General features: G+C 37.8%; 3 protein-coding genes and 1 pseudogene across 5 annotated transcripts; 3 read left to right on the top strand and 1 right to left on the bottom strand.

Annotated features, from left to right (window-relative positions):
- Positions 1-5,206: 5,206 nt before the first annotated feature.
- Positions 5,207-9,717, bottom strand: LOC113317851 (serine/threonine-protein kinase VPS15-like). 3 transcript variants are annotated; one of them, XM_026565980.1, is made up of 5 exons: positions 9,528-9,717; positions 9,349-9,411; positions 7,917-8,690; positions 6,100-6,987; positions 5,207-6,018 (listed from the first exon to the last, which is right to left on the bottom strand). In XM_026565980.1, exons 4-5 carry the CDS (start codon positions 6,574-6,576, stop codon positions 5,638-5,640), a joined length of 858 nt encoding a protein of 285 aa, XP_026421765.1. In that variant the 5' UTR covers positions 6,577-6,987; positions 7,917-8,690; positions 9,349-9,411; positions 9,528-9,717; the 3' UTR covers positions 5,207-5,637. The 3 variants fall into 3 exon arrangements, with proteins under 3 accessions (XP_026421765.1, XP_026421766.1, XP_026421767.1); XM_026565982.1 differs by lacking the exons at positions 5,207-6,018; positions 6,100-6,987 and adding an exon at positions 8,819-8,995 and having other exon boundaries at positions 7,732-8,690; XM_026565981.1 differs by lacking the exons at positions 7,917-8,690; positions 9,349-9,411; positions 9,528-9,717 and having other exon boundaries at positions 6,100-7,141.
- A 2,253-nt stretch (positions 9,718-11,970) lies between these two features.
- Positions 11,971-12,959, top strand: LOC113316266 (protein MAINTENANCE OF MERISTEMS-like). The gene is made up of 3 exons (XM_026564481.1): positions 11,971-12,045; positions 12,108-12,440; positions 12,552-12,959. The coding sequence occupies exons 1-3, from the start codon at positions 11,971-11,973 to the stop codon at positions 12,957-12,959; spliced, it is 816 nt and encodes a 271-aa protein (XP_026420266.1).
- Positions 12,960-24,560: 11,601 nt separating this feature from the next.
- Positions 24,561-25,531, top strand: LOC113316265 (mRNA-capping enzyme-like). The gene has a single exon (XM_026564480.1). The coding sequence runs from the start codon at positions 24,596-24,598 to the stop codon at positions 25,529-25,531; it is 936 nt and encodes a 311-aa protein (XP_026420265.1). The 5' UTR covers positions 24,561-24,595.
- A 19,288-nt stretch (positions 25,532-44,819) lies between these two features.
- LOC113316264 lies at positions 44,820-45,789 on the top strand (annotated as a pseudogene).
- The last annotated feature ends 22,359 nt before the right edge of the window (positions 45,790-68,148 follow it).

Below are 68,148 nucleotides of genomic sequence, written 5' to 3'. Positions count from 1 at the left end.
GCCACCCCAAAGGATTTAGGGGCCATCAATTTATACCCAGCTAAAGATTCTAGTTAAGGGGTACCCTATATGATATTGAAGTTACATAAATGCCCTTCTGGTAAAACTGTATAAAACCAAATCAAAAACAATTCTACTCATTTCAACTCTTCTTCTTCTTCCAGTTTCATATTATCTTCCGATTGTGGAAGAAAAAAAAAATTTCGTCGTTCAACCGAAACATCGCCGCGAATCGTAAAATCAAAACATCGTCGATTCGATTATAAAAAGAGAAATGAAACCCACAGACCTAGAACCAAAAATGTTGCTCGGGGTATCGATCCAAACATTGGAATTTTAGCAAGAAATAAAGAAATTCTTGCTGCAAATGAAGAAGAACGCGAAGAAGAAGTACCCGGCAATGTAGTCGGTGGTGGAGATTCCGAGACTCAAACACTTCGTCAACTTCAAATGGCCCCAATTAGGTAAAAATCTATCATTTTTGGGGTTTATTTCGCTTTAATTCGTCGAATCGAGAAAAAAAAATTCTAGGGTTTTCGGTTATTTATCCAGATTCGGGCGATATGCATGCTCATTTACTTCCGAATGTAGTCGTGTTCTTCATTTTTCAAGAACATCGACAGTATTCGGGAGAAAGATTTGATGATTATCTGCCGAATATTGGTGGCCATATCTTCCTGGATACAAACTGCTAATAATCGGTAGTTTAATGAATTTTTTGGCTACCGAATATATTTAAGTAGACACAAAGTGTTCGGAAGAACACTCACTACCGAATGTATATATTGAAAAAATCTCAAAATTTCTGATATAGGAAAAATCCCATTTTGGGGCCAGTATTCATTCGGAAGACAATATAATGTTTTATACCTCCGATTGTGTAGGATAAAATTTTAGAGTTTCTGAACTCCAGTTGATGAATATTCGGTTGTAAACATGTTTAGTTATATTCCGATTTTTTTTCATTCGAAAAAAATATATGTCTTCTTACTTCCGAATTTGTACATTCGGGTTATAGATGTGCACTTTGTCTTCCGATTGTGTAGGATGAAAAATTTACAGCTTCTGAACTCCAATTGATGTATATTCGGTTGCAAATATGTTTAGTTAGATTCCGATTGTTTTGTATTCGGGAACAATATGTGTCTTCTTACGTCCGAATGTGTACATTCGGGTTATATTTCCATACTTTGTCTTCCGATTGTATTGTTTGTAAATATTGTTCCTTTCTTTGTTGTTTAGACAAAGTCGAGAAGGGAGGAAGAAAGTGACAGCTAGTACTAGGAGGGAAACGAGTGCCAAAGATAATTCAGGTGCTCAACAAAGCGAACAAGAACAAAGCAGTCAACAAGGAGTGCAACCAACTGTTGAACAACAAGGCAGTGAACAAGGGGTGCGACCAAGTGTTGAACAAGCCGCTCAACAAAGTGCAGGACCAAGTGTTGAACCAGTTGATCCAGTGGCAAGAGTAGAAGAAGAAGGACAACCAAGTGGTACCCAAAAAGCCAAAAAAGGAAAAGATGTTGTAAGGAAGGATATTGCTAAGAAAGCATCACATCTTGTCCCTCAGCACTTGAAGAAGAAGGGTATTCCAGCAGGCACAATCCTTGGACTACCAGCGGATGGAGGAAAATTGCTATTTGGATACAAAGACTCATGGGCCAGAGAAATATATGAAACCGAGGTAATAAAATTACTATTTTTTTATTAATGTTTTGTCTATGTGTTATATCGTAATACTTGTATTAAGGATTTTTTTATGTACTTTAATAGGATCATCAAGATGTGGTCCGTCTACTCAAACCTACCGCCGCACCAACAAAAATGCTTGCGTGGCCTTTATCTGGTGAATGTGAAAGGTTCAAGATAATTGTTGCCAAATCGGGGTTAGCTAATGCCGCCGAGAATTCATTGTTGGAACATGATCGTGTGGCCATATCGGCGTTCTTGGAGAGAATGTATCCTGAGACCGATACTTTCCATATACCGTTTGGGGAGATGACGATCACCCCGGATGATGTTGTGCAGATTCTTAACCTTCCCGACCAAGGCACAGCTGTGAAGTTTAACTACACAAAGCAGTTAAGTTTGGCACAACTTTATTCTCTAACTAACAAGTGCTTAGGTTGGGATGAAGAGACAACAACAGCAGAGTTTAGGAGGCATGCCAGTTATAGAACAAGACAGATCAACATTACAGGTGGTTCCAAGGGCCAATATTGAAGGTTAGACAGCCCATATTCGGAAGTTTTGGTAACTAATTTAACTTCCGAATATTTCAAAGACAAAATTTGAAAAGTATAAGTTTTTCCAAATTCTGATTTTTTGGCCATCGTACATTCGGAACTTTACAAAAAACCTATCCTCCGAATATCACAAGTTCAAAACAAACCACGCCATGGCTCCAGGTGGTTCCAAGGGCCAATATTGAAGGTTAGACAGCCTATATTCGGAAGTTTTGGTAACTAATTTAACTTCCGAATATTTCAAAGACAAAATTTGAAAAGTATAAGTTTTTTCAAATTCTGATTTTTGGGCCATCGTACATTCGGAACTTTACAAAAAACCTATCCTCCGAATATCACAAGTACAAAACAAACCACGCCATGGCTCCAGGTGGTTCCAAGGGCCAATATTGAAGGTTAGACAGCCCATATTCGGAAGTTTTGGTAACTAATTTAACTTCCGAATATTTCAAAGACAAAATTTGAAAAGTATAAGTTTTTCCAAATTCTGATTTTTGGGCCATCGTACATTCAGAACTTTACAAAAAACCTATCCTCCGAATATCACAAGTACAAAACAAACCACGCCATGGCTCCAGGTGGTTCCAAGGGACAATATTGAAGGTTAGACAGCCCATATTCGGAAGTTTTGGTAACTAATTTAACTTCCGAATATTTCAAAGACAAAATTTGAAAAGTATAAGTTTTTCCAAATTCTGATTTTTGGGCCATCGTACATTCGGAACTTTACAAAAAAACCTATCCTCCGAATATCACAAGTTCAAAACAAACCACGCCATGGCTCCAGGTGGTTCCAAGGGCCAATATTGAAGGTTAGACATCCCATATTCGGAAGTTTTGGTAACTAATTTAACTTCCGAATATTTCAAAGACAAAATTTGAAAAGTATAAGTTTTTCCAAATTCTGATTTTTGGGCCATCGTACATTCGGAACTTTACAAAAAACCTATCCTCCGAATATCACAAGTTCAAAACAAACCACGTCATGGCTCCAGGTGGTTCCAAGGGCCAATATTGAAGGTTAGACAACCCATATTCGGAAGTTTTGGTAACTAATTTAACTTCCGAATAATTCAAAGACAAAATTTGAAAAGTATAAGTTTTTCCAAATTCTGATTTTTGGGCCATCGTATATTCGGAACTTTACAGAAAACCTATCCTCTGAATATCACAAGTTCAAAACAAACCACGCCATGGCTCCAGGTGGTTCCAAGGGCCAATATTGAAGGTTAGACATCCCATATTCGGAAGTTTTGGTAACTAATTTAACTTCCGAATATTTCAAAGACAAAATTTTAAAAGTATAAGTTTTTCCAAATTTTGATTTTTGAGTCATCGTACATTCGAAACTTTACAAAAAAACCTATCCTCCGAATATCACAAGTACAAAAAAAATTGTTTCCTGGAACCAAACAACACCATAATCGGAAAGAAAGTTGACTCATAACATAACCGAATATTACAATCGGTAGGTTATTTAACAAAATATTCTACCGATTTCGTATAATCGGCTAGTTTTTATATTAATAATACTCCGATTACATCCATTACATAAAGTTCAAACGGCCTTAACCTTACAATTTCGTCAAAAGCACCTAAATCCATACTCATAATTGACCATAAAAATATTAAAACAGATCATAACTTCCAGTGACCATAGAAATTGTCCCTTTTGATTTTGTAGCATCCTTCATGTTCAAATCATTTCCCGTAGAGGTCCACATACCGGCGATCCGCAAGATTTCTCTGAAATTACGAATGAGTAACAAGTTAGTACTAACTTTTGTTAATGTGAGTTGGAGTTACAGAGATACTTACTCGTTTTTCATAAGTCCACCAAGGAAAAGCGTTCCTAACAAACCGTTCCTCATCTTCAAGTTTGTCAATCTCCTTATCGAGCGCATTCTTTCTCATCTTAATGTCATTGGATGATCTTCGAATTCGATTACCATATAATGCCTCAAATACCATTAAGATACGGTTCCATATCTGCTCTTCGGATTCCGATTTGTGGAGCTTGTGAACACGATCATGAGCAGTTACCACAACCCACGCTCTATAAATAGCACAATCTTCTTATTCGGCAAAAGCAATATCCATGTTTTTTGTTATGAAAATTAAAACTGAAGAGAGGAAAGAGTTTGGTGCAATTGGGGTGATAGATATGAGTTTCTTCATATAGGTTTAGGGTCCAACGACTCTTTTTGTTTTTCCCAAAAACTCCAACGGCTAATTTGACGAAAGTTGAATGTGGAGAAACCAATAATCGGTAGGTATTGGATTTAGCATATCTACCGATTATGGTAGCTTTCAAAATTTGAATTTGCGGCAACTTATAATCGGTAGGTTTTGTAATATATTTAACTCCCGATTAACGCTAAATCCAAAACACGAACCAAGAAATACTGCACCGACTACAATCGGAAGTATGGGAAATATTTTGGCTTCCGATTTCATTCGAAGGGTAACAATGTTATCATATCCTCCGAATATATAAGGGTAATTTCGCCATTACGAATTACGCGAGATAAGGGTTGACTACATTTTCCTTTTGGGTGACCTTTTTTGTTTTATTGTTGGCCCCTAAATTCTTTTGAGTGGCCCCTAAAAACGCCAGGTTTTTTTTCTTTCATTGTCTCTTTATTTTATTTTTTTTCTTTCTTGTGAAAAAATGGGGAAGATGAAAGTACGGATCTTATCGGAAGAACGATTTAATCGTGAAGGAGAAATTTTAGGGATATTCTTAAATATCCTAATATTTGACTTTATCGCACATTTATTCTCTAAATAATCTAAATTGAAACGAAATTATTATCACTAAGGTTAGTTTTGTAATGTATTAGTATTATTTACTAATTATGGGTTTCACATATAAGGTAACTTAACGGTGGGTTAGTGATATAAAAAAAAACAAAAATGGGCTACAAAAATATTTCCCCGAAAAAAAATGTACCAGAAAAAGAAGAACGAAAATCATATTTACACATTTGACTTAGTTCCACAAGATAACTCCACTAAAAATAAATCAAATCTTATTTCAAACACAAAAAAGTTTACATATTTCCATTTTCATATGGACACAAAATGCTCGGTTTAGATCAGTTAAATATCAGGAAAATAGATACTTTCACATTTTCATTTTTGCCTAAAAATGGGCCAAACTGAAAAAGTAAAAATAACATTTTTCCTAAAACGGAAGAAGTATAATTTTGTGCACAACAAACTTAAAGCTCTAGCCTTTATTGACTGGTCTTTTAGACATGTATTTTCAAACAATGATAGCTTGAGCTGGAGACGTCCATAGAGTATCATTCAGATGTGGTCTTGACTCTTTACCACAGAACAAGGTACCACCCCCTTCTTTATGATGAAGCTACTGTAAATCAATCGACTAAAATCCCCTAATTATTAAACATACCTGCACTACCCACACCCCGGAACTAGATATATCTGGTTTCATAGAGGTCCTCATTTTTCTAATTCCTTTTAACATTGGTCCACACATGCGGTAACTACAATCACGACTGCAAAAGCAACAATCACCAGAGTTGATCAGCACAGTTAACTTACTCTCAAAAATTAAACAAAGCAAAGATGATCCCCGCTGCGTATCTTCAAGTCCATTCCTCCTGTTAACAAGTCCCCGCCAGGTAAAGGAAGCATTGATCGGGTTCCAGGAAGCTTTGGTGGGGGCTATCCTCTGGTTCCTGGATAAAGCCCATGGAAGGTCAGACATTTCAGCTTCACCGTCACTGTTGGTCAGTCTTAATACCTACATCATATATAAATATACTTCAGGCAACCTAAGATGGAGAAGAAATAACATAACAAAGAAGAATTTTAATTCATATACCTGGTGGCAACTTCCATTTTCAGCATTCCACAAGGAAACCCCATTGCAACCTGCAGCAGCATAGACAATGGGTCTTGCTGTTGCGGACATGGAAGTATTAGGGCACCTTTCTTCCACAATTCTGGGTACTATATACATCACTCTGACTAGGGACACCGTCCCTTCAAATGAGGCTCCCATGCAAGGGGTAAGTGAGCCTCGACCTAAACGAGATATCCTTCTCCATTTCTTTGGTATCCCATACCTTGGCAGTAGAATCATCAGATCTGATGACGAAAAAACAATGATCATCTGAATGGCAATATCTTTCACGGACACACGATGCTCCTGGAGATGTGCCACAAGTACACCATGAGGTCTCCACCCTGCATCTGGGACTTCAGATGCCTGGGAGGTCGATAACATTCCTCTCACAACATCTGCTATATCTTCCACAATTATCGAAGAGCTTCCTTTTAGAGTTCTACAAATACCCATGTCTTGAACCTTGCCGTTACAAGTATAAGATATGAGCTGACTGTTGTTTTTCCAAACGATCAACAATGCAGCACCTAAGAAACTACATGAGCTTTCTAAATCAATACAACTGCTCAACTACAAACTTCTTGTGCAGAATCGATAACAATCATGGAAGAAGAAATCTGCAGCAGAAAATCCACTTCTGGAACACATAGTCTTTCTGGATGGGTTGGTAATAGAGACTGAGATGATAGAAAACCTCCCCACCCATGGCTGGTTTGGTGGAAAAAGCAAAGAGCATCGCCTCAAAATTTCCTTGGTCAATGCGATGACAAAGTCAAGCCCCCCATAATAGGCTTGTTTATATCCTGTATATTCAGCAATACTGGTCAGTGACTTCCCGATTCTCAGCTACAATTGTCTCTGCACCTACAGAAGCAGATAGAAAGGTCAGGAAAGTTATCGTAAGAGGTAAAGATGAACAAGCAGTTTATAGCGCTAAAACTATCTCAATCTGTTCGGAAGTTGTTAAATTCTCGATTCCCACCATTAGACCAGAATGAGAACTTTTTAGATCAGATTCGATGGTTGAAGGATCCATCTCAATGTGTTGTAACTCTATCTAGGCTGTCAGTTTACGTCCCTGTTACTTTTGGTTATCCAAACATCACTAATAAAAAGTGTATGGCATGCTGGTTTTATACATACACAAGTTTACAACCACATATAACACTGTTTCTGGTTTTGGTTTCCCTCAGCATTCATAGAAGGAAAAACAAAACAAAAAAAATCAAGTGATGGAAAATCTTCAACTTCATATCTACTGGTTTAAGTTTATGGCCAACACGAAGAACAGAAGATAAAAAAATAAATCATGTGGGAAGACTTGTACATAAAGAATAATGTGAAGGTCTACAAAGAGCTGGGTTACAATATGTATATCAGACAATTGCAGAACCTCAAAAATTTGCAATATCCAACAGTCACTTTAAACTAGTGAATCAAGAAAAAAATGGAACTTTGAGAATCGCTCAGGAAGCTTTTTCACATCAAACCCAAAGTGCAATTTTTCCATGTTTCAAAGTTCCAATCTTCCTTAACTAGATTGTACTTATGAAATACTGGTTATGCGGTAAACATACAAACACAAACACACCACTACGGATTCTAAACCTATTGTTCGTCTGAACAGAAATATGCACTCACACATTAATTTAAGCATGAAGCACTGAAATTAAGGGAAAAAAGACTTTAGTAAAAGAAGAGAATGACAAATAACATGGCATTGAATTATACTGATCTATATTTATACTCCACAACAGAGAAGATATTAAAGGTAATGAAGAACTACGACATACCTCAATGTAGCACATGTCTTTCACAGTACAGGCGTGGTGTATGTACAAGATAGCACATTGGAACCCCAAACGCATAATACAAAATTATTAAGTCTTTAGTCTGTACCTCATTTTACTTTCTCACTTCCCTTAATGTTCACAAAGACAGTTGGAGACCTGTGGCATCCATGACACAATGCACATAGCAAAGCACCAACTCATTGCTTGATCAAACTTCATCAACTTCCTGACAATAGATTTATTTTGGCCTGCTTTTGCCTTCTAATCCTATCTTTTCTTGAGGGTCTTTTCTTTTCTTTCTGTGAGCGTCTTTTTCGTTTCTTGCCGTTCATGTTTGCTGCGGGATTACTAGCATGCAGAACTAATACATCTCGAGTATCACGGTGAACGTCAGAACTCATTTGTGGCTTATCTTTTTCAGAAAATGAATTCTCTTCTGTGTTTGTCATGTATAAGGGAGTTGGATTAGTGATTACAGAGGTAGTACATAGGGTTGACAACCTTTCGTTGGCTATTGGATCCCCAGGATCAACATTTGGTTCGAAAACCATAGCCCGCGCCAACTTCTGCAAAATCTCTGGATCATCCAAGTGCCTTTGCCTTCTAATCCTTTGTTTTTTTGAGGGTCTTTTCTGTGAGCGTCTTTTTCATTTGTTTCCACTCATGTTTGCCGCAGGATTACTTTCGTCGGCAATTTGATCCTCAGTATCAACATTTGGTTCAAAAACCATAGCCCGCGCCAACTTCTGCAAAACCTCTGGATCATCCAAGTACCTAAAAACATGTGAACATTCAATCGAAAGATCCAATAAATAGAACAAATACTTCATCCTTACAGTTTCAGAATTAAGATAGAAAAGTTATTAAACCCTCAAAATGTAGACAGAATTATAACTTAATACCGCATCATTACAGTTGGACCACCAGTCTCAATATCTTGTAGAATAGGTTTCAAATACGGATCTTTCATGACACAAATCATTCGTTCTTCAAGTTCTTCTTCGAAGATAGATGTAGAAGCACTGTTTGAGGAAGGGTCATGCTCGAATTTACTAATCTCAAGTTCTTCTACAATAGGACTGCAGCATGAAAACATAATACGGAAACACAATGTCAAAGCACTCAATGGTCTAATTCGAACTTCCATGTATCATTTTAACTGCTAAGGAAATTATTATACGAAAATTCTGTGGATAATAAAATTTGAAGGATCTCATAGAAAGGAATTTCATTTGCTTCAAAATGTATCTAATTGTGTCATAAGAAGGAAGAAAATTTTAATTATTTGATTTTTGGGAATATGAGGTTTTGCTATAGCTTCTGGGTCAGTCTAGTCTGATTACACACCAAAATGCTGCCTATAAATAAGTTTAATTGGATGCTAACTTGAATAAATCAAATCAAATTAGCATAAATGAAGAAACAAACATACCTTAATGTATTGATTTCATTAGCCTCCTCAGTGTAATCCCTAGCCTTATTATCCCAAGTCATCCTGCAATCAGCAACAACAAATTTAACAAATAACAACAAGAACACAGACCCACACATACAAAGATTCACAAAAGCCAAAAACAGAGGGATGAGGTTTATTAACAGAAAGAACTAAACCTTGATTTTGAGTCTGAGGGGTTGAAGAAGAACAACAAAGTCCCCATTAATTGATAAAATTTCTTGTTAAAGCTAGGGTTTAACAACAAGAAGTGAAAATTGGGGAAATCGAATTTGAAGAGGGAGATTAATATAACCTGATAGGAAAGAAATACTCCTCCTTAAACTGGAGAAATTTCTTCTACGTTTTTAGCTCAAATTAACAAAGGGGTTTAGTTTTCACAGACAGACGGCAGCAGAGACAAAATGGTTTGCGCTCAAACCTTATATCGCCACCCTTGTAACCCGGCTAGGGGGTGTTGTGGTGGAATATTGTTATATCAGTGAATTCTCAAGTTTACCCTTTCTCCAGAAATACCACTCCAATACACCACCACAAGGATGCAATGAGATGTTTATCGGGGTATACTCAAACTAATTGGGGTATACCCAATTTTTGAAAGGGACTCTTTTTGAGGGTTTTTGGGGGGAGTTTTAATGGGTAAGTTACAAAACTGCCCTTACCCTTTAAAAACCTAATATCCTAAATTAGTTTTAATCTTTACATTTCATCTTCTTCTCTTCTTCTTCTCCTCCAAAACCCTATAGGATCCATCACCCCCACCACCACCAAAACTCGTCGATCAATTCGTTAAAATCGTCGATTTCGAAAACTCCGATTAATCTTTATCAATGGATCCACCACGGCGGAGGGAAACTCGTATGAAAGAAGATAATCGAAAACCCAATGAGTATAACCCTGGAATTGCAAGTTTGGTTGCTAAGAAAGTGAAGAAAAAAACGGTTGAATAAGGGGAAATTGAACCCGCTCAAAACGAAGAAATGGTGCGATTAAGAAAGTAAGGGCCTACTTAAACTCACTCTAGTACTTCGATTTGATGTTTGCATGTTAAATTAGGGCAGAAAAATCGAAAATGTGAATTGGCAGTTGCGACGCCGGCAATGTACTATGTTATCGACCTTGCCGGCTTTTCATAGTTAAGGTTTGGCCGGCAAGCTCTTAGGTTGAAGAACTTGCCGGCTGTTTAGTATCTGTAACTGCTACTAGCAGGGCCGGTAGGTTATTCAAATATAGACCTTGTCGGCGGCAGTTTTTAATGAAGTCGGCATGTTATTAGTTTTTACCCTGCCGGCCCCTTGTTTTGAATATTTGGTTCCTGATGCCTAGAATTTATAAAACCGGAAAGGTATTTATATAAGACCATGCCGAATGTTAGTTGTCCGGCAGTGTATGGGTAATGGACCTTGCCGACCTGTAATGTGAAAAATTCATGTTCTACTGTGTTCATATTTGTCATCAACCGGCAGGCTATTTTGATGATACCTTGTCGGCTATACTTTAGCCGGCACGTATGTTTTAGTCGACCCTTCTGGCCATTGTTCCGCTGAATTGGTTAAACCTGTCGACCCTGCCGACCTGTAATTTGTTTTCTTAATTGTTCTTGTTTAGGTTGGAAAAGGAAAAGAAGAAAGCGCTTAGTCCTCCTTCAATACCTCCTCGTGTTGGTGAAAAACTCTTGACTTCAACACATAAAGGGGCATACGTTGTACCGGGAATGCTCAAGATCTGTGTACCGAATGATTCTGAACCACCGTCGGAACCCAGTGATTCATATGAGACTCCAGATGAAGACCAATCAATTCCATCTGGTAGAAGAGGTTATGATGACGATGTTGATGAATGCATTCCGGCTGATGGAGGAGGTAACAATGATGATGATGATGGTGATCAAGAAATGCCTGATATTGGAGGAGGTAATGATGATGGTGATGATGATGATGGTAATGGAGATAAAGGCAAGAATATCATCCAATATGAAATTGTTGAAGAGGAAGAGGAACAAAAAGAAGAATAAGAATAAGAAGGAGATGGAGATGGAGATGGAGATGGAGAACAAACTCTAGTTATTGTTGAACCCACCGAAGCTTCGGATTCAACTTCAGCCGGAACGAAGAAGAGGGCGATCACTAAACCAGATGATTCTCACATGCCTCCCAAACACTTGATGGTTGCACCGAGACCAGGTGAGCCTCCAAAAAGGACCCCAGCAGATGGTAAAAAAGTTCTTTTTGGATACAAAGACTCATGGGCATGTACGATCCATAATACTATCGTAAGTAATCTCAATCCGTCTTTGTTCTTTATTCAAGTGTGTAACTATATTAAATTTGCGTCAAGTGTTTGTATTTATTGTCATTTTGTTTTTTTGGTATTTAGGATCACAGGCATGCCGTCCGTATCATGAGGCGCCAAGCTTCGTGTTCAGTGACTAATACTTGGAAGCTTGACAAGGAATGTGAGGAGGTGAAAGTGATTGTCAAGAACTCTGGGTTGTGGCCTGCAGTGGAGAGTTCGAATATTGATCATGATAAAGTTACCGTATCTGCATTATATGAGAGGTTCTACGGAGAGACTGATACAATGTTATTCCCATTCGGTGAGATGGCGATAACTCCCGATGATGCTCAACAAATTCTAGGCTCCAGGTTGATGGAAAAGAAGTCACTGAGGGATTCGGTAATAAGTTTCCTTTCAAGGATATTTACAAATTGAGCCAGAAATTATTCTGTTGGAATCAGGTTGAGACAGAGTCTGTTCTTGAGATGAAGGATGGTCGTCTAAGCAAGAAGTTTAATTTGAAGAAGTTGAGGGACAAATTGTGGGAGGCAAAGAAAATATTTGATAAGGAAGGAAGGGTGAACCCAGTGCGAATCAATGCTATTGCGTCATCTTATTTGTTATACGTCCTGGGCAAATGTATCTTCCCCGACAGTTCCGGAAGCTTGGTCGAGGCCAGTTACTTGCAACTATCGGATGCCTTAGATAAGATGCGTGAGTTTTCTTGGGGTAGTGCGGAGGTCGCCTTCTTGAACAATGAGTTGGGAAAATGTTCTAGGGCACTCACTAAGCAAGTTAACGGAAACACATGTCTCGTCTAGGTAATTTTATTGTCTAAATCATTTATATTTGCAAAATTCTGGTAAGATATATAAGATTCTTACTAAACTTTTTTTTTTGCATAGGTTTGGATATATGAGAACTTCCCTTCTTTGTTCAAAACCAACTCCTACGTCAAAGTGGATGAGAGTGTTGCGGTTGATAAGCCAAGAGCGCAAAGGTACAGTTTTAAGGGTACTCAGGATAAGAAAATGCCGCAACAACTTATCAAACTCCGAAACGCCATCGACAAATTGACTGCGGAGGAGGTGATATTTGATCTGTATCGAGATGCTAGAAATCAAGGTTTAATCCAAAGTAGAGATGGAGTTGCTGCATTATACTATGGACCCTTGATGACTACGTTTGATGGATATTCAATGTACGATCCACATCGGGTAATGCGACAATTGGGTTATGTCCATGAAGAACCTCATTTCGATGAAGAAAAGCCGTTCTTTACTTTGAAAATGGCTGAATGCACCACGTCCTAAAAAACTATTAACGTCGTTTACGATCCAACGCCAACTAAAGAACATTGGGACGACAGACGTGGCCGTAAAATCGATGTGAGTCTTTTGGACGAGGTGACCACTAGTCATGAAGCTACTGAGAAATATATGGCGTGATACTCGGGTTGGGCTCGTCCTACTGTGATTAGGAAAATGATTGCTGAAGAACTGGCTCGTAAGAAGAAAATGGAATCGAAAGACCCAGCAACAATGCTTAAGTTCTTTGTAAGTATTTTAGATTTTCTCTTACTATTTTAAGATTGATTGCATTACTGAATCATTCTATTAATTGTTTGTTGTTTAATTTAAAATATAAGGACCAGTTGAAGACCTTTATGAGGGTGTTGTGTTGCGCGAAAGACAGAGGAGAGCCTTTGTCGATTGAAGAGCAAACCAAACACATTGACTATGATTGAAATGTTGACAACGAGGATGCCCATATATTGTTCAAGAAAATTGAGGCTCAAGTAAAGGCGGAAGAAAAAGCTAGGAGGGAAGCACAAGCCAATATGAAGGCTTATAAAAAGAGGACTCGTAGTGCTCGTGGTGGTGAAGGTGGCATCAGTGGTCGTGGTGGTGAAGGTAGCAGCAATGGTCGTGGTGGTGAAGGTAGTGTTCCAAAACGGGGCCGAGTTCGTGCTCGTGGTCGTGGTGAATGAATGCATTGCTAGTTTATTTGTTTATGTTGTGGTGGACAAATTTTAAGTTAATGGTGTGGACAAATGTTTGTTTAAGGTTTATGGGACATGTTTTCGTATTTTGGACAAAAAGTGTTGGATTTCTAGTTGTTGAATGAATGGTTTGTTTAGATATGTAAAGTTTAAATACATATGACGGCATGCTTCTTTTAAGTTACATTGCCGAGTGTCCCAGGGCCGGCAAGGTTGTGAATTTTCAGACAGTCGGCCCTGACAACGGAAATTGTGTAGTTACCAGGGTCGGCAAGATAAAATGATTCCTACCAAGCCAGATGTTTGCTAGCCAGCAAGGTAATATGTTATAGACCATGCCGGCTATGTGTGGCAAAAAAACCTTTCTCCTGATGCCTAAAATTTTATCAGGTCGGCATGGTAACAAAATTTCTACCTAGACTGTTGTTTATTAACTGGCAGGGCAGTATGTTATCGACCCTGCCAGCTATGTGTGGCAGAAAAATCTTTCTCCTGATGCCTAAAATCTTATCAGGTAGGCATGGTAACAAAATTCATACATATGCGGCTGTTTATTAGGTCGGCATATTGGAGAAAACAATCCTCGTCGACGGATTTAAAATTCAATTTTTTTGCAAATACAAGTACTTGTACTTGGGCACTATAACGGCCAAATTTGGCCACCATCCTATAAATACACTACTTTTCTCTACAAAACAACCTACAAATAGTTCCATATACTATCAAAAGATCATATCATGATACAATCCATCTAACTCACCCAATAGCTAAGCAAAAATGACTTCATTTGATTCAAATGAAGATTTGGCAATCATAAAAGCATGGTATGCTGAAAAACAATTTAGACGTCAATCCTCCGAAAGGGTGGATTCCACAACCTTTTGGGCTAGGGTACACAACAAATTTATCCAAGACTTTGGGAATCCAAATGCAAGAAGTGTTCAACAAGTGCATGAGAGGCACCTAGTCATAGAAAATGCGATACTTGCATTTTTAGCTCTCCAACCTCGTATTTTTAACACTCGCCCCTTCACCTTGTCCATTGCACAATTTGTGAGTATTTTTGTTGTTTGTTTTACGTGATCCATGTTGTTTTATGTTCCAATGAAACACCACTAACAAATGTAAGTTTGTTTTTGTAGCACGAAGTCGTGAAAGCGCGCTACTTGGAGGTAAAGGGGGAAGCATTCGCATTCGATGCAAGCTATCACTTTTTGGCCGAAAGAATCCCGGAGGATAACCCGAACTACTTGGATGCGTTATCGTCTTCGTCGGAGGAAGATTGATGGTTTTAGAAGTTTTAGTGTAGGTTTTGTGAGTATACCTCTATGTAAGCCCTCACGAGACTATAACTCGTCCACTAGGGTCTCCTAGGGGTTCAAAGGCTTGATGCACATGCTAAGTGCATTCGTTTTTCCGTCGACAAGGATTAGGTTTTATGTTTCAATCAATGTAATAACCAAAATAGCATGAATAAAGTAAATTACATCTTCCATAATTTGTTTTCTGTTTGGTATAAGTTTAGGTCGGCAAGGACATCAATCCTTAACATGCCGGCTACATGTCAGCCGACAGTGTTATAAATTATGTGCATGCCGACTTTACTATAGCCGGCATGGTAGGAAATATTTACTTGTCGACCGTAAGATTGTTTCCCAAGATAGTCGGGGTGTTCTTCATCCGACGATCATGCCGGCCAAATACTGGTCGGCAGCTTATTCAAATTGGGCACTGCCGGCCGAAAACTGGTCGCCAGCTTATTCAAAGTGGACCTTTCCAGCCGAAGATCGGTCGGCACCTTATTCAAACCACAACCTTGCCGGACTTGTGCATTTTCAAAACCAAATTTTTGATCGAAATCGAACTCATAACACAGATGAAAGGTTTAATTTACTGAATTCATAATAATTTTTAATTTAAACTCAATTAATTAATCTAATCAGATTTTTAGTGTTAATTAACCAAGGGCATATTAGCCATTTAGAAAATACAAGGTTAAGGGGTGGCTTGATTTTACTTCAAAATTACCAGATTTTGTCTTATTGGGTATACCCCAATTAGTTTGAGTATACCCCATTCTCGCAAGGATGTTTATTACTCCCTCTGTTTCTGAAAGACTGTCCTCTATTCCTTTTTCGTCTGTTTCAAAATTGTGTCCAGCTTCTGTTTATAGTCATACTCTTTTAATGGACGCTCTAATATACCCTTGAATTCTTTATATTCATAAATTCATTTTTAACATGACCCAATCTAAAATATTAAAAAAATTAGTATAATTGAGTAAACAAATATATCCTTCATTCCTTTTAAAGAAATATACATTTAACTCTAAAAATTAGATTCCTTATAAAGTCTATAGTACTTAAATTCAATATCTTTTAAATTTTCCTTTTATATTTTGTATTTTTAATTCTCACACCAATTTTTGATATTCTTTATTGCTAGCATTTTTATTAAAATAAAATAAGTAAGTAATTAAGGGTAGTCAAGTAAAATAGTATGGTCTCCTTAATATTTTGAGAAAGTCAAAGCGGACTGCCTTTGTGAAACAGAGGGAGTATCTTTTTTGCTTACATATTAAAAAGAAAAAAAAAAAAAGTGAGATTGTTGCTCACATTCGAGGAGTTTCTTTCCCTTGTATAATCAAAGTTATTTATTTTTTGATATTTTTTGTTTTGCTTTTGAAGAAAGAAAATATTTCATTATTCACCCTTCAGGAAAGTTGATGTAGAAATAAATACAAGAAAGAGGGTCATGTGTAGATGAATCTCCTAATACATGTTCGCTTAAAGCGAATTAACATAGGTTACGGGCTATAAAATTAATAGATCTAAGGACAGCAATGATTAGGGTATATGTAAACATCTGTCTCTTGTCTCGAATGTACTGAATCGTGCGGAACCAGAAATGTTGGGAACCCCTGGCTGACCATTTTATACACCTGGCTAGGCTTGCTTAACATAAAATCAGCATACTAAAATTGTCCCTACACAAATAAGTTGTCGGGCGAGCATGGTTCTGTTAGGCCACCTACCCTATAATTATAAGGGGTATCCTAAAGTATTGAAATGAATAACCTATTCTTAACCTAATTTAGTTTAAAACCAATCCAATAACCACCTATATATATATATAACCACCACCTCCTCCCACCACCACCTCCCACCATCGCTGATTACCACCACCACCACCTCCGATTATCACCACCACCAACCACCGATTACCACCACCACCACCGCCCACCACCGCCGATTACCACCACCACCACCGCCCATCACCGCCGATTACCACCACCACCACCTCCGATTATCACCACCAACCACCGATTACCACCACCACCTCCGATTACCACCACCACCAACCACCACCACCACTATATATATAGCTTAATTTAAAACATTAACAAAGATATTCTCACAAACCCATTACTTGTCATTCGTTTTTGGTTGAATAAATGAAAAGTAATTATTAAAATGAGTTGAAAATGGAAGTTGCAGAAAGGTTTAATGGAGGGTTTTTTTAGAGATAAGTTCGGTAATCAAGAATTAATTTTTTCTTAACCGAACTCAAAGTTCGGTTGATTCGCAAAAAAATACTTTTAACCGAACTCCTTGTATTAGAACAACACAAGTCCATAAGTTCGGTTCCTTCGCAAAATAAGGATATCACCGAACTTTAGTTTACGAAAATAATGAGAAGTCCACAAGTTCGGTTCGTTCGCAAAAATGTTAAGTTTTCTTTGTAACCGAACTCTACCTTTGAAACTTCGTAACCGAACTCTACCTAATTCGCCAGGAAATAAATTTCGTAGTAACCGAACGTTTGCCAAATTACATATATGCATATATAAGCCCAGTTCGGTTGATTCGCAAAATATGTTGAAGTTTGCGAACCAACCGAACTTCTAACACTGGGTTACTTTTAACCTGCAGTTCGGTTGGGAACTTGGTTGCGTTGAATTTTGCGAACTAACCGAACACACAAGATGTACCAAAATAAATTGTTAAGTTCAAAGTTCGGTTACCTACCATTTTATCCTAGGTAACCGAACATTACACTGTACGACCAAAACCTCCATTAACGAGTGAGTTCGGTAACCTGCGTGTTTGGAAAACTTAACTGAACTACACTTTCAGGTGTGTTCGGTTACATGTTCTTGACATATGGTAACCGAACTGGCCCAAATCTACATAAAAAATTTCATTTTTTTTGAAAGTTTGGAGCAATTCAACCAACATTATCTAAGTTTGAAACCTACCTGGGTACCCAAATACCCTTCATCCGGTTGTGGTTGGTAAAATCCATCGTTTTTCATGTTTTCCTTCTTCATCTTCTCTAACTTTACTCTTTTAAAAAAAACCATCTGATTTTTTAATCACATAATTATCTTTAACTTAATCATCTCACTAATCATTACACTAACTATTGTTAACACTAACTAATTATCACCCAAAATTAATCAGGAGGGTAATTTAAGTATTAATATAAATGTCTAGATAAGGGGTGATCTAGATTTACTTCTAATGTCTTTACCCAGAATAAAACCATGGTCCCACAACCATACCATGGTCCCCAAAAAATCGTTCTTAAAAAATAATAATTGTGGGCTCTAGGGGTGGCTCAAGTCAGCCCAATCTAGGATGTAGTTCCACTCCTGCTACCAGGTATGTGTTGATAAAGCGTTTTAATTTTGTATGACCTGCAATCGTGGTTCGCAGAACAATTACCAATTTTAACGGTCAAGGGATTAAGACTATCTTAGTCGGTCTTAGATATGATTATAAATATAAAAAAATATATAGATTCATAATTGGCTGAATCCTGCACTGAATCTAACTGAGCTAAAATAAATCTGATTGAAGCTAAAATGAAGTTCAAATTACAAGGAAATGAAACCGGGATTCTTAAATTCAAATGCCAGTACTCATTATACAATTCAAATTGAATACATCAAATGGACTTCAAAATAAAAAAGAAAAAAAATCTTTAATTTGCAACCATACAAGTCCTAGCTAATAGGTTCTTATGTTTTTTAAAGAAAAGTGCAAACCGGAATTCTTGAATCCCCACGACATGGTACTCTGCTCTTTGCGCAGATGGGATATATGCAGTTTCCGGTTATTTGGTCATCGTTGTGACTGAAAATGAAGTGATCCAAACAACTCTTGATAATTGGGAGGAAGCTCACGGTAAACCTTTTCGTTACGAAGCGTGTTTCAGAATTCTAAAAGATGGTCCATCTCAAGAACATAAGTACTGTACTCCAATGCCTCTCCCGGTCTTTACAATGGAAGAAGATAATACTCTTGTTCGATGTTGGTTACATCGTATGATGAGACCAATGAACATTTTATTTCCGAGAAAGAGTATTGAGACATTTTATAGCATCGCGGAACAAAACCATTAGAAATTGTGTGAGCCTAGAACTAAGAATTGAATTCATCACTAAGGAATTCAAATATTATACAGAAGTTTTGTGGATGGTTCACCGTAGTAATTCTGGATTATCCAATGAAGAACTGGTGAGTATGTTACCTTTGTCCTTACCGATCAAATGCATCATATATCTTAGCATGTTGTTTATCTTTTTAACAGAAAACCATCGCTCATGCAAAGTTTACTGAAGAAATCGGAAGAGAGTTTAAGCATTTTGAATGCTATGAACTCTATAGAGATAATGTCGCAGTATTTTATGTAGTTTGAGCTTGTTGTGATTTATTAAAATGTGGTTTGATGTTATATGCAAGTTTAAAATGTAATAAATATCGTTTAAACTGAAGTGGAAATCTATTTTAAATTCTAAATATTTTCATACATTGATATTACTCCCAATTCTTTTACAAGATATAAACATAGACAATAATAAAAAGTATTATACAACTTCAATAAAAATCAAGTACAAGCTTTGGCCTCATGTTTATCTTCATTTGACGTAGCTTCCATTCAACGCGCTCTTTGACAGTTTCGCCTTTGTTTTTTAATTTTTTGTTGCTAACTTTCAAAACTAGAGATCTTCTCTGCGTTTTAGAGGAACATTTTCTTGGAGCAGCAGCTTATAAACAGCAGCTTCAAGCTTTGCATCCCGAAAAAGTGTGGTCGCCTTTTCAGCCATTTAACCAACAATAAAACTAAAAAATTGAATAGATTTAGAAGAGAAATTCAAGAGAAGTGAATTTTGGTGTGAGTTAATTGTTTCAAGATGATGGTAATTTATAGAGGTAAAAAGGGAATTTTGAATTTTCAGAAAACTATCCGTTGGCGTTTTTGCTTCACGCAAGCGTGTTTGAAAGCACACTGCATTTAACCTTTAAACTCCCGCGGTTGTTGTTCCAACGCCGAGTTTGAGCTACACACGCTGACAATTGTTCTTTTACCCGGCGCTTGATGATCAACCACTCACTTTCTTCCCATAATGGAGAAACGTGTTTGGCCATCCACATGGCTCAACAAATTTTCAGTTTGTCCATTGCCATAATTCCCTAAGTAAAGACAAAATTTGGGTTCATCAAAGAGATAATATTAAGCTGCATTGGTTACCAGAATGTTTCAACAGGTGTTGTTGTTTCTTATTAGAAGAAAGTGTTGAGAAGAATCCATCGGTTTTCTTTGGTTTGTCCATTTCTGTCTTGTTATTAGCATCAGTAACAATACTACTACTACATCAATGAAAACTCTCCATCTCTCCCTTCTCTCCAGAGTCGTTCACCCAAAACATAATTATAAACCACGTTTACCACTCAGACGCAATTTATAAAAACGCCGTATACCAGACGTAACTTATAATAGCATTTTATAACACACGCTTTTATAAAACACATTTGACTTGGACGGATTTTTTAATTACGTTTCTTGTGACTATCAACTGCGTTGATAGATGGGAATTGGTCTCCCACTACGTCAAAAAAAAAAAAAAGGGTTATATTTGGGATGGGAATTTAACAACTCAACACTAAAGTTGCTCTTAAGACCCATAAGAATTACATGAACATAATATAAAGAAATTTCAAAGTTAAGAAAAACATTTGACACTTACAAAACCTTCTTTTGACTCTTATCATCTGTTACAGTATTTGCCAATATTTCTGTTGTGTCGGTCTCGTTCCCACTGGATTTAAGTAAAAAATCTACCAACGCTTACACTGGTTAACATAGACTAATTCCCTCATTTATTTTGGTTTTGCATCTCTTTGTATATATTGTTGAAGATGAGATATTGAGCTGACATGCAGCTTTGAATGCATGGGAGAGGGAGAGGTAATCATCTGAAGGACGTACACTCAGCCCTAACGCTTGCACGTACATTTCCTTGGAAAATGTAAATCATTGCGCTTGGAAAAGTATCACTACTGCTTGATATAAGCCAAGATGATAGAAATCACTTTATGTTCGGAAAACAATCTTAATGGACTGCAAAGGTTGGTGGATATTGGATGATCAATACGGGCATACGATTAAAGAAGGAATAAAATGTCTAGAGATGGTTCTTTTTTGGATATGAAGTTTTAGTGAAAAAGACTAAACTCTATATGGTGGTCGCATTGGATATGAAACAGACTGCCTAAAAGAGAGAAACAGAAACTGTCCTTGGGATACTATTTTTAAATAAAGTAAACAAACATGCTTTATTTCTGTGTTCTGTTCGATATTCTCTTCTTCTCTGAGATATTCCAGAGACATGTAATTTCTTTCATCAGAAAAGCATGATTGTTGTTCATTTCAAGGCTTATAAATAGATGGCACTTTCAGCGTCTCCAATGCATAATAAGCTAAACAAAGAAAAGTGCTACAAAGTTGTATGTGAGAGTTGTAGGGAAGTGAACAAGTTCTAAGTGAGACTCTAACGTGGTTCAATTTCCTCCAACATCTTACCTCCAACTTTCACTTATGAGCAAAAAAAATAAAAGGATGTAACTGATGGAAGTAAGAATTGGATAAAACTAAATTGCTAGTGATTATTGTCCTTATCAGTGTTCAGTTTAGTTTTCTCCAGTGTCTTACATCCATCATATATTGTAGTAACAAACTCTTTAGTTAAGACGAAACAAAAAAGTAGTCATGAAGTTGTAAATGAGAGTTGAAGGAAACTGAAACAATTGGACACTGCTACTATTTGGGTGCAGTTTGGTTTAATTTGGCTCAATTTCCGCCAACATCTCCTCTCCGGCTTTCACGTCTGAGATTAGATAGTGCCGATACCTGAAGAGAAAATATGAACATGCGTGTTGAAGTCAAGGGTGAGAGTTCAAGGAATATGAACCAGTTTCAAACTGCTACAGCGTGGTGAAATTGGGTTCAATTTCCTCCGACATCTCATCCCTGGCTTACACGACGATAAGAAGATAATGTAGATCTGCAAATGAGAAAATTTAAACGAGTTGAAGTCGTAAGCGAGAGTTCAAGGGAATTGAACCAGTTGCACACTGCTATAATTTCTGCAGTCGGGGTTCAATTTCCTCCAACATCTCATTTCCGGCTTTCTCGTCAAAATGAAGATAATGTCTGCAGTCTTTATACGAGAGGATATCAAGGTGTCTGTCAAAGTCATAGGTGAGGGTTTAAGGATATTGAACCAATTGCTCACTTTAGAAAGTCTATAGTTGGGTTCACTTCCTCCAACATTTCATCTCGCAAATAACAAAATTGTTTGTACCCAAAATAAATTCTAGGCACTAAACACGATGATTTGATGATGATTATTGAAAATTAGGGATAGAAACTATAAAAGATAAAGAGAAGAGACAAATATTTAACGTGGTTCGGCAAGTTGTGCCTACATTCACGGTGGAACAGAGAAATTCTTTATTGATTGTAGGATACAAGAGTTTTCTCCGGGTTAGCTACCCTAAAATTCCATATCCTTTAAGGGTTTAGGATACATGTAATTATAGTGTTTATGTAACCCTAATTAGATAAACTTCATATGCAAGCAACTTGGGCAACAAGACTTCTAGAAACTTCTGGAATCTTCACGGGTAGACGGGCTTGATTAATGGAACTTCCGTGTATTTTATACACGGTACAAACAAGAATGATACTAGTTCCTTCATTACAGCATATGCCAAACATATATACATGAATGGGAGCAACATGGCAGAGTTATGGTCGATTAGAGATGGTCTCAGGTTAGCGCATAACCTAGGCATTTCTAGATTACAGGTGGTTAGTGACTCTATGTATGTAGTACAACTTGTTAATGGTTTTGTGTGTGCCTCCTTGGCTTTTTGTGAATATCCTGAATGATATATCATCTCTAGATAGTCTTTTTCAGGATATCTCCTTCTCGCACTTTTATCACGAAGAAAATTTTGCAGCTGACCTTCTGGCTAAGAAGGCAACAACACCAAATGTAAATCAGGAATGGGTTTGTACCCCTCCTATTTTTTTGTCGCCTCTTCTGTATGAGGATATAGCGGGAAGAGCTTTTCCCATAATGTAAAGCTCAGCTGGTTTTTGTTACAAATATCCACTTACCAAAAAAAAAATAACAGAATGATACGAGATATATATTGTTGTTAAACAAAAATATATATTGAAAGCAAATAACATTGCTCAAAATTAAATTGTAGTAACATGGTAGTGGTACTCCCATCGTCTCATAGAAGAGTGGGTATTTCCCTGTGTAGGAGGGATTATGACAATATCCAATCCAAGAAAAATAGAGTGAAAAATCTGAAATTTACCCCAATCTAATCGCATCCTGGTGTCGGGTATTCAATTCAATCGAATTGTGTTATTGCATCTTTTTGGTTCAGAATGTTTTGGATTTGAACAACCGATTTGCACTCTCAGGAGTCATGTGTATATACAGGGTTTTCGCAAAAAATATGCTTCCTTTTTCACACTCAAGGGATGAGATATCGTATGCGAGCTCCTTGCATGTGTTCGGAAAAATACCTGTAGGATACTGCATGCAATCACAGGTTATATAAATTAACTGCTTCAGAAAAAAAAAAGTTATATAACTTAGCCAATTATAACTACAACTGTTAGACCGACTGATGTATAAAATTTAATTACTAGACATATTCTTACATAGAACTCGCCGATTTTTGTTGTGCATTTACACAAGAGGGGCACTCGCGTATACGCTGAACCCTGGATTTCGGTTTCTTCGGGCGTTCCTACGACAACAGACCTGCAAAGACGGTATTAATCACCAATTAAGCAAAATTGGGTTTCAACATTTAGTCGATAGATTTCTCTTTTTGTTTTGATGAACAAGATATCTCCAAGATACCAATTAAGCCAAACTTACACTCTTGGTATTACACGGTAAGTTGAATGCGAAGGATGCTCCATATACTGTTCCTGGTAGATTCACACAGGGTCAGTATGTTTAAACACCAATAAGAAAAGAACGTAATATACTCAAACTATTTGAAGGGTTAGAAGTGTGTACTTTTGTGAGCTTAAATACATTTTTAGGACCAATCTTATGGTCACATGATCTACAGTAGACGTGTTCCCGATCCATCTCGATCACAAAAAAGCAAAATTACTGTGAAATTGACAAAACGATGACTGCACACAAACTATTTTTTTGGTAATGCTCTCTAGTATACGCTAAAACCCAATGTCCCCGTTAATCTACTGAAACGCACCTTATGCAAACGCTACTATTTATAGAGTTGGAATGAATCGATTGATTGTTAGAGCCGAATCAGGAAACCCTAAACCTTAGTTGATTTTCTAAGCAGCTGTAGCGACCGGGATTTCTTAAAATTAGAGGAGTCCTGATTTCCTTAAGATCCCTTAAACCTTAAATTAGGCAACAAAGCACTTTATAAAACCGATGTGATTTCCTAAGGCCTCCTTAAGCAGACAGGCTTCCCTTCTCAGATTGACTGCTGGGTTTTCTCTTTCTGTCTCAATAGCAGCAAAACCCTAGTTCGGTTCTCTATATTTACCACGATTTCTTTTAAGCGAATGTAGTTTAGTTGATGTTGGATGATTATTTCTATGGATTTGAATGCTTCCTCGTTACCTAAAGATGATAAAGAGGAAGAAGAGATATTTTCAGCACAAGTCGAAGAGGATATTGCACATGAGGAGCACATAGAGACTGCAGTTGAGACAATGCACAGAGAGCGTGAAGAAAGACGGCAACGCTTAAAAAGACATTTCCCAGATGAGGGTCCAAACCAACCAAGGAGAGAACCTGTCATTAACGAGACAAGATTTTACGATAAAAACAAGCTGCCCCCTGGTTGGCTGGATTTCCCTGCTTCTGGTGATTGCATAGGGTACATAATTCCTTCTAAAGTTCCTCTGGGAGAAACATTCAATGAGTGCATATTTCCTGGTAAAAGATACTCTTTGAAGCAAGTTCTTCACCAGCAAAAAATTTTAGGAAGAGAAGTTGGTTTAGTCATTGATCTGACCAATACCACCCGCTATTATCAACCTTCGGATTGGAGAAAAATGGGTATTAACCATGTTAAGATTGCATGCAAGGGTAGGGATTCAGTACCCGATCCCGAGTCTGTGAATACATTTTTTTACGAGGTTTTAAAATTCTATTCCCGACGACAGAGGGAATCCAACAAGTATATCCTAGTTCATTGTACTCATGGGCATAACCGTACGGGTTTCATGATTGTTCATTTCCTCATGCGATCAACGCCATTGTCTGTCGAAAAGGCAATTGGAGCTTTTCATAATGCACGCCCTCCAGGAATTTATAAACAGGATTACGTTGATGCACTGTACGCATTCTATCATGAGAGGAAGCCCAGTAATGTTATTTGTCCCAATACTCCGGAGTGGAAAAGATCATCTGATGATCTTGATTTGAATGGTGAAGCTATGCCTGATGATGAAGATATTGTTACTGCTTCCCAGGAAAACCAAGTGCTGACGAATGAACACACTAATCTCTTTTGATTCTCTTTAATAGAGTGATTGTTAGCGAAAATGCTCCTCTTATGTGTAATTTGATTGATCTATTAGCCAATCAGCTCATAGACACTCATATCAAGAGTGCATGGAAAGAGGGTCGCTCATCATCTCCTGCAACAACAAAAATAATAAAATTTTCAGTGACCTAAACACTTTTCATGGGGTTCTTTTTCATGATCAATCAAATAATCATATTGAAGCATATAGTACACGCGCACTGTTTTTATTGGAGGCTAATATATTCCAATTTTAGTTAAAAGGAAGCTGTCCAACTCATCTTTGGTTCCTTGGAGGCTTTTAGTTCATTGGGAGAATTGTTTAAGATACTTATCTTAAATTCAATTCAGATTCTCACATATTTCTAGAGAATCAAATTCGGTAGCGGATTTACTAGCTAAATGGGGTGCAACTTCAGGGTCTCAATGGTGGGATCAACCACCTTCGTTTATTGGATCTGCCATGGGAAGTGATATTTCTTCTCTTCCTTCCTACAGATTCAGATAAGTTAATAGCATGTCGTTTTACGTTCATTTTCAATAAAATCTCCTTGCGAGCTTGTTTAAAAAAAAAATGTCCTTCGAATGAAAACCAAGACAAAGACTCGTAACGTGCATTTGCATAACTTGAAAAACATATGAATCAAAATCTTGTAGCAAGCCAAGATTAAATCATTCTTTGATGGTGCAGAATTCTTCTCTTTTTTTTTTTGAAGGATAAAGGGCTCGAAGAGCCCTAAGCTTTATTAAGACTACCTCATTAAATTGAGGTTTGAAGAGATGCATTTAGGTGGAGAATCATACTCCCACCAGCCTATTACAGAATCGCGCTTTACAAATTGACAAAGTTTATGCGTTAAAACAATGACACATTTAGGAATAAAAACAAACTTGACATTCTGAAAGGTCTCAGCTTCTACTTTAATCCTGAGAATCAAAGATTTTGCTGTCCATGGTATTTCACTTGCATCTTCCGTGAAAGCTTTGGTTACATTTGAAGCATCTCCCTCCACAATGATCTTTGTTAGGATCAATCTCTTTGCCAACGTCAAACCAAGAATAACAGCATTTATCCCTGACGTAAGTGTCGAAGTTGCATCAACAGTATTTGTACCACATCCTTCAGATAAACCCAAATGATTCTGCGTGATTGCCCTTGCATCAACTTGATTTGGGATGAATGCTGGATCAACTTTAGTCTTGCAGTAGCCAAATTCCAGAACATTCCAATATTGATAGATGATGTAAGGACGATTATCCCATATGTTCCTTGATACATTCCATGCACCATAATGAAGTTTTTGAATCTGTTGATCACCAATCCATTTCAAGATAATAGTTTTAGGATTATTCACTTCCATTTGCATCCAAAATTCCAAAGCAGAATACATGAATACTCTTATAGCCCAAGGACAATTGAAGAACATATGTTCAATTGTTTCTTCATGGACATCTTGCTTACACAGCGTATATGAGTATTGAATCTTTTGATGTTATGCTTAACCGGTAAGCCATTATGGAGTACTTTCCACATAAACGGCATAATCTTAGGCGAAATGAAAGTAAAAAACCAAAGCTTTCTCCATAGAAATTCATTAAGAAATCCGAATATTTTTTGCATGTATCTTGTAACAAGATTTGGTTGAGTATTTTCCATTAAAAGGTCGGTTCCAGATTAAGGAATTATTCTCATCTTCACCATTAATATAGATACCCAGAATCACTCTTAAGGAATTATTCTCATTTTCATTCCATGAATAACTATCTTCTAAAAATAGAGGAGCCACTATGTGAATATTTCCATGCATAATATCCGGATATGGGAACAGATGATGCAGTTGATTGGGGATCCACGATTCCTTCCAAGCATTAATGCACCACCAACAGATCCCTCACTCTGAGAGTGCGTAGAAAATAACAACGGCAGTAATTTGCCATATTTATTAGAAAATATAAACAGAAAAACCTAATACGCATTGCTGAACTGCAATTTATTTACTTACATATAATGTAGGATAAGCTAATCTAGCCAGATCTTAAAAGAAATCAAAATCCGAACAGAGAAGATGAAGATAACTGTTTTCTATATGAAGATAACTGTCTGTTTTTAGGATAGATAGGGTTGCAGAGCAAAAACTAAAGGAGTAGTTCGGTAGATGCCACATGCCCATTCCACCGTGGCCCATTTCACAGTAGACACTCCCCAAGGCCCCTCACTCAATTGACTACCCTATGGCATAATCCTGACGCTGACGATATTTTTGTTTACCCCTTGACCATTTCGTTTCCTTTAATTTATCAGCATCCAGTTTCATCAACCAAAACCCCCGTTCTCCTTGAAACCCTAACTTTCTCAATTCTTCTTCTGCAGATCCCTTCTATCTCAACTTAGAGTTCCAATGGGGAACTTTAATATGCTTCCTTACGAGATCATGTTTGACATTTTAAGTCCTTTACCAACTGAATCTGTTCTGGGATGCAAGTTAGTCTCTAAAGCCTGGAGAGATCTTGTTCGGCATCCATCCTTGGCACAGATGCACTTGAATCATCTCAATGATTCTGGTAAGTAAAGCTGTATCTTTTATAGTCATGTACTAGGGCTTAAAGCATTTTATTATAGTGAATATGATGATAATTGTCAGGAGGCACCCTTTAACAGAAGAAGAAGGATGAATTTAAGCTCTCCATTTGACGATTATTATTTTAATGGATCATGCAATGGCCTTATTTGGTTCGATGCATGGCTTAGAGACGAAATTGGTAAATGGCATTTTGGACCTGCTCATATCTGTAATCCAATCACCATAGAATATGTTATCCTTCCAAGATTTAAAGAATCTTCCTGGTGGACTGGATTTGGTCACATTCGTTCGTTCAATGACTACAAGGTTGTTAGGATATATAACTCGAAAAAGAGAAACCTAAATGAAGAAATTGGAATTGGAGTTGTTCAGGTGTACACTCTTGGGAGTGTCAGTGGATGGAGAAATGTGGGAACGATCAACATCGGAATGAAACGATTTTCACACAATGCTGCTATGTTTGCAAATGGAGCTCTTTTTTGGAAGCACAACACTGGAACCACATGCACTGTTCTTGCTTTCCATTTGGCTGATGAAAAGCCTAGCCAACTTCCACCATCACCACCTTATTTGACACAAACTGATGATTCATATATCTCTACTAGATTAGGGGTTTTAGGTGATTTTCTAAGTGCTACTCATTATTACGATTCTGGTGATTGTGACATATGGTTATTAAAGCAGAATGAAGATAATGATGACTTCAACTGGATTAAAGTGTTTAGTTTTGACAATGAAATTTCACGGCCATTCGAGTTCACGAAGAGTGGTAGGCTTTTGTGCTATGGGAAAGTAAAATTTATTATAGTTACGATCCAAAAGCTTCGTCTGCCAAAATCAATATCAGTTTTGGCAAGTCAATTTGTGAAGCGATTCCTCATAAGAATACGTTAGTTTCATTGAAGTATTAGGAGAAATGAATACAAAAACAATGGAATTCTGTGAAATGATAAGTTCAAGTGAGGAGGAAGAGAACAGTGATTAACTGAAGAAGCCGGAGCCTCAGAAGGAGTAGGTAAGTGTAATGATCATTAAATGAAAATCTTAAGCATTTTAAAATTTGATAACAAGCCATCTTCTGAATCTAATCAATAGACAGTGTGTGCTGATATAATATCATGGATGGATTACTCTTATAGCTTTTTGTTGCCATGTTCATTCTGCATTTTGTAATTTACTTAAGTTAGTCTTAGTGGGGAAATGTAATGCTAACTTAGTATACTTATTTCCTTTTATAAGAAATTAAAATCGGTGTCTGAGAAGTAAATGCAGGAAACATTGTAGAAATCTGAAAGCTTTCCCAATAATCCTAAGCTCCTAACCCTTCGAGAAAATTTAATCAGCTCTTTATACTCAAGCTATTATCCTTATAATGCTATCGTTTTGATATTTACTGTGCATTTTGAGTTCCTGAATTTGTTGATTCAAAGAAAAACAGTACTTTGGATAGGAAACAACAGAAAAGTTGTCTTTGTTAAGGATATCAGAGAAGTTGTTTTATAATTTCATAAGAACACTGATACGCAGAACCTTGTGACGGTATGCAAATGAGGTGATGCTGTTTAGAAAGAGGGAGAAACCTTCATTATGAAATACTGTAGAGGGATATACTGGAATTAGAGTGATGTAGTATCCAAATTGGAGGGGTTTGATTACCCTGAAATTTCGTACTTTTTTTCGTTACTGCAACACTAAAATCTTTAGGTTTGTTTATCATGTCATTTTTCATCTGAAATATTAAGTCTTCTACCCTCTTTTCTTGATGGATACTGCATTATTAAAAGATATCTACAAAGACGTACCTGCTTGGTATGTGGGTTCGCAACCCTGAATAGTTCTACTCTCTCCATGGTCACGCTTGATATTTTCGAGGTGTTAGCAATAGACCCCTATGATACTTCCCTAGGTACTTTGATTTTCGGTTTAGTGGCTTACTGAGGTTAGGCACATTTGTGGATTTGTCAAACTATTTGGTCCGAATTTACGGAAAACTTTCATGTTTAATGGAATAGATAGGCCATGCATACAATTGTCAGATTTGTGCACCTGTGGGCCTGTGTTGATTGTTGGAGTTATTGTTTTTTTAATCTGGTTTTTCTTTTGGGCATTTTTTTTTGTTGGTTATTACTAATATGTGTTGATCTTGAACTTTTGTTGGTGAACCGGTATAAGCTTAGTTCTGCAACTATAAGGTAGTAGCACCTCACTGTTTTGTTGACGAGGTTACAGTATTACAGGAATTATCAAGAGATGCAAAAGTTGTCATCTGATGCAGTTTACAGAGCTACGTGGAGCTATGGTGATGAGAACGGTAATACTTCAGCTGGTCATCCTATTGGAAATAGCCAACACTGTCATTTCTTATTATTCAGATGTCCTGCTCCAGTTTACACAGCTCACAGTAGAAGTGCAACGGACTGCATCCTTACTACATATGTTAAATGAGGTGATGCTTTTTAGAAAGAGGGATACAAGTTCACTGGTAAAGCTATATATGTTATCGTTGATAATTGGGGGCTATGCAAACTTCTGTTATTCCTTAGTGGTCATCCACATTGTTTCAATCCGTTGCGCTAAAACCCCGCGGAAGCGATTTGCACAGCTACACAATGGTACTCCAAATATTGCAAATAACACAAACTAAAGAAGAAAAGAGACGAGAATTTAACGAGGTTGAATCCTCGGGAAAAATAAGAGATTTATATTATCGTTTGGGAGAAAACAAATAAACCCTAAGAGAGAAAGAAGATTTTTTTTGTGTGTTTTTCTAGGTTCTCTACTAGGCTATTATATACACATAGATAGGGATTAGGGTTCCATAACTTAGCTAATAAGTTCCTAGTCTTTAGGATCAAGAAAGCTAATTAAGAGTTATCTTAACTCTTAATCCTAATCTAACTTGGTGACCGACTAAAAAAGTTGGGATAAAACCAACTTCCTCCACCGACTTTCTTTTGGCGTGAGTTATCCAAAAAACTCAAAATCACCTCACCGACCTATATCCAACAATTCTCCACCTCGGATCATGCATTTATGCATGATACGATCAATATAACACCTTCGTCTTACAACATTGATTGCGCCATAGGTTGCCTACGCATCCTCTGCAAGGAATCAAACCGACCGTAGTTCACTCAATGGCCTTACTAGAAGGCCTCCACCAGGTTCCTAAGAACCTCTACCCCCAAGGGTCTCACCAAATCGGAAGAATGTGGATCAATTTCGAGCAATGAAGAAACTTGACCCCAGATACTACTTTCGTTAACATATCAGCTGGATTGTCTTTGGTATCGATCTTCACAAGTAAAATGTCTTCTTCTTCCAGAATTTCTCTAACAAAGTGAAATCGAACATCTATATGTTTGGTTCTTGTATGATGCACTTGATTTTTAGCCAAATAAATTGCACTAAGACTATCACAATGCACAGGCAGTTTTTCCTGCACAACACCCAAGTCATCGAGCAAACCTTGTAACCATATAGCCTCCTTAAATGCCCCTGTCACTGCCATATACTCCGCTTCATTAGTTGAGAGATCCACAGTAGACTGCAAAGTCGATCTCCAACTAACCGGTGCTCCATCCAAGGTAAATACATACCCGGTAGTTGAACGTCTCTTGTCCAAATCACCAGCATAGTCAGAATCCACATAACCAACACACAACTCATTGTTCCCATCTTCCTTCACAAACTCCAAGACAACATCAACAGTACCATAAAGATACCTCAAAATTCATTTCATAGCTTTCCAATGTCCTTTACCAGGATTATGCATATAACGGCTGATCATACTTACTACATGTGAAATATCCGGCCTTGTACATACCATCGCATACATCAAGCTACCAATAGCACTAGCATATGGGACTTGGGCCATATACTCACGCTCTTCTTCAGTAGTATGAGACATATCAGAACTCAACTTAAAATGAGGACCAAGGGGAGTACTTACAAATTTAGTTCCTTCGAAGATACCAAATTTCTTTAACACTTCTTTTCAAGTATGCCTTCTGAGACAAACAAACCTTACCCTTCTCTCTGTCACGTTGAATCTCCATTCCAAGAATCTTCTTAGATTCTCCTAGATCTTTCATCTCGAACTCAGTTGACAATTTCTGCTTCAAATTATCAATCTCTTTCTTGTTATTCGATGCAATCAGCATATCATCGACATACAAGAGAAAATATATGAAAGACCCATCACGTATCTTCTTGAAGTATACACAATGGTCATAGTGACTTCTTGTGTATGTATGGCCAATCATAAACTGATCAAATCGCTTGTACCACTGTCTTGGAGACTGTTTCACCCCATACAACGATTTCTTCAGCTTGCATACACAATCTTCACTTCCAGCAACTTTGAACCCACTCGGCTGAGTGATATAAATCTCCTCTTATAGATCACCATGTAAGAACGTCGTATTGACATCTAGCTGAACTAGGTCTAAATCATATTGTGCTACCAATGCCAACAAAATTCAGATTGATGAGTGTTTCACAACTGGAGAGAACACCTCATTGTAGTCAATCCCTTCCTTTTGGGAATAAACTTTTGAAACTAACCTTACCTTGTAGCGTACTTGATTCATCTGAGATCCTTCTTTCTTAGCATATACCAATTTGCACCCAATGGCCTTCTTACCGTTCGGAAGCTTCGTAAGAATCCACGTGCCATTCTTGCAAAGAGACTCCATCTCATCCTGCATAGCAACTTCCCATTTTTGATGCTCTACACTGTGTATAGCTTCAAAATAGGTATTAGAAATGCTTTCTTCAATAACTGGTAATGCATAAGCTATAAAATCATTCATCCAACCAGGTTTCTTGATTGATCTTCTCGGTTTACTGGTTGCTATGGTATCAATGACCGTAGCTTTTGTATTTTCCACTGCTTCATGTTCCTCTTCATAAACATCGACATTATCATTTGGAACTTCAGTAGTTACCTCCCTTGTAGACGTCACACCTTCAAAAGTAGTCGTAACAGATACATACTTAGCTGGAATTAGTGGAGTTGCATCAATCTCCACCTGCTGCAAAGGCTCACTAGTAATTGTGCTTCTGTTCTCCACCTGCTGAGAACCCCAAGACTTTACCATAGACGCTTCATAAAATGTAACATTTCTACTCATGACTATCTTCTTCTCTACTGGATTCCAAATTTTGAACCCTTTCACTCCTTTCTTCACACCCGTAAAGATCCCTTTAAAAGCACGGCTATCAAGCTTGTTTTCACTAACATGATACCAAGCAGGGCAACCAAAGATATGAATTGAGTCATAGTCATAAGCTGGTTTACCATACCACTTCTCCATCGGAGTTTTACCTTCTAATGCCGCTGATGGAAACCTATTAATGAGGAAGCACGCATATCTAACTGCCTTAGCCCAAAACGCTTTACCTAATCCATCATTAGATAACATACATCGTACCTTCTCCAGCAAAGTACTATTCATGCGTTCAGCTACCCCATTTTTTTGCGGTGTCTTCTTAACTGTGAAGTGCCTCTGTATTCCCTCATCTTGACATACTTGCGATAATGGATCACTTTTGTACTCTCCACCATTGTCTGAACATAGTACCTTGATCTTTCTGCCAGTTTGAGTCTCAGTTGTTTTTTTCCACCTCACAAAAACTTCTAGGACTTCATCCTTATGCCTCATGGTGTACACCCATACGCGCCTAGAATAGTCATCAATGAAAGACACGAACCAATGTTTCCCTCCCAATGATGCATTCTTGGAGGGACCCCAAACATCTGAGTGAACATAATCAAGAACTCCACTAGTGTTGTGTATTGTCGTTCCAAAGCTTGTTCTTGTTTTCTTTCCTTTCACACAATGTTCACAAAACTCTAATTTGCAGGCAATAACACCTTTCAATAAATATCACCTGGATGTGCAAGTCGCATATGCCATAACTTCGTGGTCTTCATAGATACAGTCTCGATGTGTTCAGAAATTGACACATCTCCTGTTACTGTACTTCCAGTTAAGTAGTACAAGTTATGATGCCTTGTGCCCTTCATGATAACCAACGATCCAGAAATTACCTTTAAAATGCCATTTTCAGCGACTAACTTGTAGCCCTTAACTTCCAAAGTTCCGAGCGAAATCAGATTCTTCTTCACAACAGGTACGAACCTTTCTCCTGATGCCTAAAATTTTATCAGGTCGGCATGGTAACAAAATTTCTACCTAGACTGTTGTTTATTAACTGGCAGGGCAGTATGTTATCGACCCTGCCAGCTATGTGTGGCAGAAAAATCTTTCTCCTGATGCCTAAAATCTTATCAGGTAGGCATGGTAACAAAATTCATACATATGCGGCTGTTTATTAGGTCGGCATATTGGAGAAAACAATCCTCGTCGACGGATTTAAAATTCAATTTTTTTGCAAATACAAGTACTTGTACTTGGGCACTATAACGGCCAAATTTGGCCACCATCCTATAAATACACTACTTTTCTCTACAAAACAACCTACAAATAGTTCCATATACTATCAAAAGATCATATCATGATACAATCCATCTAACTCACCCAATAGCTAAGCAAAAATGACTTCATTTGATTCAAATGAAGATTTGGCAATCATAAAAGCATGGTATGCTGAAAAACAATTTAGACGTCAATCCTCCGAAAGGGTGGATTCCACAACCTTTTGGGCTAGGGTACACAACAAATTTATCCAAGACTTTGGGAATCCAAATGCAAGAAGTGTTCAACAAGTGCATGAGAGGCACCTAGTCATAGAAAATGCGATACTTGCATTTTTAGCTCTCCAACCTCGTATTTTTAACACTCGCCCCTTCACCTTGTCCATTGCACAATTTGTGAGTATTTTTGTTGTTTGTTTTACGTGATCCATGTTGTTTTATGTTCCAATGAAACACCACTAACAAATGTAAGTTTGTTTTTGTAGCACGAAGTCGTGAAAGCGCGCTACTTGGAGGTAAAGGGGGAAGCATTCGCATTCGATGCAAGCTATCACTTTTTGGCCGAAAGAATCCCGGAGGATAACCCGAAACTACTTGGATGCGTTATCGTCTTCGTCGGAGGAAGATTGATGGTTTTAGAAGTTTTAGTGTAGGTTTTGTGAGTATACCTCTATGTAAGCCCTCACGAGACTATAACTCGTCCACTAGGGTCTCCTAGGGGTTCAAAGGCTTGATGCACATGCTAAGTGCATTCGTTTTTCCGTCGACAAGGATTAGGTTTTATGTTTCAATCAATGTAATAACCAAAATAGCATGAATAAAGTAAATTACATCTTCCATAATTTGTTTTCTGTTTGGTATAAGTTTAGGTCGGCAAGGACATCAATCCTTAACATGCCGGCTACATGTCAGCCGACAGTGTTATAAATTATGTGCATGCCGACTTTACTATAGCCGGCATGGTAGGAAATATTTACTTGTCGACCGTAAGATTGTTTCCCAAGATAGTCGGGGTGTTCTTCATCCGACGATCATGCCGGCCAAATACTGGTCGGCAGCTTATTCAAATTGGGCACTGCCGGCCGAAAACTGGTCGCCAGCTTATTCAAAGTGGACCTTTCCAGCCGAAGATCGGTCGGCACCTTATTCAAACCACAACCTTGCCGGACTTGTGCATTTTCAAAACCAAATTTTTGATCGAAATCGAACTCATAACACAGATGAAAGGTTTAATCTACTGAATTCATAATAATTTTTAATTTAAACTCAATTAATTAATCTAATCAGATTTTTAGTGTTAATTAACCAAGGGCATATTAGCCATTTAGAAAATACAAGGTTAAGGGGTGGCTTGATTTTACTTCAAAATTACCAGATTTTGTCTTATTGGGTATACCCCAATTAGTTTGAGTATACCCCATTCTCGCAAGGATGTTTATTACTCCCTCTGTTTCTGAAAGACTGTCCTCTATTCCTTTTTCGTCTGTTTCAAAATTGTGTCCAGCTTCTGTTTATAGTCATACTCTTTTAATGGACGCTCTAATATACCCTTGAATTCTTTATATTCATAAATTCATTTTTAACATGACCCAATCTAAAATATTAAAAAAATTAGTATAATTGAGTAAACAAATATATCCTTCATTCCTTTTAAAGAAATATACATTTAACTCTAAAAATTAGATTCCTTATAAAGTCTATAGTACTTAAATTCAATATCTTTTAAATTTTCCTTTTATATTTCGTATTTTTAATTCTCACACCAATTTTTGATATTCTTTATTGCTAGCATTTTTATTAAAATAAAATAAGTAAGTAATTAAGGGTAGTCAAGTAAAATAGTATGGTCTCCTTAATATTTTGAGAAAGTCAAAGCGGACTGCCTTTGTGAAACAGAGGGAGTATCTTTTTTGCTTACATATTAAAAAGAAAAAAAAAAAAGTGAGATTGTTGCTCACATTCGAGGAGTTTCTTTCCCTTGTATAATCAAAGTTATTTATTTTTTGATATTTTTTGTTTTGCTTTTGAAGAAAGAAAATATTTCATTATTCACCCTTCAGGAAAGTTGATGTAGAAATAAATACAAGAAAGAGGGTCATGTGTAGATGAATCTCCTAATACATGTTCGCTTAAAGCGAATTAACATAGGTTACGGGCTATAAAATTAATAGATCTAAGGACAGCAATGATTAGGGTATATGTAAACATCTGTCTCTTGTCTCGAATGTACTGAATCGTGCGGAACCAGAAATGTTGGGAACCCCTGGCTGACCATTTTATACACCTGGCTAGGCTTGCTTAACATAAAATCAGCATACTAAAATTGTCCCTACACAAATAAGTTGTCGGGCGAGCATGGTTCTGTTAGGCCACCTACCCTATAATTATAAGGGGTATCCTAAAGTATTGAAATGAATAACCTATTCTTAACCTAATTTAGTTTAAAACCAATCCAATAACCACCTATATATATATAACCACCACCTCCTCCCACCACCACCTCCCACCATCGCTGATTACCACCACCACCACCTCCGATTATCACCACCACCAACCACCGATTACCACCACCACCACCGCCCACCACCGCCGATTACCACCACCACCACCGCCCATCACCGCCGATTACCACCACCACCACCTCCGATTATCACCACCAACCACCGATTACCACCACCACCTCCGATTACCACCACCACCAACCACCACCACCACTATATATAGCTTAATTTAAAACATTAACAAAGATATTCTCACAAACCCATTACTTGTCATTCGTTTTTTGGTTGAATAAATGAAAAGTAATTATTAAAATGAGTTGAAAATGGAAGTTGCAGAAAGGTTTAATGGAGGGTTTTTTTAGAGATAAGTTCGGTAATCAAGAATTAATTTTTTCTTAACCGAACTCAAAGTTCGGTTGATTCGCAAAAAAATACTTTTAACCGAACTCCTTGTATTAGAACAACACAAGTCCATAAGTTCGGTTCCTTCGCAAAATAAGGATATCACCGAACTTTAGTTTACGAAAATAATGAGAAGTCCACAAGTTCGGTTCGTTCGCAAAAATGTTAAGTTTTCTTTGTAACCGAACTCTACCTTTGAAACTTCGTAACCGAACTCTACCTAATTCGCCAGGAAATAAATTTCGTAGTAACCGAACGTTTGCCAAATTACATATATGCATATATAAGCCCAGTTCGGTTGATTCGCAAAATATGTTGAAGTTTGCGAACCAACCGAACTTCTAACACTGGGTTACTTTTAACCTGCAGTTCGGTTGGGAACTTGGTTGCGTTGAATTTTGCGAACTAACCGAACACACAAGATGTACCAAAATAAATTGTTAAGTTCAAAGTTCGGTTACCTACCATTTTATCCTAGGTAACCGAACATTACACTGTACGACCAAAACCTCCATTAACGAGTGAGTTCGGTAACCTGCGTGTTTGGAAAACTTAACTGAACTACACTTTCAGGTGTGTTCGGTTACATGTTCTTGACATATGGTAACCGAACTGGCCCAAATCTACATAAAAAATTTCATTTTTTTTGAAAGTTTGGAGCAATTCAACCAACATTATCTAAGTTTGAAACCTACCTGGGTACCCAAATACCCTTCATCCGGTTGTGGTTGGTAAAATCCATCGTTTTTCATGTTTTCCTTCTTCATCTTCTCTAACTTTACTCTTTTAAAAAAAACCATCTGATTTTTTAATCACATAATTATCTTTAACTTAATCATCTCACTAATCATTACACTAACTATTGTTAACACTAACTAATTATCACCCAAAATTAATCAGGAGGGTAATTTAAGTATTAATATAAATGTCTAGATAAGGGGTGATCTAGATTTACTTCTAATGTCTTTACCCAGAATAAAACCATGGTCCCACAACCATACCATGGTCCCCAAAAAATCGTTCTTAAAAATAATAATTGTGGGCTCTAGGGGTGGCTCAAGTCAGCCCAATCTAGGATGTAGTTCCACTCCTGCTACCAGGTATGTGTTATAAAGCGTTTTAATTTTGTATGACCTGCAATCGTGGTTCGCAGAACAATTACCAATTTTAACGGTCAAGGGATTAAGACTATCTTAGTCGGTCTTAGATATGATTATAAATATAAAAAAAATATATAGATTCATAATTGGCTGAATCCTGCACTGAATCTAACTGAGCTAAAATAAATCTGATTGAAGCTAAAATGAAGTTCAAATTACAAGGAAATGAAACCGGGATTCTTAAATTCAAATGCCAGTACTCATTATACAATTCAAATTGAATACATCAAATGGACTTCAAAATAAAAAAGAAGAAAAAAATCTTTAATTTGCAACCATACAAGTCCTAGCTAATAGGTTCTTATGTTTTTTAAAGAAAAGTGCAAACCGGAATTCTTGAATCCCCACGACATGGTACTCTGCTCTTTGCGCAGATGGGATATATGCAGTTTCCGGTTATTTGGTCATCGTTGTGACTGAAAATGAAGTGATCCAAACAACTCTTGATAATTGGGAGGAAGCTCACGGTAAACCTTTTCGTTACGAAGCGTGTTTCAGAATTCTAAAAGATGGTCCATCTCAAGCATAAGTACTGTACTCACTGCCTCTCCCGGTCTTTACAATGGAAGAAGATAATACTCTTGTTCGATGTTGGTTACATCGTATGATGAGACCAATGAACATTTTATTTCCGAGAAAGAGTATTGAGACATTTTATAGCATCGCGGAACAAAACCATTAGAAATTGTGTGAGCCTAGAACTAAGAATTGAATTCATCACTAAGGAATTCAAATATTATACAGAAGTTTTGTGGATGGTTCACCGTAGTAATTCTGGATTATCCAATGAAGAACTGGTGAGTATGTTACCTTTGTCCTTACCGATCAAATGCATCATATATCTTAGCATGTTGTTTATCTTTTTAACAGAAAACCATCGCTCATGCAAAGTTTACTGAAGAAATCGGAAGAGAGTTTAAGCATTTTGAATGCTATGAACTCTATAGAGATAATGTCGCAGTATTTTATGTAGTTTGAGCTTGTTGTGATTTATTAAAATGTGGTTTGATGTTATATGCAAGTTTAAAATGTAATAAATATCGTTTAAACTGAAGTGGAAATCTATTTTAAATTCTAAATATTTTCATACATTGATATTACTCCCAATTCTTTTACAAGATATAAACATAGACAATAATAAAAAGTATTATACAACTTCAATAAAAATCAAGTACAAGCTTTGGCCTCATGTTTATCTTCATTTGACGTAGCTTCCATTCAACGCGCTCTTTGACAGTTTCGCCTTTGTTTTTTAATTTTTTGTTGCTAACTTTCAAAACTAGAGATCTTCTCTGCGTTTTAGAGGAACATTTTCTTGGAGCAGCAGCTTATAAACAGCAGCTTCAAGCTTTGCATCCCGAAAAAGTGTGGTCGCCTTTTCAGCCATTTAACCAACAATAAAACTAAAAAATTGAATAGATTTAGAAGAGAAATTCAAGAGAAGTGAATTTTGGTGTGAGTTAATTGTTTCAAGATGATGGTAATTTATAGAGGTAAAAAGGGAATTTTGAATTTTCAGAAAACTATCCGTTGGCGTTTTTGCTTCACGCAAGCGTGTTTGAAAGCACACTGCATTTAACCTTTAAACTCCCGCGGTTGTTGTTCCAACGCCGAGTTTGAGCTACACACGCTGACAATTGTTCTTTTACCCGGCGCTTGATGATCAACCACTCACTTTCTTCCCATAATGGAGAAACGTGTTTGGCCATCCACATGGCTCAACAAATTTTCAGTTTGTCCATTGCCATAATTCCCTAAGTAAAGACAAAATTTGGGTTCATCAAAGAGATAATATTAAGCTGCATTGGTTACCAGAATGTTTCAACAGGTGTTGTTGTTTCTTATTAGAAGAAAGTGTTGAGAAGAATCCATCGGTTTTCTTTGGTTTGTCCATTTCTGTCTTGTTATTAGCATCAGTAACAATACTACTACTACATCAATGAAAACTCTCCATCTCTCCCTTCTCTCCAGAGTCGTTCACCCAAAACATAATTATAAACCACGTTTACCACTCAGACGCAATTTATAAAAACGCCGTATACCAGACGTAACTTATAATAGCATTTTATAACACACGCTTTTTATAAAACACATTTGACTTGGACGGATTTTTTAATTACGTTTCTTGTGACTATCAACTGCGTTGATAGATGGGAATTGGTCTCCCACTACGTCAAAAAAAAAAAAAAGGGTTATATTTGGGATGGGAATTTAACAACTCAACACTAAAGTTGCTCTTAAGACCCATAAGAATTACATGAACATAATATAAAGAAATTTCAAAGTTAAGAAAAACATTTGACACTTACAAAACCTTCTTTTGACTCTTATCATCTGTTACAGTATTTGCCAATATTTCTGTTGTGTCGGTCTCGTTCCCACTGGATTTAAGTAAAAAATCTACCAACGCTTACACTGGTTAACATAGACTAATTCCCTCATTTATTTTGGTTTTGCATCTCTTTGTATATATTGTTGAAGATGAGATATTGAGCTGACATGCAGCTTTGAATGCATGGGAGAGGGAGAGGTAATCATCTGAAGGACGTACACTCAGCCCTAACGCTTGCACGTACATTTCCTTGGAAAATGTAAATCATTGCGCTTGGAAAAGTATCACTACTGCTTGATATAAGCCAAGATGATATAGAAATCACTTTATGTTCGGAAAACAATCTTAATGGACTGCAAAGGTTGGTGGATATTGGATGATCAATACGGGCATACGATTAAAGAAGGAATAAAATGTCTAGAGATGGTTCTTTTTTGGATATGAAGTTTTAGTGAAAAAGACTAAACTCTATATGGTGGTCGCATTGGATATGAAACAGACTGCCTAAAAGAGAGAAACAGAAACTGTCCTTGGGATACTATTTTTAAATAAAGTAAACAAACATGCTTTATTTCTGTGTTCTGTTCGATATTCTCTTCTTCTCTGAGATATTCCAGAGACATGTAATTTCTTTCATCAGAAAAGCATGATTGTTGTTCATTTCAAGGCTTATAAATAGATGGCACTTTCAGCGTCTCCAATGCATAATAAGCTAAACAAAGAAAAGTGCTACAAAGTTGTATGTGAGAGTTGTAGGGAAGTGAACAAGTTCTAAGTGAGACTCTAACGTGGTTCAATTTCCTCCAACATCTTACCTCCAACTTTCACTTATGAGCAAAAAAAATAAAAGGATGTAACTGATGGAAGTAAGAATTGGATAAAACTAAATTGCTAGTGATTATTGTCCTTATCAGTGTTCAGTTTAGTTTTCTCCAGTGTCTTACATCCATCATATATTGTAGTAACAAACTCTTTAGTTAAGACGAAACAAAAAAGTAGTCATGAAGTTGTAAATGAGAGTTGAAGGAAACTGAAACAATTGGACACTGCTACTATTTGGGTGCAGTTTGGTTTAATTTGGCTCAATTTCCGCCAACATCTCCTCTCCGGCTTTCACGTCTGAGATTAGATAGTGCCGATACCTGAAGAGAAAATATGAACATGCGTGTTGAAGTCAAGGGTGAGAGTTCAAGGAATATGAACCAGTTTCAAACTGCTACAGCGTGGTGAAATTGGGTTCAATTTCCTCCGACATCTCATCCCTGGCTTACACGACGATAAGAAGATAATGTAGATCTGCAAATGAGAAAATTTAAACGAGTTGAAGTCGTAAGCGAGAGTTCAAGGGAATTGAACCAGTTGCACACTGCTATAATTTCTGCAGTCGGGGTTCAATTTCCTCCAACATCTCATTTCCGGCTTTCTCGTCAAAATGAAGATAATGTCTGCAGTCTTTATACGAGAGGATATCAAGGTGTCTGTCAAAGTCATAGGTGAGGGTTTAAGGATATTGAACCAATTGCTCACTTTAGAAAGTCTATAGTTGGGTTCACTTCCTCCAACATTTCATCTCGCAAATAACAAAATTGTTTGTACCCAAAATAAATTCTAGGCACTAAACACGATGATTTGATGATGATTATTGAAAATTAGGGATAGAAACTATAAAAGATAAAGAGAAGAGACAAATATTTAACGTGGTTCGGCAAGTTGTGCCTACATTCACGGTGGAACAGAGAAATTCTTTATTGATTGTAGGATACAAGAGTTTTCTCCGGGTTAGCTACCCTAAAATTCCATATCCTTTAAGGGTTTAGGATACATGTAATTATAGTGTTTATGTAACCCTAATTAGATAAACTTCATATGCAAGCAACTTGGGCAACAAGACTTCTAGAAACTTCTGGAATCTTCACGGGTAGACGGGCTTGATTAATGGAACTTCCGTGTATTTTATACACGGTACAAACAAGAATGATACTAGTTCCTTCATTACAGCATATGCCAAACATATATACATGAATGGGAGCAACATGGCAGAGTTATGGTCGATTAGAGATGGTCTCAGGTTAGCGCATAACCTAGGCATTTCTAGATTACAGGTGGTTAGTGACTCTATGTATGTAGTACAACTTGTTAATGGTTTTGTGTGTGCCTCCTTGGCTTTTTGTGAATATCCTGAATGATATATCATCTCTAGATAGTCTTTTTCAGGATATCTCCTTCTCGCACTTTTATCACGAAGAAAATTTTGCAGCTGACCTTCTGGCTAAGAAGGCAACAACACCAAATGTAAATCAGGAATGGGTTTGTACCCCTCCTATTTTTTTGTCGCCTCTTCTGTATGAGGATATAGCGGGAAGAGCTTTTCCCATAATGTAAAGCTCAGCTGGTTTTTGTTACAAATATCCACTTACCAAAAAAAAAATAACAGAATGATACGAGATATATATTGTTGTTAAACAAAAATATATATTGAAAGCAAATAACATTGCTCAAAATTAAATTGTAGTAACATGGTAGTGGTACTCCCATCGTCTCATAGAAGAGTGGGTATTTCCCTGTGTAGGAGGGATTATGACAATATCCAATCCAAGAAAAATAGAGTGAAAAATCTGAAATTTACCCCAATCTAATCGCATCCTGGTGTCGGGTATTCAATTCAATCGAATTGTGTTATTGCATCTTTTTGGTTCAGAATGTTTTGGATTTGAACAACCGATTTGCACTCTCAGGAGTCATGTGTATATACAGGGTTTTCGCAAAAAATATGCTTCCTTTTTCACACTCAAGGGATGAGATATCGTATGCGAGCTCCTTGCATGTGTTCGGAAAAATACCTGTAGGATACTGCATGCAATCACAGGTTATATAAATTAACTGCTTCAGAAAAAAAAAAGTTATATAACTTAGCCAATTATAACTACAACTGTTAGACCGACTGATGTATAAAATTTAATTACTAGACATATTCTTACATAGAACTCGCCGATTTTTGTTGTGCATTTACACAAGAGGGGCACTCGCGTATACGCTGAACCCTGGATTTCGGTTTCTTCGGGCGTTCCTACGACAACAGACCTGCAAAGACGGTATTAATCACCAATTAAGCAAAATTGGGTTTCAACATTTAGTCGATAGATTTCTCTTTTTGTTTTGATGAACAAGATATCTCCAAGATACCAATTAAGCCAAACTTACACTCTTGGTATTACACGGTAAGTTGAATGCGAAGGATGCTCCATATACTGTTCCTGGTAGATTCACACAGGGTCAGTATGTTTAAACACCAATAAGAAAAGAACGTAATATACTCAAACTATTTGAAGGGTTAGAAGTGTGTACTTTTGTGAGCTTAAATACATTTTTAGGACCAATCTTATGGTCACATGATCTACAGTAGACGTGTTCCCGATCCATCTCGATCACAAAAAAGCAAAATTACTGTGAAATTGACAAAACGATGACTGCACACAAACTATTTTTTTGGTAATGCTCTCTAGTATACGCTAAAACCCAATGTCCCCGTTAATCTACTGAAACGCACCTTATGCAAACGCTACTATTTATAGAGTTGGAATGAATCGATTGATTGTTAGAGCCGAATCAGGAAACCCTAAACCTTAGTTGATTTTCTAAGCAGCTGTAGCGACCGGGATTTCTTAAAATTAGAGGAGTCCTGATTTCCTTAAGATCCCTTAAACCTTAAATTAGGCAACAAAGCACTTTATAAAACCGATGTGATTTCCTAAGGCCTCCTTAAGCAGACAGGCTTCCCTTCTCAGATTGACTGCTGGGTTTTCTCTTTCTGTCTCAATAGCAGCAAAACCCTAGTTCGGTTCTCTATATTTACCACGATTTCTTTTAAGCGAATGTAGTTTAGTTGATGTTGGATGATTATTTCTATGGATTTGAATGCTTCCTCGTTACCTAAAGATGATAAAGAGGAAGAGAGATATTTTCAGCACAAGTCGAAGAGGATATTGCACATGAGGAGCACATAGAGACTGCAGTTGAGACAATGCACAGAGAGCGTGAAGAAAGACGGCAACGCTTAAAAAGACATTTCCCAGATGAGGGTCCAAACCAACCAAGGAGAGAACCTGTCATTAACGAGACAAGATTTTACGATAAAAACAAGCTGCCCCCTGGTTGGCTGGATTTCCCTGCTTCTGGTGATTGCATAGGGTACATAATTCCTTCTAAAGTTCCTCTGGGAGAAACATTCAATGAGTGCATATTTCCTGGTAAAAGATACTCTTTGAAGCAAGTTCTTCACCAGCAAAAAATTTTAGGAAGAGAAGTTGGTTTAGTCATTGATCTGACCAATACCACCCGCTATTATCAACCTTCGGATTGGAGAAAAATGGGTATTAACCATGTTAAGATTGCATGCAAGGGTAGGGATTCAGTACCCGATCCCGAGTCTGTGAATACATTTTTTTACGAGGTTTTAAAATTCTATTCCCGACGACAGAGGGAATCCAACAAGTATATCCTAGTTCATTGTACTCATGGGCATAACCGTACGGGTTTCATGATTGTTCATTTCCTCATGCGATCAACGCCATTGTCTGTCGAAAAGGCAATTGGAGCTTTTCATAATGCACGCCCTCCAGGAATTTATAAACAGGATTACGTTGATGCACTGTACGCATTCTATCATGAGAGGAAGCCCAGTAATGTTATTTGTCCCAATACTCCGGAGTGGAAAAGATCATCTGATGATCTTGATTTGAATGGTGAAGCTATGCCTGATGATGAAGATATTGTTACTGCTTCCCAGGAAAACCAAGTGCTGACGAATGAACACACTAATCTCTTTTGATTCTCTTTAATAGAGTGATTGTTAGCGAAAATGCTCCTCTTATGTGTAATTTGATTGATCTATTAGCCAATCAGCTCATAGACACTCATATCAAGAGTGCATGGAAAGAGGGTCGCTCATCATCTCCTGCAACAACAAAATAATAAAATTTTCAGTGACCTAAACACTTTTCATGGGGTTCTTTTTCATGATCAATCAAATAATCATATTGAAGCATATAGTACACGCGCACTGTTTTTATTGGAGGCTAATATATTCCAATTTTAGTTAAAAGGAAGCTGTCCAACTCATCTTTGGTTCCTTGGAGGCTTTTAGTTCATTGGGAGAATTGTTTAAGATACTTATCTTAAATTCAATTCAGATTCTCACATATTTCTAGAGAATCAAATTCGGTAGCGGATTTACTAGCTAAATGGGGTGCAACTTCAGGGTCTCAATGGTGGGATCAACCACCTTCGTTTATTGGATCTGCCATGGGAAGTGATATTTCTTCTCTTCCTTCCTACAGATTCAGATAAGTTAATAGCATGTCGTTTTACGTTCATTTTCAATAAAATCTCCTTGCGAGCTTGTTTAAAAAAAAATGTCCTTCGAATGAAAACCAAGACAAAGACTCGTAACGTGCATTTGCATAACTTGAAAAACATATGAATCAAAATCTTGTAGCAAGCCAAGATTAAATCATTCTTTGATGGTGCGAATTCTTCTCTTTTTTTTTTGAAGGATAAAGGGCTCGAAGAGCCCTAAGCTTTATTAAGACTACCTCATTAAATTGAGGTTTGAAGAGATGCATTTAGGTGGAGAATCATACTCCCACCAGCCTATTACAGAATCGCGCTTTACAAATTGACAAAGTTTATGCGTTAAAACAATGACACATTTAGGAATAAAAACAAACTTGACATTCTGAAAGGTCTCAGCTTCTACTTTAATCCTGAGAATCAAAGATTTTGCTGTCCATGGTATTTCACTTGCATCTTCCGTGAAAGCTTTGGTTACATTTGAAGCATCTCCCTCCACAATGATCTTTGTTAGGATCAATCTCTTTGCCAACGTCAAACCAAGAATAACAGCATTTATCCCTGACGTAAGTGTCGAAGTTGCATCAACAGTATTTGTACCACATCCTTCAGATAAACCCAAATGATTCTGCGTGATTGCCCTTGCATCAACTTGATTTGGGATGAATGCTGGATCAACTTTAGTCTTGCAGTAGCCAAATTCCAGAACATTCCAATATTGATAGATGATGTAAGGACGATTATCCCATATGTTCCTTGATACATTCCATGCACCATAATGAAGTTTTTGAATCTGTTGATCACCAATCCATTTCAAGATAATAGTTTTAGGATTATTCACTTCCATTTGCATCCAAAATTCCAAAGCAGAATACATGAATACTCTTATAGCCCAAGGACAATTGAAGAACATATGTTCAATTGTTTCTTCATGGACATCTTGCTTACACAGCGTATATGAGTATTGAATCTTTTGATGTTATGCTTAACCGGTAAGCCATTATGGAGTACTTTCCACATAAACGGCATAATCTTAGGCGAAATGAAAGTAAAAAACCAAAGCTTTCTCCATAGAAATTCATTAAGAAATCCGAATATTTTTTGCATGTATCTTGTAACAAGATTTGGTTGAGTATTTTCCATTAAAAGGTCGGTTCCAGATTAAGGAATTATTCTCATCTTCACCATTAATATAGATACCCAGAATCACTCTTAAGGAATTATTCTCATTTTCATTCCATGAATAACTATCTTCTAAAAATAGAGGAGCCACTATGTGAATATTTCCATGCATAATATCCGGATATGGGAACAGATGATGCAGTTGATTGGGGATCCACGATTCCTTCCAAGCATTAATGCACCACCAACAGATCCCTCACTCTGAGAGTGCGTAGAAAATAACAACGGCAGTAATTTGCCATATTTATTAGAAAATATAAACAGAAAAACCTAATACGCATTGCTGAACTGCAATTTATTTACTTACATATAATGTAGGATAAGCTAATCTAGCCAGATCTTAAAAGAAATCAAAATCCGAACAGAGAAGATGAAGATAACTGTTTTCTATATGAAGATAACTGTCTGTTTTTAGGATAGATAGGGTTGCAGAGCAAAAACTAAAGGAGTAGTTCGGTAGATGCCACATGCCCATTCCACCGTGGCCCATTTCACAGTAGACACTCCCCAAGGCCCCTCACTCAATTGACTACCCTATGGCATAATCCTGACGCTGACGATATTTTTGTTTACCCCTTGACCATTTCGTTTCCTTTAATTTATCAGCATCCAGTTTCATCAACCAAAACCCCCGTTCTCCTTGAAACCCTAACTTTCTCAATTCTTCTTCTTCTGCAGATCCCTTCTATCTCAACTTAGAGTTCCAATGGGGAACTTTAATATGCTTCCTTACGAGATCATGTTTGACATTTTAAGTCCTTTACCAACTGAATCTGTTCTGGGATGCAAGTTAGTCTCTAAAGCCTGGAGAGATCTTGTTCGGCATCCATCCTTGGCACAGATGCACTTGAATCATCTCAATGATTCTGGTAAGTAAAGCTGTATCTTTTATAGTCATGTACTAGGGCTTAAAGCATTTTATTATAGTGAATATGATGATAATTGTCAGGAGGCACCCTTTAACAGAAGAAGAAGGATGAATTTAAGCTCTCCATTTGACGATTATTATTTTAATGGATCATGCAATGGCCTTATTTGGTTCGATGCATGGCTTAGAGACGAAATTGGTAAATGGCATTTTGGACCTGCTCATATCTGTAATCCAATCACCATAGAATATGTTATCCTTCCAAGATTTAAAGAATCTTCCTGGTGGACTGGATTTGGTCACATTCGTTCGTTCAATGACTACAAGGTTGTTAGGATATATAACTCGAAAAAGAGAAACCTAAATGAAGAAATTGGAATTGGAGTTGTTCAGGTGTACACTCTTGGGAGTGTCAGTGGATGGAGAAATGTGGGAACGATCAACATCGGAATGAAACGATTTTCACACAATGCTGCTATGTTTGCAAATGGAGCTCTTTTTTGGAAGCACAACACTGGAACCACATGCACTGTTCTTGCTTTCCATTTGGCTGATGAAAAGCCTAGCCAACTTCCACCATCACCACCTTATTTGACACAAACTGATGATTCATATATCTCTACTAGATTAGGGGTTTTAGGTGATTTTCTAAGTGCTACTCATTATTACGATTCTGGTGATTGTGACATATGGTTATTAAAGCAGAATGAAGATAATGATGACTTCAACTGGATTAAAGTGTTTAGTTTTGACAATGAAATTTCACGGCCATTCGAGTTCACGAAGAGTGGTAGGCTTTTGTGCTATGGGAAAAGTAAAATTTATTATAGTTACGATCCAAAAGCTTCGTCTGCCAAAATCAATATCAGTTTTTGGCAAGTCAATTTGTGAAGCGATTCCTCATAAGAATACGTTAGTTTCATTGAAGTATTAGGAGAAATGAATACAAAACAATGGAATCTGTGAAATGATAAGTTCAAGTGAGGAGGAAGAGAACATGATTAACTGAAGAAGCCGCGAGCCTCAGAAGGAGTAGGTAAGTGTAATGATCATTAAATGAAATCTTAAGCAATTTAAAATTTGATAACAAGCCATCTTCTGAATCTAATCATAGACAGTGTGTGCTGATATAATATCATGGATGGATTTACTCTTATAGCTTTTTGTTGCCATGTTCATCTGCATTTTTGTAATTTACTTAAGTAGTCTAGTGGGGAAATGTAATGCTAACTTAGTATACTTATTTCCTTTTATAAGAAATTAAAATCGGTGATCTGAGAAGTAAATGCAGGAAAACATTGTAGAAATCTGAAAGCTTTCCCAATAATCCTAAGCTCCTAACCCTTCGAGAAATTTAATCAGCTCTTTATACTCAAGCTATTATCCTTATAATGCTATCGTTTGATATTTTACTGTGCATTTTGAGTTCCTGAAATTTGTTTGATTCAAGAAAAACAGTACTTGGATAGGAAACACAGAAAAGTTGTCTTTTTAGGATATCAGAGAAGTTGTTTTATAATTCATAAGAAACACTGATACGCAGAACCTTGTGACGGTATGCAATGAGGTGATGCTTTTTAGAAAGAGGGAGAAACCTTCATTATGAAATACTGTAGAGGGATATCTGGAATTAGAGTGATGTCGTATCCAATTGGAGGGGTTTGATACCCTGAAATTTCGTACTTTTTTCGTTACTGCAACACTAAAATCTTTAGGTTTGTTTATCATGTCATTTTTCATCTGAAATATTAAGTCCTTCTACCCTCTTTCTTGATGGATACTGCATTATTAAAAGATATCTACAAAGACGTACCCTGCTGGTATGTGGGTTCGCAACCTGAATAGTTCTAACTCTCTCCATGGTCACCTTGATATTTTCGAGTGTTAGCATAGACCCCTATGATACTTCCCTAGGTACTTTGATTTTCGGTTTAGTGGCTACTGAGGTTAGGCACATTTGTGGATTTGTCAAACTATTTGGTCGAATTTACGGAAAACTTTCATGTTTAATGGAATAGATAGCCATGCATACAATTGTCAGATTTGTGCACCTGTGGGCTGTGTTGATTGTTGAGTTATTGTTTTTTTAATCTGGTTTTTCTTTGGCATTTTTTTTGTTGGTTATTACTAATTGTGTTGATCTTGAACTTTTGTTGGTGAACCGGTATAAGCTTAGTTTCTGCAACTATAAGGTAGTAGCACCTCACTGTTTTGTTGACGAGGTTACAGTATTACAGGAATATCAGAGATGCAAAAGTTGTCATCTGATGCAGTTTACAGAGCTACGTGGAGCTATGGTGATGAGAACGGTAATACTTCAGCTGGTCATCCTATTGGAAATACCACATGTCATTTCTTTTATTCAGATGTCCTGCTCCAGTTTACACCAGCTCACAGTAGAAGTGCAACGGACTGCATCCTTACTACTCTATGTTAAATGAGGTGATGCTGTTTAGAAAGAGGGATACAAGTTCACTGGTAAAGCTATATATGTTATCGTTGATAATTGTGGGGCTATGCAAACTTCTGTTATTCCTTAGTGGTCATCCACATTGTTTCAATCCGTTGCGCAAAACCCCGCGGAAGCGATTTGCACAGCTACACAATGGTACTCCAAATATTGCAAATAACACAAACTAAAGAAGAAAAGAGACGAGAATTTAACGAGGTTGAATCCTCGGGAAAATAAGAGATATTATTATCGTTTGGGAGAAAACAAATAACCCTAAGAGAAAGAAGATTTTTTTTGTGTGTTTTTCTAGGTTCGCTACTAGGCTATTTATATACACATAGATAGGGATTAGGGTTCCATAACTTAGCTAATAAGTTCCTAGTCTTTAGGATCAAGAAGCTAATTAAGAGTTATCTTACTCTTAACCTAATCTAACTTGGTGACCGACAAAAAAGTTGGATAAAACCAACTTCCTCCACCGACTTTCTTTGGCGTGAGTTATCCAAAAAACTCAATCACCTCACCGACCTATATCCACATTCTCCACCTCGGATCATGCATTTATGCATGATACGATCAATATAACACTTCGTCTTACAACAATTGATTGCGCCATAGTTGCCTACGCATCCTCTTGCAAGGAATCAAACCGACGTAGTTCACTCAATGGCCTTACTAGAAGGCCTCACCAGGTTCCTAAGAACCTCTAACCCCCAAGGTCTCACCAAATCGGAAGAATGTGGATCAATTTCGAGCAATGAACTTGACCCCCGATTACTACTTTCGTTAACATATCAGCTGGATTGTCTTTGGTATCGATCTTCACAAGTTAAAATGTCTTCTTCTTCCAGAATTTCTCTCTACAAAGTGAAATCGAACATCTATATGTTTGGTTCTGTATGATGCACTTGATTTTTAGCCAATAAATTGCACTAAGACTATCACAATGCACAGGCAGTTTTCCTGCACAACACCCAAGTCCATCGAGCAAACCTTGTAACCATATAGCCTCCTTAAATGCCCCTGTCACTGCCATATACTCCGCTTCATTAGTTGAGAGATCCACAGTAGACTGCAAAGTCGATCTCCAACTAACCGGTGCTCCATCCAAGTAAATACATACCCGGTAGTTGAACGTCTCTTGTCCAAATCACCAGCAGTCAGAATCCACATAACCAACACACCACTCATTGTCCCATCTTCCTTCACAAACTCCAAGACAACATCAACAGTACCATAAAGATACCTCAAACTTCATTTCATAGCTTTCCAATGTCCTTTACCAGGATTATGCATATAACGGCTGATCATACTTACTACATGTGAAATATCGGCCTTGTACATACCATCGCATACATCAAGCTACCAATAGCACTAGCATATGGGGCTTGGGCCATATCCTCACGCTCTTCTTCAGTAGTATGAGACATATCAGAACTCACTTAAAATGAGGACCAAGGGAGTACTTACAAATTTAGTTCCTTCGAAGATACCAAATTCTTTAACCTTTCTTCAAGTATGCCTTCTGAGACAAACAAACCTTACCCTTCTCTCTCTGTCACGTTGAATCCCATTCCAAGAATCTTCTTAGATTCTCCTAGATTCTTTTCATCTCGAACTCAGTTGACAATTCTGCTTCAAATTATCAATCTCTTTCTTGTTATTCGATGCAATCAGCATATCATCGACATACAAGAGAAACTATATGAAAGACCCATCACGTATCTTCTTGAAGTATACACAATGGTCATATAGTGACTTCTTGTGTATGTAGGCCAATCATAAACTGATCAAATCGCTTGTACCCACTGTCTTGGAGACTGTTTCACCCCTACAACGATTTCTTCAGCTTGCATACACAATCTTCACTTCCAGCAACTTTGAACCCACTCGGCTGAGTGATTAAATCTCCTCTTATAGATCACCATGTAAGAACGTCGTATTGACATCTAGCTGAACTAGGTCTAAATCATATTGTGCTACCAATGCCAACAAAATTCAGATTGATGAGTGTTTCACAACTGGAGAGAAACCTCATTGTAGTCAATCCTTCCTTTTGGGATAACTTTGAAACTAACCTTACCTTGATCGTACTTGATCATCTGAGATCCTTCTTTCTTAGCATATACCAATTTGCACCCAATGGCCTTCTTACCGTTCGGAAGCTTCGTAAGAATCCACGTGCCATTCTTGCAAAGACTCCATCTCATCCTGCATAGCAACTTCCCATTTTTGATGCTCTACACTGTGTATAGCTTCAAAATAGGTATTAGAAATGCTTTCTTCAATAACTGGTAATGCATAAGCTATAAAATCATTCATCCAACCAGGTTTCTTGATTGATCTCTCGGTTTACTGGTTGCTATGGTATCAATGACCGTAGCTTTTGTATTTTCCACTGCTTCATGTTCTGTCTCTTCATAACATCGACATTATCATTTGGAACTTCAGTAGTTTACCACCACCTCCTTGTAGAGTCACACCTTCAAGTAGTCGTAACAGATACATACTTAGCTGGAATTAGTGGAGTTGCATCAATCTCCACCTGCTGCAAAGGCTCACTAGTAATTGTGCTTCTGTTCTCCACCTGCTGAGAACCCCAAGACTTTACCATAGACGCTTCATAAAATGTAACATTTCACTCATGACTATCTTCTTCTCTACTGGATTCCAAATTTTGAACCCTTTCACTCCTTTCTTCACACCCGTAAAGATCCCTTTAAAAGCACGGCTATCAAGCTTGTTTTCACTAACATGATACCAAGCAGGGCAACCAAAGATATGAATTGAGTCATAGTCATAAGCTGGTTTACCATAACCACTTCTCCATCGGAGTTTTACCTTCTAATGCCGCTGATGGAAACCTATTAATGAGGAGCACGCATATCTAACTGCCTTAGCCCAAACGCTTTACCTAATCCATCCAGCATTAGATAAATACATCGTACCTTCTCCAGCAAAGTACTATTCATGCGTTCAGTACCCCATTTTTTTGCGGTGTCTTCTTAACTGTGAAGTGCCTCTGTATTCCCCTCATCTTGGACATACTTGCGATAATGGATCACTTTGTACTCTCCACCATTGTCTGAACATAGTACCTTGATCTTTCTGCCAGTTTGAGTCTCAGTTGTTTTTTCCACCTCACAAAAACTTCTAGGACTTCATCCTTATGCCTATGGTGTACACCCATACGCGCCTAGAATAGTCATCAATGAAAGCACGAACCAATGTTTCCCTCCCAATGATGCATTCTTGGAGGGACCCCAAACATCTGAGTGACATAATCAAGAACTCCACTAGTGTTGTGTATTGTCGTTCCAAGCTTGTTCTTGTTTTCTTTCCTTTCACACAATGTTCACAAAACTCTAATTTGCAGGCAATAACACCTTTCAATAAATATCACCTGGATGTGCAAGTCGCATATGCCATAACTTCGTGGTCTTCATAGATACAGTCTCGATGTGTTCAGAAATTGACACATCTCCTGTTACTGTACTTCCAGTTAAGTAGTACAGTTAGATGCCTTGTGCCTTCATGATAACCAACGATCCAGAAATTACCTTTAAAATGCCATTTTCAGCGACTAACTTGTAGCCCTTAACTTCCAAAGTTCCGAGCGAAATCAGATTCTTCTTCACAACAGGTACGAACCTTTCTCCTGATGCCTAAAATTTATCAGGTCGGCATGGTAACAAAATTTCTACCTAGACTGTTGTTTATTAACTGGCAGGGCAGTATGTTTATCGACCTGCCAGCTATGTGTGGCAGAAAAATCTTCTCCTGATGCTAAAATCTTATCAGGTAGGCATGGTAACAAAATTCATACATGGCGGCTGTTTATTAGGTCGGCATATTGGAGAAAACAATCCTCGTCGACGGATTTAAAATTCAATTTTTTGCAAATACAAGTACTTGTACTTGGGCACTATAACGGCCAAATTTGGCCACCATCCTATAATACACTACTTTTCTCTACAAAACAACCTACAATAGTTCCATATACTATCAAAAGATCATATCATGATACAATCCATCTAACTCACCCAATAGCTAAGCAAAAATGACTTCATTTGATTCAAATGAAGATTTGGCAATCATAAAAGCATGGTATGCTGAAAAACATTTAGACGTCAATCCTCCGAAAGGGTGGATTCCACAACCTTTTGGGCTAGGGTACACACAAATTTATCCAAGACTTTGGGAATCCAAATGCAAGAAGTGTTCAACAAGTGCATGAGAGGCACCTAGTCATAGAAAATGCGATACTTGCATTTTTAGCTCTCCAACCTCGTATTTTTAACACTCGCCCCTTCACCTTGTCCATTGCACAATTTGTGAGATTTTTGTTTTTGTTTTACGTGATCCATGTTGTTTTATGTTCCAATGAAACACCACTAACAAATGTAGTTTGTTTTTGTAGCACGAAGTCGTGAAAGCGCGCTACTTGGAGGTAAAGGGGGAAGCATTCGCATTCGATGCAAGCTATCACTTTTTGGCCGAAAGAATCCCGGAGGATAACCCGAACTACTTGGATGCGTTATCGTCTTCGTCGGAGGAAGATTGATGGTTTTAGAAGTTTTAGTGTAGGTTTTGTGAGTATACCTCTATGTAAGCCCTCACGAGACTATAACTCGTCCACTAGGTCTCCTAGGGGTTCAAAGGCTTGATGCACATGTAAGTGCATTCGTTTTTCCGTCGACAAGGATTAGGTTTTATGTTTCAATCAATGTAATAACCAAAATCGCATGAATAAAGTAAATTACATCTTCCATAATTTGTTTTCTGTTTGGTATAAGTTTAGGTCGGCAAGGACATCAATCCTTAACATGGCCGGCTACATGTCAGCCGACAGTGTTATAAATTATGTGCATGCCGACTTTACTATAGCCGGCATGGTAGGAAATATTTACTTGTCGACCGTAAGATTGTTTCCCAAGATAGTCGGGGTGTTCTTCATCCGACGATCATGCCGGCCAAATACTGGTCGGCAGCTTATTCAAATTGGGCACTGCCGGCCGAAAAATGGTCGCCAGCTTATTCAAAGTGGACCTTTCCAGCCGAAGATCGGTCGGCAACCTTATTCAAACCACAACCTTGCCGGACTTGTGCATTTTCAAACCAAATTTTTGATCGAAATCGAACTCATAACACAGATGAAAGGTTTAATTTACTGAATTCATAATAATTTTTAATTTAAACTCAATTAATTAATCTAATCAGATTTTTAGTGTTAATTAACCAAGGGCATATTAGCCATTTAGAAATACAAGGTTAAGGGGTGGCTTGATTTTACTTCAAAATTACCAGATTTTGTCTTATTGGGTATACCCAATTAGTTTGAGTATACCCCATTCTCGCAAGGATGTTTATTACTCCCTCTGTTTCTGAAAGACTGTCCTCTATTCCTTTTTCGTCTGTTTCAAAATTGTGTCCAGCTTCTGTTTATAGTCTACTCTTTTAATGGACGCTCTAATATACCCTTGAATTCTTTATATTCATAAATTCATTTTTAACATGACCCAATCTAAAATATTAAAAAAATTAGTATAATTGAGTAAACAAATATATCCTTCATTCCTTTTAAAGAAATACATTTAACCTCTAAAAATTAGATTCCTTATAAAGTCTATAGTACTTAAATTCAATATCTTTTAAATTTTCCTTTTATATTTCGTATTTTTAATTCTCACACCCAATTTTGATATTCTTTATTGCTAGCATTTTTATTAAATAAAATAAGTAAGTAATTAAGGGTAGTCAAGTAAAATAGTATGGTCTCCTTAATATTTTGAGAAAGTCAAAGCGGACTGCCTTTGTGAAACAGAGGGAGTATCTTTTTTGCTTACATATTAAAAAGAAAAAAAAAAAAGTGAGATTGTTGCTCACATTCGAGGAGTTTCTTTCCCTTGTATAATCAAAGTTATTTATTTTTTGATATTTTTTGTTTTGCTTTTGAAGAAAGAAAATATTTCATTATTCACCCTTCAGGAAAGTTGATGTAGAAATAAATACAAGAAGAGGTCATGTGTAGATGAATCTCCTAATACATGTTCGCTTAAAGCGAATTAACATAGGTTACGGGCTATAAAATTAATAGATCTAAGGACAGCAATGATTAGGGTATATGTAAACATCTGTCTCTTGTCTCGAATGTACTGAATCGTGCGGAACCAGAAATGTTGGGAACCCCTGGCTGACCATTTTATACACCTGGCTAGGCTTGCTTAACATAAAATCAGCATACTAAAATTGTCCCTACACAAATAAGTTGTCGGGCGAGCATGGTTCTGTTAGGCCACCTATCCTATAATTATAAGGGGTATCCTAAAGTATTGAAATGAATAACCTATTCTTAACCTAATTTAGTTTAAAACCAATCCAAAACCACCTATATATATATATAACCACCACCTCCTCCCACCACCACCTCCCACCATCGCTGATTACCACCACCACCACCTCCGATTATCACCACCACCAACCACCGATTACCACCACCACCACCCGCCCACCACCGCCGATTACCACACCACCACCACCCCGCCCATCACCGCCGATTACCACCACCACCACCTCCGATTATCACCACCAACCACCGATTACCACCACCACCTCCGATTACCACCACCACCAACCACCACCACCACTATTATATAGCTTAATTTAAAACATTAACAAAGATATTCTCACAAACCCATTACTTGTCATTCGTTTTTGGTTGAATAAATGAAAAGTAATTATTAAAATGAGTTGAAATGGAAGTTGCAGAAAGGTTTAATGGAGGGTTTTTTTAGAGATAAGTTCGGTAATCAAGAATTAATTTTTTCTTAACCGAACTCAAAGTTCGGTTGATTCGCAAAAAAATACTTTTAACCGAACTCCTTGTATTAGAACAACACAAGTCCATAAGTTCGGTTCCTTCGCAAAATAAGGATATCACCGAACTTTAGTTTACGAAAATAATGAGAAGTCCACAAGTTCGGTTCGTTCGCAAAAATGTTAAGTTTTCTTTGTAACCGAACTCTACCTTTGAAACTTCGTAACCGAACTCTACCTAATTCGCCAGGAAATAAATTTCGTAGTAACCGAACGTTTGCCAAATTACATATATGCATATATAAGCCCAGTTCGGTTGATTCGCAAAATATGTTGAAGTTTGCGAACCAACCGAACTTCTAACACTGGGTTACTTTTAACCTGCAGTTCGGTTGGGAACTTGGTTGCGTTGAATTTTGCGAACTAACCGAACACACAAGATGTACCAAAATAAATTGTTAAGTTCAAAGTTCGGTTACCTACCATTTTATCCTAGGTAACCGAACATTACACTGTACGACCAAAACCTCCATTAACGAGTGAGTTCGGTGATGAGTGCCAAATAATGTATATATTTATCCCTTTTTGTTGGCAATTTAACTCATCTTTTATGCATTAATTCTACATTTTACCCCATATTCTGTATTTTCATTGTTTTCAAGAATAAATATTTTTATTAATTAATTTTGCATTTGTAGGTAATAAATAAAGTTCGGATGAGTCGCGGAGCGAAAAGAGCAGAAAAGTAGTGAAAAGCCGGGAGAAATTACGCAAGGAAGCCGCGAAGAATGGTGCGCACAACCTCATTTTCTACACACAAAAGCGCCTCCGTTCTCAGCCGTCAGATCAGTTCCCAGAAGCATCCGATGGTCGCTCCTTCATAGAGCATCAAAATCTGAAGTCTCTGCCAAGCACCACAGCGCTGAAATTCCAAGCCTTCAGATTAGATGGTAGTTGAATCCAACGGTCGCTCCCTTGCTGTTCATCAACGTTTGATATCTCCGCCTTACACTACAACACCTACCCCATCTAGAGCCGTTAACTTCGTTGTATCAAAAAATCTGACGGTCTCTACAATCTTCACTTCACATCACCGTCCGATCTATCTACCAGCTTCACATCCAGTGACTCAGCGTCACAGAACATCAAGATTGGATGAAGCCGCCTCACACCCTAGCGACCGAACCCATCCACCTAACCAAACCCCTTCTCTCCCAAACCATCGAACCCTTTCTTCTCCGCCATTACCCTGCTGCAGAACCACCTTCTTCACCTGCCGCACCACCATCATCACCACCTCTCCCTGACGCCCCCAAATCACTCCACTAATTTCTCTCCCCAACTCTTTCTCTACCTAAACCCATCACGTACCATCTCTTTAATCATCATTTACAACCTCAATTTCTCATCTCTCTGCCTGAAACCCTAGGTGAGAAATTGGTGATATAATGATGATTAAGCATCAATTGGAGCTCGAGAGGAACGAGAAGAAGCAGGAGAAGATTGGGTCGACGAGATGGAGCGAGTATCTCATCAACAGTAGGTAAATCAATTTCACCAAACCCTAGTTCTACTGACTTTGGGGAAAAATTGGGAAAAACCAAAATTATGTGTATTGGGTATAAAGGGGTGTTGGGTGAAGGGTGTAGAAGACTATTTTTTACCTCTCTGGACTAGCCAGTAGAGAATTTGCTAAAATTTTATGAATTTCAAATTTCAGTGTTCTTCTCAGTTAACAGTTGCAAGTTGCTTATGTGTTGAATTATCTGATATGTTGCTAGTTATGTATGAATTATCTATGTTAGTGTATGCATGTTGTCACTTCATGGTTAGCATGAGCTAATCATCTTCAGGCCAAGGCTCAGTGAAGCCTTGTGCACTGTCAAGTGTGAATGAGCTAGATAGTTCTTCCCTGCTGTGTTTAGATTGTGCAAATGAGAGATGTCAATGCTCATAGAGCCTGTGATTGGCTGTACTGTCAAAAGACAGCCAATGCTAGGGGTAGACTAGTGAGCAAGTTGGTGTTCTTTCATTTCTAGTTGTATGCTTAGGATTGAACTAACCTAGACCATGTCACTTGATTAGGATACAAGGTGGATCATATGCCTTGGCTTGCCCACCACTTCTCTTTAATCAATCTTAATTTCAGTCACTTTTTTTCAGTCTGTGTGTTTATCACCTGTTACTTTTCTTGCCTTTCATTGTTCTTGCATTTTAGCTACTGTGCACTGAAGTCAGTGCACAATCCTGCCTCTTGCCCTTGGCTGCCAAGCCTTGGTTGTTTGTTGCTTTTCTTAACTGCTTCTTTATTGCCTTTCCCTGCATTTTGGTTCTTTGCTTATCTTTCCCTGCTTTGGTTCTTAGCCTGCTTCTCTATTGCCTTACCTTGTGTTCTTATTTCTCTGCCTGAAACCTTGCCTGCCCTTAGCTATTACACACTTAGTAGGAAAACTTCTCATATGCTCCTCTCCCTGTGGACAAACCCCTATTCACTCTTTTATTACAAATATTGACCTTGTATACTTGCAAGTGTATTGTGTGCATCTTAAATCACACCAAGTTTTTGGCGCCGCTGCCGGGGAGCTGGCTGCCATATTTTTGAAGTTTTCATAGCTGTTGTGGCCTTGTTGTGCTTGCCTAGTTGTGTGTGTTCATTGCTATCTTGTTCACTTGCTAACTGCTGCTGGAGCTGTGCATTATTTGTTGTTGCTGCCAAGTCTGCTGCAAAGCCTGCTGCAAAGCCTGCTGCTGCTGTTGCCTTCTCTGCTGAGCTGTTGCTGCTGCCAAGCTGCTGCTGCCAAGCCAACTGGGCTGCCAACTGAAGCTGTCAACTGGGCTGCCTATTTCTGTTGCTGCTGGGCTTGTGTAACCTCAACTTCTGCTGGGCTTGCAACTTCTGCTCTTGGGCTTCGCTGCATTCTGCTGGGCTCTGCTCCACCTGTTGCTGCTGGGCTTGGACGTGAGCTGCTAGGACGATCCTAAAGCCCAACTGGGCCTTGCAACTAAAAGGGGACTAAAAGCCTATTTTTGGGCTTCCCTCCAAAAACAAGTAAGCCTAACCCATGAGTTAACCCACTTGGGCCTCATTTAAATTCAAATTTGGGCTTGTAATAATTTTTAATTATTTATTTGGGATTGTAATAATTTTTTTTATTTTCTTTTTTTTTTTTTTTATTTGGGATTGTAATAATTTTTTTTTTTTTTTTTTTGTTTTTCTTTATTTTTCTTTTATTTTTCTTTTTTCTTTTATGGGTTTGTTAATTATTATTATTGTTTTTATTTTCTTTTATGAGTTGTGATAATTTATGCTAGGTTTAGTTCAAAAATTTTCAAAACCCAAAATTTTTAAACCAAAAACAAAACCCTTCTTTAAACCAAAACCCATTCAAAACCAAATCTTCATAACCCTTGGGCCAAATTGTTTCCGATTGCTCTGTCTGACCAACATGTTAGTTAAGGTACCTACTAGGACATGATTGTGACCTACAGAGACCAGACAAACAGACTTGTTAGAATTAACCCAGACGAACCTATCGAAATTCTAAGTTCTGAGGGAGACAGTCCAGATCAACCAGAAACAATGGGAGAACCACGTACCCTCAAGGATTATATGTACCCAACTAGAGCCAGTCAACCTTCTTGTATTTTGCTGCCCGAGGCTAATGGCCATTATGAGCTGAAATCTAGCACAATACAGATGCTTCCTATTTTTAGAGGTGTTGAGAATGAAAACCCTACCACCACGTGAGAGAATTCGAGGAAATTTGTGGAACTCTGCGTTTCACTCAAATGACCGACGAAACCCTGAAGTTAAGGCTTTTTCCTTTCTCCCTGAAAGATAAGGCAAAGGCCTGGCTCTATGCTTTACAGCCTCAATCCATCATGACATGGGATGACCTCATAAAGGAGTTTTTCAAAAAGTTTTTCCCGAACCACAAGACTGCGACAATTCGTCAAAGTCTGAATAGCTTTGTGCAATTAGAAGGTGAGACCTTAGCTAGATACCTGGAGAGATTCAATGAATTATTGCTCCAATGTCCCCATCATGGTTTTGAAAAATGGAGACTTGTGCAAATTTTGTATGAAGGTCTAGATGTGTCCACCCGAACAACGGTTGAGTCGATGTGTAATGGTCTATTCGTAGATAAAACTGCTGACGCGTCTTGGGACTTCTTGATTGAAGTAGCTGAAAAGACGCAACAGTGGGAATCCATCCGTGAAACCAGAAAGACTACATCCGAAGCAAAGGCTTTTAGGATTGAAGCGGATTTTGAGGGTAGAGCAAACATGGCATCAATAGTTAGGAGATTAGAAGAGTTAGAACTACATAAAAATTCAAAACCTTCCACCACTACTCTCCGAGAACATGTCGCTTCATCTGTTTGTGCTGCTTGTAACGACCCCAACCATCAATTCCAAAATTGTCCAGATTTGCTTGCAGTCCAGGAGTCTAGGCTTGAACAGGCACATGCCATGTTTCAAAACCAGAGCATAACCCTTATTCACAGACCTACAATCCAGGATGGAGAAACCACCCTAACTTTTCATGGTCAAAAGGACCCACTCAAGGAGGACCATCTCAACCCATCAGAGCTATCAAATCAGAGCTATCAAAACAATCAGGGATATCAGAACAATCAAGGTTATCAACACCCGAGAAACCCTCAACAACAATCAAACTCTCAACAACAATCATCCTCAACACAATACCGACAAGAGATTGTCCACCTAGAGGAAATGTTCCAGAGTTTGATGCAAAGTCAGAAAAATCTAGATCAAAAGATGGATCAAATATGTGAGAGAGAAAAGGGTAAACTTCCGAGCCAACCCCAACAAAATCCAAAGAGGATATTTCAAACAGGCACAACATCCTGCACTGAAACCTCACCTGATCAAATCCATGCCATTACCACCCTCCGAAGTGGTAAAGTCATCGAGAACAACGTGGCGAACCTAATGAGTCTGATACAAATTCCACGTTGTCTCCACAACCCCAGAAAACCAAAGAATCTGAGCAAGTTGGAAAATCTGACAATTCTACTGCTGTGAATGTCCCTTTGCCAACTCATCTTCCTGTTGCTCCATTTCCTCAAAGATTGATCTATCAACAGAAAAGTACCCATTACAATGAGATGTTAGATCTGTTCAAGAGAGTCAACATCAACATTCCTTTTCTTGAAGCAATCAAGCAAATCCCTGCTTATGCCAAATTCCTCAAAGACTTGTGTACTCAAAAGCGCAAGCTCAATGTGCAAAAACGTGCTTTCTTAGCTGAGCAGGTGAGTTCCATCATTCTGAACAAACTCCACCCAAGTTTAGGGATCCAGGATGTCCAACAATTTCTTGCACTATAGGAGAACACACGGTCAATAAAGCGTTATTAGACCTAGGTGCAAGTGTTAACCTACTGCCATATTCTGTTTATGAGCAGTTAGGTCTTGGGGAGTTGAAACCAACATCTATCACTCTACAACTGGCAGACCGATCTGTCAAGATTCCTCGTGGAGTGGTGGAAGATGTTTTGATCAAGGTTGACAAATTCTATTTTCCCGTAGACTTCATTGTCTTAGACACTCAACCTGTACAAAACCCAGACTGTCACATTCCTGTCATCTTAGGACGTCCTTTCTTGGCTACGTCCAACGCGATCATCAACTGTCGGAATGGAGTGTTAAAACTGTCTTTTGGTAACATGACGGTAGAATTGAATGTGTTCGATATTAGTCAACAACCTGTGAATCTTGATGATGATGATGTGCATGAAGTTAATATGATTGAAGGATTAATGCAAGATTCGTTGACTAACATTCTATCCGTTGACCCCTTTCAAGCATGTATGGAGAACTTTAACCCTGATTTCTATGATGATGCATACTGTAGTGACGTCCTATCTCTGCTCGAATCTGTACCTCAAATGGACGTCACTGAAAGGAAATATGAAGTGGAACAACCCCTATTCTCTGATTCCAAGCTTATTCCATCCATTGTTGAGCCACCCAAGCTTGAATTGAAACCATTGCCTAGTACGTTGAAGTACGCATTCCTAGGTTCTTCTGATACTTTACCTGTCATTATTTCATCATGTTTAGACACGGAACAGGAAAGTAAGCTTTTAGAAGTACTTAAGGAACACAAAGAGGCCTTAGGATGGACCATCTCAGATCTCAAAGGAATTAGTCCCACCATTTGCATGCACCACATTAACCTTGAAGAGAATGCCAAACCATCGAGGGAAATGCAAAGGAGACTTAATCCTAACATGAGAGATGTAGTCAAAGGAGAGATCCTGAAACTACTTGATGCGGGTATCATATACCCAATTCCCGATAGCAAATGGGTTAGTCCCATTCAAGTTGTGCCTAAGAAGTCAGGCATTACTGTTGTTCAGAACGACAAGAATGAATTAGTCCCTACTCGTACAATCACAGGATGGCGAGTATGCATCGACTACAGGAAGTTGAACACAGTAACAAGGAAGGATCACTTCCCGCTCCCTTTCATTGACCAAATGCTAGAACGTGTGTCTGGACACAGTCACTACTGTTTTCTAGATGGCTTTTCCGGTTATAACCAAATTCACATTGCTCCGGAAGATCAGGAAAAAACTACATTCACGTGTCCATTTGGGACGTTTGCTTATAGACGTATGCCCTTCGGGTTGTGTAATGCACCTGCTACTTTTCAGCGTTGCATGATGAGCATTTTTTCTGACATGATAGATAGTTTTCTCGAGATCTTTATGGATGATTTCTCTGTTTTGGTTCCTCGTTTGACGAGTGTTTGAAGCATCTTGCCCTCGTGATATCCAGATGTAAAGAAAAGAACCTTGTTCTAAATTGGGAAAAATGCCATTTTATGGTGAATTCAGGAATAGTTCTAGGACACATCATCTCAGAAAAGGAATTGAAGTGGATAAAGCTAAAGTTGACCTCATTCAACATCTACCACAACCTTGCTCTGTGAAGGAGATCAGATCATTTCTAGGTCATGCTGGTTTTTACCGGCGATTCATCAAAGATTTCAGCAAAATCTCCAGACCTCTGTGCAGTCTTCTCTCCAAAGATGTTGCCTTCAATTTCGATGCTGCTGCCTGTGTAAGGCATGGGAGGAATTAAAAACCCTTCTCACCACCGCTCCTATAGTCCGACCACCCGATTGGAAGCTTCCGTTCGAACTATGTGTGATGCCTCTGATTATGCTGTTGGTGCTGTTTTAGGACAGCGAGTTGATAGACTACCATATGTGATATACTATGCTAGCAAAACCCTTAATGATGCCCAACTCAATTATTCAACTACCGAGAAGGAATTGCTTGCCGTCGTTTTCGCATTAGACAAGTTTAGATCTTATCTGATAGGGTCTAAGATCATCATATACACAGACCATGCGGCTTTGAAGTATCTTCTTTCCAAGAAGGATGCTAAAGCTCGCCTTATTCGATGGATACTCTTATTACAGGAATTCGATCTCGAAATCCGTGATAAGAAAGGTTGTGAGAATGTGGTTGCTGATCATTTGTCTAGATTAACTTTAGAGTCTATTGATGATTGTGAGCTGATTAGAGAATCATTCCCAGATGAACAGCTGATGTCTATCTCAGACCTTCCTTGGTTTGCTGATATTGTTAACTACCTCGCTACAGGTAGGATGCCCTCACGTTGGTCAAGACAAGACCGCTCTAAATTCCTGGCTGAAGTCAAACATTTCCTTTGGGATGACCCATATTTGTTAAGTACTGTCCAGACCAAATCATTAGGAGATGTGTCCCCAACACTGAACAGAAAGATGTGATATCTTTCTGTCATGACCAAGCATGTGGAGGCCATTTCAGTGCCAAGAAAACTGCTGCAAAGATCTTGCAGTGTGGATTCTATTGGCCATCATTGTTCAAGGATTGCCATGATTATTGTGTTGCTTGTGAACGCTGTCAAAAGCTAGGAAGCATTTCGAGGAGAAACATGATGCCATTGAACCCCATTTTGATTGTGGAGATTTTTGATGTTTGGGGGATAGACTTCATGGGTCCATTTCCCATGTCTGACAGCAAGTTGTACATCCTAGTCGCAGTTGATTACGTTTCTAAGTGGGTAGAAGCCATAGCAACCAGAACAAATGACCACAAGGTGGTACTTTCATTTCTAAAGGAGAACATATTTTCACGTTTTGGTACCCCTAGAGCTATCATCAGTGACGGCGGTTCACATTTTCGTAACAAGTACTTTGAGTCTTTAGTACGCAAGTATGGCATAACTCACAAGGTTGCTACTCCGTACCACCCTCAGACTAGTGGACAAGTGGAAGTGTCTAATAGGGAAATTAAGCACATTCTGGAGAAGACGGTCAACCCGTCCAGGAAAGATTGGTCATTGAGATTGAATGATGCTTTGTGGGCCTATAGAACAGCTTATAAGACACCAATTGGCATGTCCCCCTATCGTCTAGTGTATGGAAAGCCGTGCCATCTACCTGTGGAATTAGAACATCGTGCCTACTGGGCAATCAAAGAGCTGAACTTTTCTCTGGACGAAGCTGGAATTCAAAGGAAACTTCAACTCAACGAGTTGGAAGAATTGAGAAATGAGGCTTATGACAGTGCCAAGCTGTACAAGCAGAAGATGAGAGATTTCATGACAAGCGTATTCTGCGCAAATCCTTCACTCCTGGTCAGAAAGTCTTGCTGTATGACTCCCGATTACATCTTTTTCCAGGAAAACTGCGTTCCAGATGGAAGGGTCCGTACCTAGTACGCACAGTTTTTCCTCATGGAGCTGTAGAGTTGGAGGATGTCTCCAACAAGAACGTTTTCAAAGTCAACGGGCAGAGATTAAAGCCATTCCTTGAGCCATTTCCACCCGACATTGAAACAACCGACCTGGAGGACCCAGTCTATGTGGACTAAACTGGTCCACTCTTTCCCTAAATAACCAAACAGTTTTCCAAATGTTTCCCTAAAAACCAAAATTTTTCGTTTTCCCATCAAAACCAAATTTTCTTTTTCCCAACAAAACCAAATTTTCCAAAAAGTCCAATCCCATTAAAAACCAAATTTTCTTGTAGATAATGTGTTAGTTAAATTTCCTTTTGTATATATTTTGTGCTCATCCATTGTGACTGCTAATATGATGGATTTTTGCCTTGAAATAACGGAGTTTTAATCGAGCTACCACCGTACAATCGGGTATTCTCTCTCCTTTTACTCTACTCAGCATGTTCCTCTTCATATATTGTTTTATAATTCTTTCCATGTTTTGAAACATTGAGGACAATGTTTAGTTTAGGTTTGGGGGTATAGAGTAGATACCATGATAATTGCTATAATTGAAAACGAACTCCTTCTTTTTGAAAAAAAAAAATTGAAAAATTCCAAAAAAATTGAAAAATCAAAATTCAAAAAAAAATTAAAAAATGAAAAAATCATAAAAATGGAGCTCATTTACCTTGAAATGTTGACTCTTGTGCAAATATGTATTTTTATTAGGAGTCTTAGTCTAGATATTTAGGCACCCTGATTCTAGCACAATTCACATAGTGATAAGAAATTTGCACGCGCACGATCTACCAATACATGTATGGCCTCGATCTTCAAGGTGTTGATAGGAAGTTACGATTGCCAATCACTTTAGAATACTGAACGAAACTGACTAGCTTGTTCTTTGGTTGGTTGGGATAGAAGGTGGAGGTTACATTAAGAAAGACAACCATCGAATTTAACTGGGTGCATCAAAAAGGGCTACCTCTTGCAAAGTGTCATGTAATTTTTGTTTCCTTTTGTATATGTATCAAAAGTGTTTCCTTAAAAAAAAAAAAAAAAAAAAAAAAAAAAAAAAAAAAAAACGATGTATATTCAGAAAAAAAAAAAAAAAAAAAAAAAAAAAAAAAAATATCAGAAAAATACCAAAAAAATCAAGTATTTATCAATTCCATCTCTCTTGTTCCAAAAATAAAAAGAGATAGTCAATGTAAATAAGAGTCATGTAAATAGTCATTTTGTTGTTTTTTGTAATAAGCAAGGAGGGTGTATGCCATTGATGTACAACGCGAGTAATTGTGAAATACCTCCAACTCATTCACAATTCTCGTAAAGTCCGGACAGCTAGCTAGATTTCGACCTCAGTTCTTAGCCTGAGAAACTATCTCTTGGTGATTAGTAGTCATGACTTCAGATCTTTCTTTACACATGTGTAGATACACTTTACACTCTTATCACATGTCTTTTTTGTTATCAGTGCTAGGATTGTGCCTTCGATAGCTAGATTGACATCTCCATTTTGCTGTGAGCTTAACTGTTTTGCACATGTCACGTTTGATGGAATCTGAGCTTATATTTTGTCCTAGTTTGTAGGCCTCTGGTAAACCTTCACGAGACTTCAACTCGTCCACTAGGGACACTTAGTGGTTTAAAAGGCTTAGTGCATACGCTAAATGCATTCGAGAGACCAGCGACAGTGGTATAGTTAGGATTTCCTTAGTTTTGTTTTACTTGAGGACAAGTAAAATTCAGGTTTGGGGGTATTTGATGA

The sequence above is a fragment of the Papaver somniferum genome, chromosome 10 (assembly GCF_003573695.1).
Source record: "Papaver somniferum cultivar HN1 chromosome 10, ASM357369v1, whole genome shotgun sequence".
Classification (NCBI taxonomy): domain Eukaryota; kingdom Viridiplantae; phylum Streptophyta; class Magnoliopsida; order Ranunculales; family Papaveraceae; genus Papaver; species Papaver somniferum.
The sequence above is the reverse complement of the archived record's forward strand: the minus strand, read 5'-3'. Positions and strand labels throughout refer to the sequence as shown.

Excerpts from the sequence above, each read along its gene's own strand:
- LOC113317851 (XM_026565980.1), bottom strand. The coding sequence starts at position 6,576 with ATGGGTATTTGTAGAACTCTAAAAGGAAGCTCTTCGATAATTGTGGAA. Across the intron at positions 6,019-6,099 it reads AAAATGGAAGTTGCCACCAG|GTATTAAGACTGACCAACAG; the intron begins GTATATGAATTA and ends TATATGATGTAG.
- LOC113316265 (XM_026564480.1), top strand. The coding sequence starts at position 24,596 with ATGATTATTTCTATGGATTTGAATGCTTCCTCGTTACCTAAAGATGAT.
- LOC113316266 (XM_026564481.1), top strand. The coding sequence starts at position 11,971 with ATGGCGATAACTCCCGATGATGCTCAACAAATTCTAGGCTCCAGGTTG. Across the intron at positions 12,046-12,107 it reads AGAAGTCACTGAGGGATTCG|GTTGAGACAGAGTCTGTTCT; the intron begins GTAATAAGTTTC and ends TGTTGGAATCAG. Across the intron at positions 12,441-12,551 it reads CTAGGGCACTCACTAAGCAA|GTTTGGATATATGAGAACTT; the intron begins GTTAACGGAAAC and ends TTTTTTGCATAG.